This window comes from Salvelinus fontinalis, chromosome 17 (assembly GCF_029448725.1).
Source record: "Salvelinus fontinalis isolate EN_2023a chromosome 17, ASM2944872v1, whole genome shotgun sequence".
NCBI classification, from domain to species: domain Eukaryota; kingdom Metazoa; phylum Chordata; class Actinopteri; order Salmoniformes; family Salmonidae; genus Salvelinus; species Salvelinus fontinalis.
In genome coordinates, this window is record NC_074681.1 from 13,067,048 (window position 1) to 13,139,136 (window position 72,089).

The 72,089-nt window shown below is 43.5% G+C and overlaps 2 protein-coding genes across 2 annotated transcripts in view; one reads left to right on the forward strand and one right to left on the reverse strand.

The window, feature by feature from the left end:
- Positions 1-8,502: 8,502 nt before the first annotated feature.
- On the reverse strand, positions 8,503-34,256 carry LOC129813716 (myosin light chain kinase 2, skeletal/cardiac muscle-like). Its single transcript, XM_055866167.1, has 15 exons — positions 33,726-34,256; positions 30,254-30,412; positions 29,979-30,069; positions 28,931-29,483; positions 26,876-27,246; positions 26,221-26,326; positions 25,267-25,360; positions 24,753-24,862; positions 23,486-23,627; positions 23,221-23,291; positions 22,952-23,080; positions 22,431-22,583; positions 15,469-15,547; positions 15,238-15,295; positions 8,503-14,927 (listed from the first exon to the last, which is right to left on the reverse strand). The coding sequence occupies exons 1-14, from the start codon at positions 34,254-34,256 to the stop codon at positions 15,239-15,241; spliced, it is 2,646 nt and encodes an 881-aa protein (XP_055722142.1). The 3' UTR covers positions 8,503-14,927; position 15,238.
- Positions 34,257-55,215: 20,959 nt separating this feature from the next.
- wrnip1 (WRN helicase interacting protein 1) overlaps positions 55,216-72,089 on the forward strand; it is a 19,889-nt gene continuing 3,015 nt past the window's right edge. The window contains exons 1-4 of the mRNA XM_055866168.1: positions 55,216-57,728; positions 63,217-63,411; positions 64,452-64,702; positions 69,158-69,381. Coding sequence (XP_055722143.1) covers positions 57,084-57,728; positions 63,217-63,411; positions 64,452-64,702; positions 69,158-69,381 — 1,315 coding nt within the window. The 5' untranslated portion in view covers positions 55,216-57,083. The remainder of the gene's footprint in view (positions 57,729-63,216; positions 63,412-64,451; positions 64,703-69,157; positions 69,382-72,089) is intronic.

The window sequence follows — 72,089 nt, forward strand, 5'->3', positions numbered from 1 at the left end:
AGAGACCCAGAAAACCTGAGCCTACGCCTTCACTATGGTGAATCCCTAAAACAATACAGAAATAGACTACGGAAAAAAAGGAACAGCACGTCATAAACCAGCTCAATGTAATTGAAGAATCCATAGATCTAACCACTTCTGGGAAAATTGGAAAACCCTAAACAAACAACAACACGAAGAGTTATCTATCCAAAATCGAGACGTATGGATAAACCACTTCGCCAATCTTTTTGGCTATATAGCAAAGAATAAACAGCAAAAACATATGCATGATCAAATACAAAACTTAGAATCAACTATTAAATACTACCAAATCCTACTGTATTCTCCAATTACATTAAATGAACTACAAGACAAAATGCAAACCCTCCAACCCAAAAAGGCCTGTGGGGTTGATGGCAGAGGTGGGACCAAGTCATTGTTTTACAATGTCTTAGCATCTTAGCACTCAAGTCCTAAGTCAAGACCGTCAAGTATAAAGTCAAGTCTCAAGTCCTAAACTTTGAGTTTCAAGTCCTAAACAAGTCATAATGTGCTCTTCACCAAATGCAATACCATTTCATATTTTTAAATCAAATCAAATATATTTATATAGCCCTTCTTACATCAGCTGATATCTCAAAGTGCTGTACAGAAACCCAGCCTAAAACCCCTAACAGCAACAATGCAGGTGTAGAAGCACGGTGACTAGGAAAAACTCCCTAGAAAGGCCAAAACCTAGGACGAAACCTAGAGAGGAACCAGGCTACGAGGGGTGGCCAGTCCTCTTCTGGCTGTGCCAGGTGGAGATTATAACAGAACATGGCCAAGATGTTCAAATATTCATAAGTGACCAGCATGGTCAAATAATAATAATCACAGTAGTTGTCGAGGGTGCAACAAGTCAGCACCTCAGGAGTAAATGTCAGTTGGCTTTTCATAGCCAATCATTGAGAGTATCTCTACCGCTCCAGCTGTCTCTAGAGAGTTGAAAACAGCAGGTCTGGGACAGGTAGCACGTCCGGTGAACAGGTCAGGGTTCCATAGCTGCAGGCAGAACAGATGAAACTGGAGCAGCAGCACGGCCAGGTGGACTGGGGACAGCAAGAAGTCATAATGCCAGGTAGTCCTGAGGCATGGTCCAAGGGCTCAGGTCCTCCGAGAGAGGGAAAGAAAGAAAGAGAGAAAGAGAAAATTAGAGAGAGCATACTTAAATTCACACAGGACACCGGATAAGACAGGAGAAGTACTCCAGATCTATCAGACTGACCCTAGCTCCCCGACACATAAACTACTGCAGCATAAATACTGGAGGCTGAGACAGGAGGGGTCAGGAGACACTGTGGCCCCATCCAATGATACCCCCGGACAGGGCCAAACAGGCAGGATATAACCCCACCCACAAAGCACAGCCCCCACACCACTGGAGAGATATCTCCAACCACCAACTTACCATCCTGAGACAAGGCTGAGTACAGCCCACAAAGATCTCCGCCACGGCACAACACAACAAGAGTAATAGTTAGTATATTACATTTACGCAAATCATGAATGCTTTTAAAAATATCGATATATTTATTACTTTCCAAATAAATGTTATATTTCCATGGAAATACATGGGTAGCCATGACAAAGACCCCCCCCCCCCCCCCCCTCAATAGGGATCGACTATCGAGGATGGCTATGGGGCGCAATCGGGCGATGTAGGCTTGTACACAATCGCCCAACCTTACACACACACACACACACACACAAACACACACACTCTGTGTGTGGTTACAGTACGCTAACGTATGTCAATGGATTTAGGAACAGCAGTAACATCAGGCAGGATTTAGGCTACCAACTGCCTAGCCAGTTGTAGCTCAATCTTGGGTGCAATGATCACGTTCCCACACTGACTGACTGTGTGGAGGCTCATTGATTTAACGTTACGTTAGCCTACATGATACACTAGTGTAGTAATAAGTCAGCTAAATTAGCCACGACTTACCGTTCTTCGTGCAGCTTCAAATGCAGAACAAAGTTGGAAATTGTTGCGCCTCCGTCTGTCATTTTCTTCCCGCATGTTGTGCAAGTTGCAATCCGGTTTTTGTTGATACAGCGTCGTCTTTATATCCGAACTAATAATTTTGGGTATCATCTTTCCAAGGGCTCCATCTGAATTCACCCGCTGACGTTCCCCTCCCTCTGCCCTTTCCTCCACTCCCAGTCAGACCTGGCTCTCAAGAGAAGACAGGCTATGTTCACACTGCCCACAAAATGAGATGGAAACTGAATTGCACCTCCTAACCTCCTGCCAAATGTATGACCATATTAGATACACGTATTTCCCTCAGATTACACAGACCCACAAAGAATTCGAAAACAAATCCAATTTTAAGAAACTCCGATATCTATTGGGTGAAATACCACAGTGAACAATCACAGCAGCAAGATGTGTGACCTGTTGCCACAAGAAAATGGCAACCAGTGAAGAACAAACACCATTGTAAATACAATCTATATTTATGTTTATTTATTTTCCCTTTTGTACGTTAACTATTTGCACATCATTACAACACTGTATATAGATATAATGTGTCATTTGAAATGTCTTCATTCTTTTGGAACTTTTGTGAGTATAATGTTTACTGTTCATCTTTTCTTGTTTATTTCACTTTTGTTTATTATCTATTTCACTTACTTTGGCAATGTAAACATATGTTTCCCATGCCAATAAAGCCCTTAAATTGAAATCAAAATTTAATTGAGAGAAACTCTTGCTTGAACAAACGTTGGGGGCTACCTCCAGGGCTCTTCTATGAACTGAACGGGGGAGGTAAAGAGAATCTTCCCACTCACATTCAGCCCGCCCTGGCCTCCCAGTCTCTCCTCCCTTATGAAGAGAGACAATATTGTTTAATTACATACAGGAAACTCCTGTTACAAAGGACACTTAGCATATCCGTGGGAAGGCTGTGTGGGTTGAGACTTGTCCTCTCTCTCTTTTGCTCTTTTACTCGTTCTCTCCTCTCTCTCATTCCCTCCATATCTTTATCTCTCCCATTTTATTTCTCTCTCTTCACCTTTCCCCTCCCTCTGCCCTTTCCTCCACTCCCTATCTCTCCTCTCTGTGTGTGTGGGCGGGTGGTATAGGCATATTGGTTGACAGACTGTGGACCGTACCACCCAGGGGTCTTGGGTCACTGCTGACAGCCTGCTTTCTCAGAGCCAAGATGGCACTTGGGCCTCCCAGTGCCTCCCCTCCACCTCCACCTTCAACCTGCACCCTCACCACCACCATCCCCTGCCCTGACATAACAAACCCCCTCCAGCCTCTTCAAACAGCAACCAGTCTACACACACAAACACACACACGCTACCCCGCAGCAGTTCAGTGGAACTGGCCCCCAACACCCACCAGGAGATCAGGGGATTGGACAGAATGAGCCACTCATATTATACCCCCTCCCTCACTCTGCTCCAGTGAAGACATTCAGACTTATTCACAGGAAGACATTTCTTATTTAACAAACAACGACAAAGAGGCATACATCATGTAAGTAAAGCTGCTTGTTTCACTCTTTGTGTCTTTGCTCCGGTGGTCTGTAACTGACAGGAACTCAGGCACTATTTGTTATCTTTAGGCCCAATAAGCACATCTGGTTCTGGTTTGGCTCCTCCACATCACCCCTGGAGATGTGGATGGAGGGGACGAAGGGGAGGGAGAGAGTGGAGGGAAGGACTGGGGGATTTCTGGGGCGGGAGCAGGGGGCTTTTTTCTCCTCAGTCTTAAATTGAATTTCTCACCATCCCAAGCTGGGCCTTGGACCAGGGATCTAGGGCTTCTTGAGCCTGTCACACAGAACTCTCTGTTTAGCTTGCTCCCAGCCCTCAGGCTCTCAAATGCAACTAGAACAAAAAAACCTGGACAGAAATCAGTTTCACCTGTTTATCCAAATGACTGCATGTTCAAAGTAATATGACCTATTATCCAGATGGGATTCACTCTGGTTTGCATATCTGAACTCTTTCTGAACCCTCCCTGTCTTGTGGGGAAATAATCAACAAATATGAAAACGAGTTGAATTAGGTTTTCAGTTGTCAGCTAGTGGGGAAGAAAATAAGATATATATTGATATTTGTTAAATTATACTTATGATCGCATCTTTGATTTCAATCAGGTAGTATTTGTTTCCAAGTCATTATCACAATGTATCATCCTTGGAAAGGGAAAACTATCTAATGTTATGGTTCTGGAGAGAGAGCAGTCATACTGGGAAGACCAACCTTACCTGAGGGCCTCCCTTGGTAGGAAAATTCACACTGGATGAATGGCAAAGATGGTCGCCACTAGGGGCTAGCTGGCTAGCAGGTAGAAGATAGCTAGGCTAGCAGGTAGCTAGCAGCAGGCATGCCTTTTTGCATATGTTTTTTGAGTAGAGCTTCCTGTTGGTTGATTCTGATACTTTCCAAGTGGGAAACTCGTACCTCATCGTTCTACAATGAGTTTTTGGAGTTCGGAGTTGTCTTGGACGCAGCATAACATCGCTACATTGGTCGCATTCCCCTGCTCAGACGTTGCATGCATCAACCAATGGTTGGGTGCCACATCATTGACTGTGCCGTCGGGTACCAGATTGCTATTTCATATGATGTGGTTAGCTGATACGACGGAAAATACCTATCCAGGTGTTGTAAGATCTGGCATGTGTCAGCATCGCCTGGGCAGAGGAACTTACCCAATGTCAAGGCACTGATATTCAAACACAAAAAATATGGCTAAGAATACAGACTACATTCAGATGATGACAATAACTACTATAGAACCGATAACAAAAGGCTTTACCTTTTTAATTTCTTTCTTAGCTACCAGAGTATGAATCCAACAATGGTTGCCATTATCAGCATATTTCCCACTGTCCAGACAGCAGCCAGCCAGGGGAATGCCTCCTACAGGAAGTATAAACACAGGCCAGACCAGACTAATCAATTCACAACAACAATTGGACACAGCCCCAGTTAACTAGACGCTAATGTTTCTCTCGCCTTGGCTGTCCTCTTAATTCAATCATGTTTTTCATGACATCATCGGGACCGCCGAGCCAATCAGAGCTGGCCGGGCTAGCAGGCTAAGTGTTGGAGCGGACAGGGTTGATTGTTGTCCTTTGATTAACTCTACTTGTGTGTTACAGCCCGGCCGAGACGAAGAGCATAGCACATAACACTGAGCTAAGTGCCAAGTCCAGCCCTACTCAGGCACGGTTGTTAAAAGCTCAATTTAAATCCTGATTGTAGTGGAGAGAAATGGAGAGAGAGAGATAGCAAAACTAGACGGAAGGGATAAGGTAGTTATGTGGATTAGATTAAGTAGCAGCCGATCGGGGAAGGAGATCTGAGATACCATAAGAACTCCTTCAACCTCTGGCCCAACCTAGAGGCAATTTCTGTGGGCTGTATAGTCACACACACACATGCACACACCCTTGTGTGTGTGTTTTTCATTACAGTAAAAACATTACCCTACATATTTAAAAGGCTAGAACTGTACTGAAAATAAAACATCAAGTGGACATTTACAACACACACACACACACACACACACACCTCTCTTTCTCTTTCCCTCTCTCTTTCTGTTCATTCTGTGTTTCTAAGCCCTTCCTCTGACCCCTGTTAAAAATCCCTGATTACCACTTTTTCCCAGCATAGCTCAGCTAAACCCCTTCCACCACCCCACCCACACCCCACCCCACACACTCTAGTCCTCTGTTTATTTTTTCAGGTGAATAAACTGTATCACACAGTGTCTTCCTCAGTTGCTTTTAATTAGGCTTCTGGAATCTTCTGTGCTTTAATCTGTGTGTGTGTGTGTGTGTGTGTGTGTGTGTGTGTGTGTGTGTGTGTGTGTGTGTGTGTGTGTGTGTGTGTGTGTGTGTGTGTGTGTGTGTGTGTGTGTGTGTGTGTGTGTGTGTGTGTGTGTGTGTGTGTGTGTGTGTGTGTGTGTGTGTGTGTGTGTGTGTGTGTGTGTGTGTGATTCTACCAAACACAACAGACGGGTATGTTCGTGGCCAGGATAAGTGAACATGGGTAGGTGGTCTGAGAGATGGCTACTTTATATACCACCTGGGGGCGGCCCGTCAGGAAGTCCAGGATCCAGTTGCAGAGGGAGGTGTTTAGTCCAGGGTCCTTAGCTTAGTGATGAGCTTTGAGGGCACTATGGTGTTGAACGCTAAGCTGTAGTCAATGAATAGCATTCTCACATAGGTGTTCCTTTTGTCCAGGTGTGAAAGGGCAGTGTGGAGTGCAATAGAGATTGCATCATCTGTGGTTCTGTTGGTGCGGTATGCAAATAGGAGCGGGTCTTTGGTGGTCTGCTTGAAACATGTCAGTATTACAGACTCGGACAGGGAGAGGTAAAAAATGTCAGTGAAGACACTGGCCAGTTGGTCAGCCACGCTCGGAGTACACGTCCTGGTAATCCGTCTGGCCCTGCGGCCTTGTGAATGTTAACCTGTTTGACGGTCTTACTCACATCGGCTGCAGAGAGCGTGATCACACAGTCGTCCGGAACAGCTGGTGCTCTCATGCATGTTTCAGTGTTATTTGCCTCAAAGCGAGCATAGAAGTATTTTAGCTCATCTGGTACGCTCGTGTCACTCGGCAGCTCTCTGCTCTGCTTCCCTTTGTAGTCTGTAATAGTTTGCAAGCCCTGCCACATCCGACGAGCGTCGGAGCCGGTGTAGTACGATTTGATCTTAGTCCTGTATTGATGCTTTGCCTGTTTGATGTTTCTTTGGAGGGCATAGCGAGATTTATTATAATCTTCCGGGTTAGAGTCCCACTCCTTGAAAGCGGCAGCTCTACCCTTTACCTGAGTGGGAATGTTGCCTGTAATCCATGGCTTCTTTGGGGTATGTACGTACAGTCACTGTGGGGATGACGTCCTCGATGCACTTATTGATAAAGCCAGTGACTGATGTGGTGTACTCCTCAATGCCATCGGAAGAATCCCGTAACATATTCCAGTCTGTGCTAGCAAAACAGTCCTGTAGTTTAGCATCTGCTTCATCTGACCACTTTTTTGTAGGCTGAGTCACTGGTGCTTCCTGCTTTCATTTTTGCTCGTAAGCAAGAATCAGGAGGATAGAATCATGGTCAGATTTGCCAAATGGAGGGCGAGGGAGAGATTTTTACGTGTCTCTGTGTGTGGAGTACAGGTGGTCTAGAATTGTTTTTCCCTCTGGTTGCACATTTAACATGCTGATAGAAATTAGGTAAAACTGATTTAAGTTTCCCTGCATTAAAGTCCCCGGCCACTAGGAGCGTCGCCTCTGGATGAGCGTTTTCCTGTTTGCTTATGGCGGTATACAGCTCATTGAGCTCAGTTTTAGTGCTAACATTGGTCTGTGGTGGTATGCAGACAGCTATGACAAATACAGATGAAAACTCTCTAGGTAGATAGTGTGGTCTACAGTTTATCATGAGATACTCTACCTCAGGCGAGCAAAACCTTGAGACTTCCTTAGATATCGTGCACCAGCTGTTGTTCACAAATATACATAGGCCCCCGCATCGTGTCTTACGAGAGGCTGCTGTTCTGTCCTGCCGATGGAGTGTATAACCTGCCATCTGTATGTTCTTAATGTCGTTGTTTAGCCACGACTCGGTGAAACATAAGATTTTAATGTCCCGTTGGTAGTATATACGTGATTTTTCTGATCCTCGCAAGGAACCCTGATCTTTTTCCCCTAAATTTCAGTTTCCTTCTCCAGCAAATCACGGGGATCTGGGCCTGGTCGGGTGTCTATAGTAGTATATCCCTCCCGTCTGACTCATTGAAGAACTCTTTGTCCAGTTTGAGGTGAGCAATCACAGTTCTGATGTCCAAAAGCTGTTTTCAGGCATAAGAAATGGTAGCAGCAACATTATGTACAAATCAAGTTAGGAACAACGCAAAAAACTAAATTGGTTAAAAGCCGATAAGACGGCAGCCCTCCCCTCTGACGTCATCGTTTATGTCTGTAATAAAGCCCTTTATTAGGGTAAAACTCATTCTGATTGGCTGGGCCTGGCTCCCAAGTGGGTGGGCCTATGCCCTCCCAAGCCCACCCATGGCTGTGCCACTACCAAGTCTTGGGAAATCCGTAGATTAGGGCCTAATTTATTTATTTCAATTGACTGATTTCCTTATTTGACATGTAACTAAGTAAAATTGTTGAAATTGTTGCATGTTGCTTTTATATTTTTGTTCAGTATATATTGAAATTGTGAGTTGGATCATGATTTCTTTCCTAGTTTCACTGCCCTCTGCTGGACATGTGGGCAACATTATCAGAAACCCAAAGGGATTGGTTGAGCCTTGAGCTACAGGAGCTACAGTCAGGAACCCACCAACACTGAGTGACGGAACTCAGATCTAAAGATGTATTCTAATTTCACATTGGCAACACAGCACAGTTTTGCTTTACAGATAATTTCAATGAAAAGACACTTGTGATAATAAAGGTGTTTTTCCTTTCTCTGTAATATTTATTTCATTTTTAATGCGACAACACTTCCAAATACATATCGAATTCAAAATGCTTTTCACTCTGTTGCTTGGATCAGAAAAAGGACATTGTTTTTTATAGAAAAGATTTTACAGAATCTATTCTACTCTAACCTTCAAAACAATGACGATAAATGTTCAATGGACAAGAGAAAACAATTTCACTGTCTATACAACTGTAAACCTGAGAAAATATATATACCATAGAGGAAATGATAAAAAGTTTAAAACATTCAATACTAACAATATGTCATTCTAATAGGTAGTATACTTTCCAATAGCCAACCTTCATGGAAGGTAATAAAGTCGTTTTTATTTCATTGCAATATGATAACATGCAGACAAGCATTAACAAACAACAATATTAACAATGCAAACATTTAAGCACAACCCTACACATTGAAATAATGATGTATCATGTGTCATATATGTACTATATTGGTTTTACTGAGCACATGCAAGCCAAAAAACATGCTTTCATTAAATACAATTAACAAAAAAGGCCAAATAAAAATGACCTGCTTAATCTTAAACAAAGGTTTCCAAATAAAACAAAGAAAAAAACTGATAAGACTTGGATTATTTTAATTTAAAGTAAAAAGTTTTTTTTTATACACACATGAATAAGTATAATGTAGGACATGACTATAGACATAAGAACATGTAACTTTTTTCCTTCAATGCTATGATTAGTTTGATGAATTCATCTGATTTAAATAATTAACAATATAAAGTGGACATACTAGAGCTTGAAAACAGACCAGACCAATTGTTTGTTTGTGTGTGTGTGTGTGTGTGTGTGTGTGTGTGTGTGTGTGTGTGTGTGTGTGTGTGTGTGTGTGTGTGTGTGTGTGTGTGTGTGTGTGTGTGTGTGTGTGTGTGTGTGTGTGTGTGTGTGTGTGTGTGAAATCAAAACGAGCTGTCTCTGGAACTTAACCCTTAGATGCAGACCCTGATTCTATGAGGCATTTTTCTACTTTGCCAATCATCTTGTTACAAAACTTTGTTCACAACCATTTCCATTTGTACAACTCTTTCTTTAGAGAAAGCACAGCTTTTCCAAAAATACAATATAGAATATATCAACAGCAAATAAAACAACAGATCAAATGATTTGAAGAAAATGAAAAGAGGATAACAATGCCTTCCCAGACTAATGCCACTGAAAAAGTGTTAAGTACTCCAGGTCCGCATTAAAGGGTTTAAGCAAATATCTGCATATTTTATCTATTTACACCAAATGTCACGAGAACACAAAACAAACAACAAACATATGACATTGGTCTATCTATCGGTCAAGTTAAACGGGAAAATCCCTCGGTTTGCATGAATACACTGACATTCAGAGGAAAAGTGGGGTACAGTACACAACATGGAACCCTTTTACATTAGCAGAAAATGAAATTAAAAAGAGATCAGAGTCACATCACAGCATATACTTTGAGGTGCATTGTGGATAACTGATGTGTGAATCAAAATGGATTCACACATGAAGGAAGAGAGCAGTAAAACTTTATGAGCAGGGAAACAAACACACTTCGGATAAAAGTTCAGCTAGTTTGTCTGACAAAATCCCCAAAATATTTACAAGATCAGGGCCGTTAGGTATTGGTGTTATGTTATACTGTCTTGCATTTTAGATTAAATTCCCATATCTAGCAAAATATCTTTCACTATACCCTCCAGTCTTCAAGGGCTCTACGCTTTCACACTAAACTGTGTGAATAGTACTTTTACTTTGTAAAAGTAAGATAACATGTATTGTCCATTCATCACACAGCTCTGGTAGTTCTACAGGTGTAGTTCTATAGGTGTAGGTTTTGTGAGCATCCGAGGGGTGTAGGGGTGGGAAAGGCCGGCTTTAGGCCCCACCTGGTGGCTAAACAACTCATTACAAGGTGTGGAATCTCTCCACAGAGACTTAATTGACTGCAGCTGCACATCTTGTACAGCTGGCTGCAATTAGGACGGCAGAACATGGGGAGGGAGTGGAGTTCAGAGAGGGAGAGAGAGAGCCGTGAGGAGGACACACCAAAGTTTTATCGCAAATATTGGACCAGTTTGCACCCAACGCCGAAGGTTTGAAGTTCTCTCTGCCCTGGGGTAAAAGTTTATCTTCCCCAGTGACTTACGTTTATGTTCAGTTGCTGACATAAGGGCCAGTTGTTGATTTTGCTTATTGGCCTCATTTCTTTGTGAGAACATTATTTTGGGACATGAAGATTCCCCAAGCTACCTGTGAACCCTTTATTTATTTAATAAATCCTCTTTGATTGCTGAATTGCCTTGTCTGTCTCTTGGGTTTGCACTACCACACATGTGACACACTCCTCCACCTACGGAGTTGTTACACTGGTGGAGAATGTGGGTGTCCCTGTGTGGTAGTGCAACCTGAGACAACCAGCTAGACAAGTTATGGTGCCCTGTAGGCTGTGAGTTCAGGGTTTTTTAAGTTGGTTTTTACACGAGAAAATGCTGCTGGCAGAAGAGTGGATGTCAAGTCCCTCAACCTTGAAGTGCTTGGCGACGGAGAGGACGAAACACCACACATAAGGGAGCACTGAACAGCTCTGAAGGTAGTCTTGAGTTTCTCACCGGCCAAAAAGAACTCTCGGCTCCCGGGTGGCGCAGCGGTCTAAGGCACTGCATCTCAATGCAAGAGGCGTCACTAAAGTCCCTGATTTGAATCCATGCTGTATCACATATGCCCGTGATTGGGAATCCCAAAGGGCGGTACACAATTGGCCCAGCATCGTCTGGGTTTGGCCGGGGTAGGCCGTCATTGTAAATAAGAATTTGTTCTTAACTGACTTGCCTAGTTAAATAAAGGAGCTCCTTGTGGATCCAGAAATCACTGCAGCTATCAGTGACATGAAAAATGTTGCTAGAAGACTGAACAGTGCTCAGCCAGACGTAAGAACCGCCACCTGTGGCTGTAACAAAGAAGTGCCAGCTGATACTTCAAGGGGGGAAGGCAAAGGAAGAAGTGAGCAGATGCCTGTTAGCAGACACCCAGGGGCAGCAGGGGCACGAGGGCCTCCCTCCTAGATTCTGACCAGTCCAAGGAAGCCTTCAAGAGGCAGTTTGAAGAAGAGAAGACTAGCAAAGAGGCCCTGAAGGAGCGTTTGGGGTGCCTGTGTGCCGTCCTACAAGAAGAGCGTCATGGCCTCAAACGGCTCCATGAGAAGTCAAGGCAGCTGGCCACCTTGCAAGAGGAGACTTTCAGCAACAGGGAGAGGGTAACCTGGCTGACAAGTCAACTGAAAGAGAATCAAGTATGGTCCTCAGCCTGCAGGAGAAGTACAGGGACCAAGGGGAAGAGGTGAGAAGGTAACGACTAAGTTCCAGGATGTTGTAGTGACTTGGGAAGAAGAGGTCACTGTTCTGAATCGAGAACATTTATCTTAAAGAGGAAGTTCACGCTGCCAATGAGCAAGCCGAAAAGCTCATGAAAAGTAATGCTCGGCACAGAGGAAAAGCTCAGGTGAGAAGAATCAGAGGCAGGAATGCTGCAGCTGAAGAGGGTCCTGGAGGTATCTGAGGTAGCTCACGAATGTGCAGAAAAGGAGCATAGGGAGCAGGTAACCAGCGTCCAGAATTTAGAGATCTGCCGGTAGAGGGCAGAGCTACAAGGGGAAGCCCAGGCTGGGATGTTGGCCCTGTTGGAAGAAAAGCTGCACCCCAGTTCAAAAAGAACAGGGGTTTCCACAAAGGTGCTGGACAAGCAGTAAGAGCAAGCAGACCGAGCAGGAACTGCCTGGGTAATTGAGAAGCAATGAAGAGGAACAATGTACAGGCCTGTCTGGAAGAGGAGCAGGCAGCAAGAAAGCTTGAGCAGGAGGCAGTGAAGAGCCTCATAAGTGAATTGAAAAGTAATGAAGAGGTGGCAAAGAAGTCAGTGATGGAAGCCAAGCAGAGAGTGGTGGCATTGATGGAGGAGAAGATGTCCCTGGCAGGTAAAGCCTCTGAATTGCAATCATAATTGGAAAACGCAATGAGGTTCAGAAAATGCAGGATGTCGTTCATAGGCTGGAGACATCTAATATGGCCTCGAGGGCCAAGTGGGAGCAGGTCTCCTTGTTGCTCAAAGAAGAGCAGGAGAGCCTAAGTAGCCTTGAGGTGCCACTGCGTGAAAAGCATCAACACAGCCATCTGCTGAGGCAAGTCCTAGGACCAGACGTAGCTCTGGTGGGATCAAATCCCACTCTCCATTTCAGGGGACATGTTTGCTCCTTCATGTGAGTTGTTTACTCACACCACTGAACAGCCCCTTGACTGAAGACAAAACAGCCTGTATTTCCAGAACCCATGGCCAGAGAAGATTAAAGGAACCCTGAAAATGAAAACCTGGACCAGAGCATGGTTACACAGAGGGTTCCCAGGACAACCACACCAACAAGAATGTCAGTCCAAATACACTGATGACTCTCCCACTTTGTTTTCCCAAGAAGAGGTTTCAAGGTCCCCTGATGGTGAAGTGGTAACAGGGAGATGGCGGTCCAAAGGATTCAGCAGAGACTAGGGAAAGTTCCAGTGCTCCAAAATCAAAAACTGGTGGGGAGACCCCATCGGGGACTGGGGTGAGCCCGTAGAAGGGCACTACCAGCCAAGAGGGAAGCAGCCCAATACTCTGGTGAGTGAAGTTTTGTCATGAGTTAAGAGGTCTGAAGGAAGGTTGGATTGTCATTCAGAAGTGAAGATGTTTAAAAAGTCTGATGTGTCTAACCATGGTTGACGTGAGTCTTCTTTCCAAAACCCAGAAGACAGAACTGCCAGCAGGTGGAGCACTTGCACAGAAGGCAGTGAGACAAAGAACCCAACAGAGCGGTTGAGGCAGAGGTCAAACCTCTGACACGACGCAGAAGAAAAAGGCACAGCCAGAGAAGAAGAATCCCCTTTAAAGACAGGAAGAGGCCAAGGAGGCAGTGGAGCTCTGCCAGTCATCCACCCAGTCAAATGTGAATGGAAGAGCTACAAGACATGGGTAAGCCTGACCAACCAACTTTGTTACTATGCCTCCCCAGGAGTGGTGGAGAGTTGGAGAGTGGGCCTGGGAGTCAGAGGGCCTACCATGGTCAGGCAAGTTCATTAAGATGGATGATGGTTATATGGTAACCCTAGACTTTGCCAAGCTCTTGGTTACCAGGGTGCCTCAGGGAGAGTCTTCCAACTCCTCAGAAACTGGTCAACTACCATCAGGTACACCACAAGGGGACAGCGAGCACCAGGCCCATGAGGTAAAGGTCCAAGATGGCACTGTGGTGGTGAGTATGACCAATGAAAAGGGATGTTCAGAAATGGAGAAACCTCAAACTCCTGTCATGGACCTTCAAATGTCCTTTGACCAGAGCTGAGGCAGGTGGCATGCTGTCGGGGTGCTCTATTTTGAAAATGTTGAAGAAGCATGGTTTTGCAAGAAGGACTGGAGGTGACCAAAAGAAAGGCCCTGTGAAAGATATGGGGCTTGAGGTAAAACAAACATTTCTGAACATTTCTGTGATGATAACCCAAGACTTTGCAGAAATCCTGAGGCCCAAGTGGAAAAAGGCGAGCCGCTTAATGGGGACACGTGTTGTCATTCAAAGGAGAACGGTAAAGCTGGTGAGGAGGCACAGACGCATGGAGGTGAGAGCCTTCCCCCTCTCAATAACCAGTTATCGTGTGTGCCCCAGAAGGTGGCCGAGAACCAGACCCATGAAGAGGGTGAATCATGGAGATGACAAACATCAACCTTTGTTGTATGACCCCTGGAGGTCCAGGGGTGTATCTCCATGGCCTTGGATTAGATGACTGGTCAAGAGTTGAATCGATCGGGACATTGGCCTGTACAAACCACGGGTTGAGGCAGGGGTGGGCGGTGTGTGAGCATCCGAGGGGTGTAAGGGTGGGAAAGGCCAGCTTTTGGCCCCACTTGGTGGATAAACAACTCATTACAAGGTGTGGCATCTCTCCACAGAGACTTAATTGACTGCAGCTGCACATCTTGAACAGCTGGCTGCAATTAGGGCGGCAGAACATGGGGAGGCAGTGGAGTTCAGCGAGAGAGAGAGAGCAGTGAGGAGGACACGCCTAACCATTGGACCAGTCAGCACCCAATGACGACGGTTTGAAGCTCTCTCTGCCCTGGGAGAAAATAAATCACTGGGGAATAATACGATTACATTCAGTTATTGCCATAAAGGGCCAGCTGTTGATTTCGATTATTGGACTTATTTCTTTTTTACCAGTTAATAAATCCTCTTTGAGTGCTGAATTGCCTTGTCTGTCTCTTGGTTTTGCACTACCACACATGACACACTCCTCCACCTACGGAGTTTTAACTGTTTAAATGTGTTCATACAGGTAAGCTCTAGTAGTTCTACAGGTGTACAGCAGGCTTGGTCCAAGTGGCCACCGCTGGCTCCGTCAAGTCATCATGCTGCTCAAAACAAAAAGGGATAGGAAACAGTTCAGTTTCAGCAATGTCAACATTTCTGGGCTAAATCTGATCTGACTTTCTTGTCATGGGCAAATGTTGAAACGAGCCTACACCTGGTGGTATCTAGGAAGATATTACTGATTTGTTGAGAGCTGAATCCCGACGTGGGATATAACAATATTTTTGGGGTAAAACATCCCCTTTGATTATATGAGGTATTTGCACAAATGTTCAAATATGCAGTAGGATTCTGTCTTAGTGGAGAAAATGTGTGAGGTTTGATGAGGAAGAGTTAGAGTTAGAGACTTACCTCAACTATCTGTGGTGGGTACGCATGAAGATCTACGTGAGCGGTTACACATGTTCTTCTGTAAAACCGAGGCAAAACACAAAGATACTGTAAGTCAATAACAATTTTTTTTAAACTTCTAAACGAGAGCAAACCAATCAGTAGAACTACACCACTTCATAATATGGTAGCAACATAAGATCTGTGATACCATCCTATCTTCTCTATAAGAAGTGAGTGGGTGCCCTGTACCTTTTCATGAAGACGGTGATGGAGGACTGTGTCAGAGAGCCAAGGATGTCTCAACGCTTCAGAGGCACCTATCCTCCAACTGCAGAAAAACACACACAAACACACAGTGAGACATATGTAAAGATGTAAAATGTCATAGAAGAAAAATAGATTTTTGATTTTTATTGCAAAATATGCAGTATATGTGGTGCAATATACTGTGCCTCAAAGTATTCAGACCCCTTGACTTTTTCCACAATTTGTTACATTACAGCCTTGTTCTAAAATATATTAAATCATTGTTTTCCTCATCAATCTACAAACAATACCCCATAATGACAAAGTGAAAACAGGTTTTGTTGAAAATTTGGCAAATGTTTTAAAATGAAAAAACAGAACACCTTATTTACATAAATATCCAGACCCTTTGCTATGAGACTCGAAATTTAGCTCAGGTGCATCCTGTATCCATGATCATCCTTGATGTTTCTACAACTTGATTAGAGTCCACCTGTGGTAAATTAAATTGATTGAACATGATTTGGAAAGGCACATACATGTCTATATAAAGACGCAGCTGACAGTGCATGTCAGAGCAAAAACCAAGCCATGAGGTCAAAAGAATTGTCCATAGAATTGTCCATAGAGCTCTTTGTTAAGGCAAAGATCTGGGGAAGGGTACCGAAAGATTTCTGCAGCATTGAAGGTAAGGTCCCCAAGACCACAGTGACCTCCATCATTCTTAAATGGAAGAAGTTTGGAACCACCAAGGCTCTTCCAAGAGCTGGCCGCCCCACCTAATTGAGCAATCGGGGGAGAAGGGCCTTGGTCAGGGAGGTGAGCAAGAACCCGATGGCCACTCTGACAGAGCTCCAGAGTTCCTCTGTGGCGATGGGAGAACCTTCAAGAAAGACAACCATCTCTGCAATCAGCCCTTTAAGGTAGAGTGGCCAGACGGAAGCCACTCCTCGGTAAAAGGCACATGACAGCCCGCTTATAAAAACCTTCTCCAGAGTGCTCAGGACTTCAGACTGGGGCGAAGGTTCACCTTCCAACAGGACAATGACCCGAAGCACACAGCTAAGGCAACGCAGGAATGGCATCGGGACAAATCTCTGATTGTCATTGAGTGGCCCAGCCAGAGCCCGGACTTGAACCTGATCAAACATCTCTGGAGAGACCTGGACATTGCTGTGCAGTGACGCTCCCCATCCAACCTAACAGAGCTTGAGAGGATCTGCAGAGAAGAATGGAAGAAACTCCCCAAACACAGATGTGCCAAGCTTGTAGCTTCATACCCAAGAAGACTTGAGGCTGTAATCGCTGCCAAAGGTGCTTCAACAAAGTACTGAGTAATGGTTCTGAATACTTACGTTTTTTTATATATCTTTTTTTAGGGGATAGATCAGCTTTAATATTGCATATTGATTGTAGCTTGCATCTATGTAATTGTCTGCATCCCTTCCAATCCCCCATATATTGTTTTGCATATATATATACACACACAATACAAGTCAAAAGTTTGGACACACCTACTCAAATGTGTGTGTGTGTGTGTGTGTGTGTGTGTGTGTGTGTGTGTGTGTGTGTGTGTGTGTGTGTGTGTGTGTGTGTGTGTGTGTGTGTGTGTGTGTGTGTGTGTGTGTGTGTGTGTGTGTGTGTGTGTGTGTGTGTGTGTGTGTGTGACTTTCTAACCCTGCCACCCCTCCTCTTTTATTTATTTATTTTATTTCACCTTTATTTAACCAGGTAGGCAAATTGAGAACACGTTCTCATTTACAATTGCGACCTGGCCAAGATAAAGCAAAGCAGTTCGACACATACAACAACACATAGTTACACATGGAGTAAAACAAACATACAGTCAATAATACAGTGAAAATAAGTCTATATACAATATGAGCAAGTGAGGTGAGATAAGGGAGGTGAAGGCAAACAAAATATATATATAAATAATTAAAATAAATATATAAAAAGGCCATGGTGGCGAAGTAAATACAATATAGCAAGTAAAAAAAATTACACTGGAATGGTTGGTTTGCAGTGGAAGAAGGTGCAAAGTAGAGATAGAAATAATGGGGTGCAAAGGAGCAAAATAAATAAATACAGTAGGTAAAGAGGTAGTTGTTTGGGCTAAATTATAGATGGGCTATGTACAGGTGCAGTAATCTATGAGCTGCTCTGACAGCTGGTGCTTAAAGCTAGTGAGGGAGATAAGTGTTTCCAGTTTCAGAGATTTTTGTAGTTCGTTCCAGTCATTGGCAGCAGAGAACTGGAAGGAGAGGCGGCCAAAGGAAGAATTGGTTTTGGGGGTGACCAGAGAGATATACCTGCTGGAGCGCGTGCTACGGGTGGGCGTTGCTATGGTGACCAGCGAGCTGAGATAAGGGGGGACTTTACCTAGCAGGGTCTTGTAGATGACCTGGAGCCAGTGGGTTTGGCGACGAGTGTGAAGCGAGGGCCAGCCAACGAGAGCGTACAGGTCGCAGTGGTGGGTAGTATATGGAGCTTTGGTGACAAAACGGATGGCACTGTGATAGACTGCATCCAATTTATTGAGTAGGGTTTTGGAGGCTATTTTGTAAATGACATCACCGAAGTCGAGGATTGGTAGGATGGTCAGTTTTACAAGGGTATGTTTGGCAGCATGAGTGAAGGATGCTTTGTTGCGGAATAGGAAGCCGATTCTAGATTTAACTTTGGATTGGAGATGCTTGATGTGAGTCTGGAAGGAGAGTTTACAGTCTAACCAGACACCTAGGTATTTGTAGTTGTCCACATATTCTAAGTCAGAGCCGTCCAGAGTAGTGATGCTGGACAGGCGGGCAGGTGCAGGCAGCGATCGGTTGAAGAGCATGCATTTAGTTTTACTTGTATTTAAGAGCAATTGGAGGACACGGAAGGAGAGTTGTATGGCATTGAAGCTCGCCTGGAGGGTTGTTAACACAGTGTCAAGAGAAGGGCCAGAAGTATACAGAATAGTGTCGTCTGCGTAGAGGTGGATCAGAGACTCACCAGCAGCAAGAGCGACATCATTGATGTATACAGAGAAGAGAGTCGGTCCAAGAATTGAACCCTGTGGCACCCCCATAGAGACTGCCAGAGGTCCGGACAACAGACCCTCCGATTTGACACACTGAACTCGATCAGAGAAGTAGTTGGTGAACCAGGCGAGGCAATCATTAGAGAAACCAAGGCTGTCGAGTCTGCCGATGAGGATGTGGTGATTGACAGAGTCAAAAGCCTTGGCCAGGTCAATGAATATGGCTGCACAGTACTGTTTCCTATCGATAGCGGTTAAGATATCGTTTATGACCTTGAGCGTGGCTGAGGTGCACCCATGACCAGCTCTGAAACCAGATTGCATAGCGGAGAAGGTATGGTGGGATTCGAGATGGTCGGTAATCTGTTTGTTGACTTGGCTTTCGAAGACCTTAGAAAGGCAGGGTAGGATAGATATAGGTCTGTAGCAGTTTGGGTCTAGAGTGTCTCCCCCTTTGAAGAGGGGGATAACCGCAGCTGCTTTCCAATCTTTGGGAATCTCAGACGACACGAAAGAGAGGTTGAAAAGGCTGGTAATAGGGGTGGCAACAATTTCAGCAGATAGTTTTAGAAAGAAAGGGTCCAGATTATCTAGCCCGGCTGATTTGTAAGGGTCCAGATTTTGCAGCTCTTTCAGAACATCAGCTGACTGTATTTGGGAGAAAGAGAAATGGGGAAGGCTTGGGCGAGTAGCAGAGGGGAGGGCAGTGCTGTTGACCGGGGTAGGGGTAGCCAGGTGGAAAGCATGGCCAGCCGTAGAAAAATGCTTATTGAAATTCTCAATTATAATGGATTTGTCGGTGGTGACAGTATTTCCTATCTTCAGTGCAGTTGGAAGCTGGGAGGAGGTGTTCTTATTCTCCATGGACTTTACAGTGTCCCAGAACTTTTTTGAGTTTGTGTTGCAGGAAGCAAATTTCTGCTTGAAAAAGCTAGCCTTGGCTTTTCTAACTGCCTGTGTATACTGGTTTCTAGCTTCCCTGAAAAGTTGCATATCACGGGGGCTGTTCGATGCTAATGCAGAACGCCATAGGATGTTTTTCTGTTGGTTAAGGGCAGTCAGGTCAGGAGAGAACCAAGGGCTATATCTGTTCCTGGTTCTAAATTTCTTGAATGGGGCATGCTTATTCAAGATGGTGAGGAAGGCATTTTTTTAAAATATCCAGGCATCCTCTACTGACGGGATGAGATCAATATCCTTCCAGGATACCTTGGCCAGGTCGATTAGAAAGGCCTGCTCGCTGAAGTGTTTCAGGGAGCGTTTGACAGTGATGAGTGGAGGTCGTTTGATCGCTGACCCATTACGGATACAGGCAATGAGGCAGTGATCGCTGAGATCTTGGTTGAAAACAGCAGAGGTGTATTTGGAGGGCAAGTTGGTTAGGATGATGTCTATGAGGGTACCCGTGTTTACGGAATTGGGGTGATACCTGGTAGGTTCATTGATAATTTGTGTGAGATTGAGGGCATCAAGCTTAGATTGTAGGATGGCTGGGGTGTTAAGCATGTTCCAATTTAGGTCGCCTAGCAGCACAAGCTCTGAAGATAGATGGGGGGCAATCAGTTCACATATGGTGTCCAGAGCACAGCTGGGGGCAGAGGGTGGTCTATAGCAGGCGGCAACAGTGAGAGACTTGTTTTTAGAGAGGTGGATTTTTAAAAGTAGGAGTTCAAATTGTTTCGGAACAGACCTGGATAGTAAAACAAAACTCTGCAGGCAATCCTTGCAGTAGATTGCAACACCGCCCCCTTTGGCCGTTCTATCTTGTCTGAAAATGTTGTAGTTAGGGATGAAAATGTCATAATTTTTGGTGGTCTTCCTAAGCCAGGATTCAGACACGGCTAAAACATCTGGGTTGGCAGAGTGTGCTAAAGCAGTGAACAAAACAAACTTAGGGAGGAGGCTTCTAATGTTAACATGCATGAAACCAAGGCTATTACGGTTACAGAAGTCATCAAAAGAGAGCGCCTGGGGAATAGGAGTGGAGCTAGGTACTGCAGGGCCTGGATTCACCTCTACATCACCAGAGGAACAGAGGAGGAGTAGGATAAGGGTACGGCTAAAAGCTATGATAATTGGTCGTTTGGAACGTCTAGAACAGAGAGTAAAAGGAAGTTTCTGGGGGCGATAAAATAGCTTCAAGGAATAATGTACAGACAAACGTATGGTAGGATGTGAATACAGTGGAGGTAAACCTAGGTAATGGGTGATGATGAGAGAGATATAGTCTCTAGAAACATCATTGAAACCAGGTGATGTCATCGCATATGTGGGTGGTGGAACTGAGAGGTTGGATATATAGTGAGCAGGGCTAGAGGCTCTACAGTGAAATAAGCCAATAAACACTAACCAGAACAGCAATGGACAAGGCATATTTACATTAAGGAGAGGCATGCTTAATCGAGTGATCATAAGGGTCCAGTGAGTAGAGGTTGGTTGGGGGCACGGCGATCCAGACAGCTGGCCGGGTAGCTGGCTATCGGTAGCAAGATAACATAGGATGGAGGTCTGTTTTTATTTAATTTTTTTCATTTTTTTATTTTTTTTGTCACCTCGTTCGTTTCCGTCGGTAGATTAGTGGGGTTCCGTGTGGTAGAGGGGATCAATCCAATTGGCAAAATAAATATAGTGACCCAGGAAAAAGAAAAAAAAAATTGTCCGGTATATTTATTTAGATAGCAGCCGATAAGACAGCTAATAATTAGCAGATGGGTATTCAGAAACGTCGCAATGGAAAAGCCTGTTGAAACCACCTCGGACAATTACGTCGGCAGACCAGTCGTGATGGATCGGCGGGGCTCCGTGTCGGCAATAAAGGGTCCAGTCCAATTGGCAAAAGAGGTATTGTAGCCCAATAATTCGCTGGTAGGCCTCTTCGGCTAGCCGGCAGATGGGCCTAGCTCGAGGCTAGCTCAAGGCTAACTGGTGCTTGTTTCGGGACAGAGGTATTAGCCAGTAGTAGCCACCTGGTTGCAGCTAGCTAGCGACGATGATCCGGTGTAATTGTCCAGAGCTTGCGTCAGGAATCCGGTGATGTGGTAGAGAAAAAGCAGTCCTATATTCTCTGGGTTGATATCGCGCCTGCAGACTGGCAGGTATTTGCCCGAGCTGAAGCTGGCTGGTGTCCGAGTTAAGGGCGAAGACCGCAGCAGTGGCTAACTGACTACTAGCTAGTAGCTAGTTATCTGGCTAGCTTCTGATTGGGGTTACGGTTCTAAAGTATAAAAAATAGCAGATCCGTACCACATTGGGTGAGGCGGGTTGCGGGAATGTATATTCAGTTCCAAGATGGAAAGTGAAATTAAAATATATACGAAATGTATACAAAAAATACGAGGACTATTTACGCGGGACAAGACGGGACAAGACAAGACAAACACACGTCCGACTGCTACGCCTTCTTGGTTTACTCTAATTGGAGTAAACTAGTAAACAACCATGCTTAGGCTTCTACTTCCAGCTTATACATACTATATACATTTTATGGACACAGTCTATTTTACAATAGTTCTATTTAGTTTGTTTTTACTCCTGTCTTTCCTCTACCATCAACCTCCCATTTATTTCTGATGTCCATCCGGTTTGATTTCTATTTGCCATATCTTTCAAACTGTGCTCTTTCAAAAAAGTTCTTAACCCATATACGTTTTACGGACACAGTATGTTTTACATTAGTTATCTTGTTATTATTTGTTGTTATTAGTCCCAACCTTTAGCTGCATTCAATGTGATATCTGTTTTTTTTTTCTTTTTAATACATTAGCAAAAAAAAAAATAACAGATTTTGTTTTGTCATGTCATGATGGTGTGTAGATTGATGAGGGAATTTAAAAAAAAATCTGTTTTAGAATAAGGCTGTAACGTAACAAAATGTGGAAAAAGTCAAGGGGCTTGAAGACTTTCCGAATGCACAGTATTTTGAAATCAAGATGTATGATACCTTTTATTAATAATGAGGAGTTTGGAGATGAAGTCTTTGGCCTCCTCTGAGATGTCTGTAAATTCTGCCTCTTCAAAGTTCCACTGGCAGGCCAGAATGTTATTCAAAGTCTCATTGTCATCGTCACCTAGGAAGGGACACAGACCGCTTAGCCTGTGGAAGAAGAGGAAGAGTCTTTATTGTGTGTGTGTGTGTGTGTGTGTGTGTGTGTGTGTGTGTGTGTGTGTGTGTGTGTGTGTGTGTGTGTGTGTGTGTGTACACGTTTGGGCTTTCGAGTGGCGCAGTGGTCTAAAGTCACTGTATCTCAGTGCTAGAAGAGGTCACTACAGACCCTGGTTCTATTCCAGGCTGTATCACAACCGGCCATGATTGGGAGTCCCATAGGGCAGCGCACAATTGGCCCAGCATCTTCCGGGTTAGAGTTTGGCCAGGGTAGGCCGTCATTGTAAATAAGAATTTGTTCATAACTGTCTTGCCTAGTTAAATAAAGGTTAAATAAATGAGTGTGCATGTGTACTCACAGCATATATGTAATGACTCCCAGGCTCCACATGTCGGTGTTGAATGACACAAAGTCGTAGTTGACAACTTCTGGGGCCAGGAACTCTGGGGTGCCGAAATTTATTCGTAACTTCTCTCTGGGCTTGTATCTAGGGGGAATACGTGTTTATTTTTATTGGGAATCTATCAATACAAATACAATAGTTTAATGTTGCATGCATTGATACATCATATATGATATACAGTTATGCTAATTCAAGTGGACAATTCATGTGAATATGAAACCTACTTTCTGGCGAGTCCAAAGTCGATGATCTTAATTTTATTCGTGACTCTGCTCACACATAGAATATTCTCTGGCTGAAAAAGGTGAAACAATAGCAAGACAGTAGTATATAGAAACCATTGTTACCTATTGTGTACAATCTGATATGCTATCAATAACATCAGTGGCTATGGAAAACAATGACCTCTGGCACATTAACACTGATCTGAACACATAAGTATATATTTGTTTGCTCACTGCCCCTGTCAAACACAGTGTGGTAGTCTACCTTGAGGTCCAGATGGAGGATGTACATCTTGTGCATGTGCTGCAGGCCCTCACAGATCTGCCTGATGAACAGCACCGTGTCCAGCTCCATCAGAGTGTAGTTCTCATCGATGATCCTGTCAAAGAGCTCCCCTCCATCCACACTACAATCACACACACAAAAACACATTAGGATGCTGCAGAAACGTATAAAGCAAATTGCCCAAAAACAGGACTTGAGCTTGGGGTCGCTAGGAAGTAAAGCCTGTATGTACCATGGTCTGAATCAGTAGACTCAAAATGCTGCTGTACTTTCCTGAACACATTCACTATCATTTCACTTCATTCAAGTTTCCTCAAAATCCATTGACTTAAAGATACTACAAGACAGTGCACTGACCTATTGTGTATTTCTATCTACAGTGGCATCATGGCATAAAAATGATGTCAAATGAATTTAAGCTTAAAGATGTGGGTTGAGAAAACATTGTGGGAAGGAACAGACAGCGAGGCAGAGAACCATAGACATACACTACATGACAAAAAGTATCTGGACACCTGCTTGTCGAACATCTTATTCCAAAAGTATGGGCATTAATATGGACTTGGTTCCTCCATTGCTGCTATAACAGCCTCCACTCTCGTGGGAAGGCTTCCCACCAGTGGAGGCTCTTCAGAGGAGGAAGGGGAGGACCATCCTCCTCAGTGAATTTCATAAAAAATGTAATTGTAAAACATTTAAAAAGTTATCCTTTTTAGATAAAACTATACTAAATATAATCACGTCACCAAATAACTGATTAAAACATTACTTCGCCAAGAAGGTCTAGAGTAGCCTCAACAACTGTCTGTAGGGTAGCACCATGGTGTAGTCAGAGGACAGCTAGCTTCCGTCCTCCTCTGGGTACGTTGACTTCAATACAAAACCTAGGAGGCTGATGGTTCTCACCCCCTTCCATAGACTTACACACTAATTATGACAACTCCGGAGGACATCCTCCAGCCTATCAGAGCTCTTGCATCTAGTACTGAAAGCATAAGCTACAGCTAGCTAGCACTGCAGTGTATAAAATGTGGTGAGTAGTTGACTCAAAGAGAGAGAAAGGCAATAGTTGAACAAAACCATTTCTTCCAAAATGAAGGACAAGCACTTTAAGCTTCACTTACTTAGCTAGCAAATGCAGCTAGCTAGCCCCAGACCATTATTCCTCCTCCACCATTTACTTTTGTATATATAGTGTACAATATAATGCTGATATGTTTTATTTAGTTCTGTGGAGGCAACGTACTATTCCAGCACCAGAATGATGTCGTTCCTGGACTCGTAGGCGGCGTAGAGCTGGATCAGGTTGGCATGGTCCAGCTGGTTCATGACCGTGATCTCATTCTTCACCACCTCCTACATGCCAAACACACACCAACCACATAATGAGAGGTGTCAGATGCTCGCTTGCAGCTAGCAAGCAGTGTACCGCTCCTCTTTTCTGGGTCAAATTTAAAATTTATCAGAAAATGAGGAAGAAACATATTCCCCATCCATCCACTTCTTTATAGTGAAAAGGTTTTTAGAGTGTTATGTTCAGATGTCTAATTCCACATTTTGGATTTTTTTTTAAATACAGGAGATTCGCACTCAAAAAGTATTTCAAAATAACTAAATTTTTCAAGGAAGCTGCAAGGTGTGTAGAGGTTTTTATATGCATGCAAAATGCACATAGCCTTCGAAGATACATTTTTAAACCTTAACAAGTGTAGTTTATTCAGTTTATATTCCAAGTACATTTACTCATTAAGAATTAGTACCTTCTCTTTCTGACTCCGGGCTTTGATGATCTTGGCAGCCAGGGTGAGACCCGAGGAGTTTTCCATGCATTTGTGCACCTGGCCAAAACGACCCCTAAGAGAGAGTTGAAAAAATAAGTAAGGTGTCTTCAGTTTCTGACTCGTTTTCTTTTTTATAACGTAACCTTACTCCCTCTCCCTCTGACTAAGAGTTGGCAAAACGGTCACCTGTAAGTTACAGATCCTATAATGTTACTCATCCAGATAATATGTCCCCTGAATGGAGGGGGATTGCAGTCAGAAGATGAACTACTTGAACTATCAAAACTATTTCATCAGTATGTCCTCGGATACAAAATCAGTTCTCTTCCGATACAAGAAAGTAATATTATTTTGTGAAGGAATTAATTTCTCCTTTATTTCATTAAATGAGAGTAAGGGTCCTCTCTTTGAAAATGTGGATTAACACTTAGCGATTAGCTCACAGCTGGCAGTGGGGGTATGGTTTCACATACCCCAAAGGCCTTCAGTAAAAATAACTGCCCTGACTCTGGAGTTATGAACCAGGGGAGAGGAGAAGAGAGGAGAGGAGAGGAGGGGAGGGTTACACAACTCAACATTGTTGAGGACCTCTGTTCCTCTCTGTCTATGATTTAGGTCAGATATAATTTGTTCTGTGGGTTTGGTTCCAAAAGACAATGGAGAATCGACTAATAATTGACAAATTTATAATAACTCAGTACAATGTAGAAAAGAGCTCGACGGAGAGGAGTCGTTGATGGCCTGTGCTCTCTGGGGAGCGATCGGCCTAAGCAGGCACTATTTTATGTTACTCTTTGGAACCTCGCAGTACTGTTATTGCGGATGGATACAATTGTTCTTGAATTTGAAGTTAAACAGTTGAAAAGTCCTTTCAAATTTTACCTTGTGGTTCAAATCATTCTGTATCGCTAGGAACAGGATAGGTACACTTACCCTCCGAGAACCTCTGCTCTGTTGATGGTGTAGAAGTTGCTGATCTGGTTCGGTTTGGCTGACACTATTCGATGGTTGAATGGAGCCAGAGGAGGAGAGCTTTTATCTTAAAGGAGATATGATACAAAATTATTTCATTTTTAACCATTTAACCATGGAAGTCACATAGAGATTGACATCTATTTTCCAAGTGAGCCCTGGCAAACAGTAGCATGGTGGGGAAATAGAAGCTGTATTGTTAATCAGTTAGCACGTGGCTCTATTAATGGTACCTCATAATCAAGTTATCATTCTGTGCTAACTAACACACTGTGGTAAACATGAGAAAGGAGATACAATGTTGGTAATGCAGACTACAGTACTCTCGTACTTTGTTACTCCTAGAAAGCATGCTTTTTTATACCCTAATTCAATAAGGTTATGAATATTTTCTACGAAAAGAGAAAAAATAGCCACCATATCAAAAATCTATTGGACTTCATATCAGGCCCAAATCCTAATATTTGTTTGCGTAACTCCAGTTTTCCACTGAGATTCATGTGTGATTTATGGAATCGTTGAGTTGAGTGTGCGCATTTCAAGTTCCTCCCTCAGTACTTATCACCTTTCCCCCAGACTTAAAGCCACAGTACCCCATAAAAATGCTGGTCCTCACCAATGAAGAACTGTTCCCCAGTAGACTGCCTGACTTCTGTAGACTGATCCGGCTTCTTCTCTTTTCCCATCCTCTCCTTCAGTTCCACACGGATATCCACCCCGTCTGCCTTGAAGATGCCCCATCCCTCGTCCTCATCCTCTGGTCTTTCTCCGTCCTCTTCCTCCTCCTGCCTTTCCCCCTGCTCCTTCTCCCCCTGCCTCACATATTCCTCTCCTGCTCCTCCCTCCACCCGACTCTTCTTGTGGTCCTCCACTCCCAGGTCTTCCTCCGTCACACGACGCTTACTGCTGGTGCTGCCCTCTTCCATCTGGTCCTGTTCTGCAGCCTCCAGAGACTGAGAGGAAGCACTTTTGTTGTGGAGTTCACAACTGGAACAGACAAACATAAACTCAGCAAAAAAAGAAATGTCTTCTCACTGTCAACTACATTTATTTTCAGCAAACTTAACATGTGTAAATATTTGTATGAACATAACAAGATTCAACCACTGAGACATAAACTGAACAAGTTCCACAGACATGAGACTAACAGAAATGGAATAATGTGTCCCTGAACAAAGGCGGGGTCAAAATAAAAAAGTAACAGTCAGTATCTGGTGTGACCACCAGCTGCATTAAGTACTGCAGTGCATCTCCTCATGGACTGCACCAGATTTGCCAGTTCTTGATGTGAGATGTTACCACACTCTTCCACCAAGGCACCTGCAAGTTCCCAGACAATTCTGGAGGGAATGGCCCTCGCCCTCACCCTCCGATCCAACAGATCCCAGACGTGCTCAATGGGATTGAGATCCGGGCTCGTCGCTGGCCATGGCAGAACACTGACATTCCTGTCTTGCAGGAAATCACGCACAGAACGAGCAGTATGGCTGGTGGCATTGTCATGCTGGAGGATCATGTCAGGATGATCCTGCAGGAAGGGTACCACATGAGGGAGGAGGATGTCGTCCCTGTAACGCAAAGCATTTAGATTGCCTGCAATGACAACAAGATCAGTCCGATGATGCTGTGACACACCGCCCCAGACCATGACGGACCCTCCACCTCCAAATTGATCCCGCTCCAGAGTACAGGCCTCAGTGTAGCGCTCATTCCTTCGACGATAAACGCAAATCCGACCATCACCTCTGGTGAGACAAAACCGCGACTCGTCAGTGAAGAGCACTTTTTGTCAGTCCTGTCTGGTCCAGCGATGGTGGGTTTGTGCCCATAGGCGACGTTGTTGCCAGTGATGTCTGGTGAGGACCTGCTTTACAACAGGCCTACAAGCCCTCAGTCCAGCCTCTCTCAGCCTATTGCGGACAGTCTGAGCACTGATGGAGGGATTGTGTGTTCGTGGTGTAACTCGGGCAGTTGTTGTTGCCATCCTGTACCTGTCCCGCAGGTGTGATGTTCGGATGTACCGATCCTGTGCAGGTGTTGTTACACGTGGTCTGCCACTGCGAGGACGATCAGCTGTCCATCCTGTCTCCCTGTAGCGCTGTCTTAGGTGTCTCACAGTATTGACATTGCAATTTATTGCCCTGGCCACATCTGCAGTCCTCATGCCTCCTTGCAGCATGCCTAAGGCAAGTTCACACAGATGAGCAGGGACCCTGGGCATCTTTCTTTTGGTGTTTTTCAGAGTCAGTAGAAAGGCCTCTTTAGTGTCCTAAGTTTTCATAACTGTGACCTTAGTTGCCTACCGTCTGTAAGCTGTTAGTATCTCCACAGGTGTGTGTTCATTAATTGTGTATGGTTCATTGAACAAGCATGGGAAACAGTGTTTAAACCCTTTACAATGAAGATCTGTGAAGTTATTTGGATTTTTACTAATTATCTTTGAAAGACATAGTCCTGAAAAAAGGACGTTTCTTTTTTTGCTGAGTTTATTTTAGAAATGAGTGTGTGTATTTGAAAGACAGACATCACAGAGAGAATGGTACTGAAGTAGAGAGAGAAATAAAGAGAGAGAATGAGAGGGACAGAGAGTGAGAGACAGAGAACGAAACAAAGAAATGCATCAAATCAAATAAATAGGAAGGGATTGAGGAGGGTAGAGGGGATACTCTACCTCTCTGGAATAGAGCCAGTCTCTCCTGGAGCTTCAGGGGAGGGTGGGAGAGGAGGGAGATCTTTAACTGACATATCAGCAGCTTCTGATGGGCCTGCACTGTCCTCCAACTTTTTGTTCCCCTCTCTCTCCTCTGCTCCTCTAACCTCCTCAGGCTGCTCTGTGATTTTCAACAGTTCTTCCTCTCGCTCCTCTTCCTTGAACTTGGATTCACTGAGGTGGTCTTCCTTCTCTTGCTTCTTTATGGCCTCCTCTTCCTCCTTCCTCTCCTCCACTTTTAGTCCATCTCCTGCTACCTCCCTCTCCTCCTCAGACAATGAGGACACGGGGGCCTTGGGGCCCTTGAGGATCAAGTCCAGCAGGTTCGGGCTGAGGGACCCAGTCTGTGATGAACCCAACCCCTCTGAGGCCCTTCCAGATCCAGCCTCCAGGTCCAAGACGCCATCAGGGGTAAGCTGCTGCTGGTGACCTGATGATGATCTCTCTGCATTCTCCTTGTTGAGCTTCTGAACCTCCTTTAGCAGCAACGCCTGCTTCCTCAGAGAGATGGTGTCTGCATTGGAACAAACAGAATGGCCAAGGGGATACAGTTATAATTAATTCAACCACCTGCATGATTTTCCCTTTAGTAACCATAATCAAATGATTGCACAATATCTCAGAATGTCAACACACTCCTAGTATCCTCCTAAGATGATGGCAGGTAGTTGTCTGAAGTGTCAGTCTGATCTTTTTTATTCTCTTTGATGCTTTGGTTTCATGATGTACTTGTTAGCAATACTGTTGTTTACGTCTGACAGGAAGACTGTTGTGACTAGCCAGTTGGTTACCTTTTGTGTGGCTCCAAGATAGTATCATTCAAAGAAGTCTATTTTCTTCTCCCGCTCTCTAAGCTTTCAGAACACATGTTGTTTACATCTCACATGTTACATGTTGTGAGTGCTGCTGTGTGTGAGTTAGTTTGTTTTGACTGGTAAAGGTCACTGTGTGTGTGTTGTATCTCTGTGAGCTATTGTTGATACATTTTAATGTACTGTGATGTGAACACCTGCTGTATCTGGGGGTTTCTTCTTCTGTGTTTTCAGACCTTTTGTGCTCAGACTGGACTCCTTCCCATCCTTCCCCTTGTGATCTTTTGACTAAAGGAAGGGAAGAACGAAAGATAAGATCATCACATTCTGCATTTGGTCTACATTTCAACATTCTTCAAAACTAGGTAAAATATGTATATTTCCATGAAACCGCTACCACTATGTAATTACAATATTTACTGCACAGAAACTTCATGATAAACATGTTTTCTGTGAGCAAGTTTACACGTACAAAGTTTCCGCAGAGTTTGCGGATTGTGAGAAAATGCTTTGGTCCGTGGAGCTTTGTTGTCTTGTGACTGTGAGTGGTCTCCGGTCTACTAGGTTTGGGTTCACATTTAGTGGTTATCATCCCTTGAGTCCCTTTAGTGGCTTTAGTAGAGGTAGTTTTCTGTTAAGGAGACAGACAACATGGCAATGCTAGTTGGACAATGGTGAATGTTATGCAACATGAAATGGATTATGGCACTGTTAGAGAGGGTAAGGAGGAAGGTGAGTGGTAGTGAGAGAGGTAGGTTACAAATGAACATGAACATTTGACAGTATGAAAAATGAAAACAGTTGTTACAATATGTGAAATTAACAAAATGAATGACTGAATGTGATGTTAAAGATGAAAGAAACATTAATGTAACCGTCAAAACATATAGCCTAGCCTGATCAGTTGTTTTATTCAAGTTAGCATCCTGGTACTGTATTAATACAAACTACAAAGCCAAACTTGTTTCAGTCAAAGCATGATGTTGATTGTCCGCAGCAGATGTATAGATAGGTTGGTACATATGTGCGAGGCTGTGAATTTATAGTTATCACTTGTCACAGTGAGCGATGGAATGCAATACTGACCCTAAGCGGAGAAATTGCCTGCAACCAACCAAACAAGTATTCTCAAACAGACTTCGAACCCGAGGGGCTACCCAGTACTATAGTAAACACTCCAGTCCTTTAATGAGCAGGTCAACATCTTTAAAAAATGTATTGTGTTGTTGATTGTGAGGTAAGCACTGCTCAGTAGTAAGGCAGAGGAGATATTTTGAGGATGGGGATTTCCACAGTGGTACGATATGTGTGTGGTGTGTGTGGTGTGTGTGGGGGGGACCACATTGACAAATGTCTGCGGTAGACAGTTATCTCACACCTTAGAGGTGAATGAGACGGCCGGAGGCTGGAGCCACCGCCTGACGAGAGCTCTGACGACAACGAGAATTCCTGGTGATCTGAGTCATACAGTAGCCAATAGACAATCACAGAGGTATGTATGCCCTTACGTGTGGACTTATATGACCACTTAGTTGCTGTTCGAGTTCTAACCTCAAATCAAGCTGAAAATGTCAAGTCTGTTTCGTAGTTTGAGGTTTTGTGCTAGAACTGTGTTGAAATGGAAAGACCCTTAACTCACCAAATAAGGGTCTGAATAAATTACAATTATTTACAGGACCGCTTTCCTAATTTCCTAGTACACATACTCTACACTACTATACACCATGGCATGTGGAAACTCTTACACTACAATGTATCTCATTCACCATCTATATGAGTTGGTCACTGCTTGCAGGTAATAGACCCTGGGCATGAAAACAGATACCAATCTGGCATCCACCCTCATGCCAATAATGGAAAGCGATGATAACCTGCTTTGAGGTACCTATAAGTCCCGCTTAAGGCTCTAATGCCAAACGGTACTAGCCATTGACCTTCAGTGTCTCTGTGTCTAAGACCACTCTCAGTGTGTTACTGCTGGTCGCATTGAATCAACAACTTGAAGTGCTTGTTGAAGTTGGAAGGAAGTGACTGGGACTTAAGCCTAGAGGATTTGGGTTTAAGTTAACCTTCTACAAAAAAAACAGTGCTACTCACTGTACTTGGACTACTTAACCCAGTGCACTGGACGGTTGACATTATGATTCAATTTCTTCTCTTTCTGTAACCTAATCAGTCCAGTACCAAATGCTTCTAGTTACTTCCCTAAGATCATTGAGTCATTGACTAGTTTCACATGCTTGCTAGTACATACAGATGTAATATCTTATTTTGATCACTCTGTCGTCACAGAGAACTTTCCTGCGTATGCAAATGTATAGTACATGCAAGGTTTAACTAGGCTTAAAACTTTTTTAATTTCCACTTTAGAATTTCAGACTCAGCCCCTACAAAAATGTCCTTGAATTATAATCCACATAATAATTTACATTCCTGTTGCTGCAGGATTATTTAACTGCTGTGAGAAACTGTTCAAATTAAGATATTTTATTTTACTGGCACAACCCTCCATCCCAAGTAAGACCGATCACCTGAATAAAGCATCTACAGGGTACAACCACTCCACAATTAAAAACACACTGTCCTATATAGGTCAATCATCTCCTGCTTATTTTGAGCCACTCACATCTGAAGCAGTGCCAGCCTCTATTCCAGCCTTTGTGCCAGCCTCAAATGTAGCACACAGTGTGAAGAACAATCATTTACTAGACCCTTTAAATCACTGGCTGTTTGACACAGTTACCATGGCTGGATTGCTAATAAAGAGTTATGAATAGCTTTATCTGAAACAATGGAGGTAAATAATGTACATTTGGGATGCTCTGAATTGTAATGCATATATAGGTAACAGAACTCAATACACATCACTGAAACCATAGTACGTCTACAGTATATCCACGCTAGGACCTCTCAACATGCCACTACAGGACTGAGAAGGTGAGAGAGATATACCGTAATAGAGAGAATGACATACAGAAAACAAGCGAGGGAGAGACAGAGATAGAGAGAGTGACAGAGAGAAAGAGAGAGAGGGTCCTTACCCTCAGCACCCCAGATGCCGGAGGCCACATTATAGGCCAAGGAGGAATGTAGAGGAGAATGTGGGACAACGTAGGGTAGAATGTAGGCTAATGTACAGTATGAGCAGGGCAATACGTGTATTACTGTAGGTGGTGAAAGGTGGGGGCAAATTTGAGTCCTTTTGGTTGAGCATTGTAAACAGATGCTGTTTTTCATATACCACTGTACTTGATCATGAGGTGGTGGAATGTTCCCCACCAATTTCAACACTGGGTATAAGTGTCAAGGCTTTGGCTCCTTCCGTACAATATGGCGTGCTCTGCATGGCACTATACAAGCAGTGGAGATCGCTATGTCCCAAAGTCATATTGCTTTGACACATCTTCCACCACTTCATGAGGAAAAATAGCATGAGCCAAGCCACAATCCTTCCTTAGGAAACAGATCTCCACTTGACTAGCCAGCTTTGCTGCTCTGATCATTTTCCTCTGCAGTGCCAATGTCATAAAACTAAACCAAATCAAAAACCAAACATGGAAACATGGAGCACCTTATCTCCAAGCCTGAATACAATGTGCACATTTTTGAAGGACATGTAATTTGCAGGAGCGTGAGGAAACAGCGAACCCAGCAATTCATCTAACCTACGTTGCCCATCAAAACATCCATAACATCAATCCATTCTAAATTAACACCTGAACACAAGTGTTTGATTATTAAATTCACTTGAACATAATCCAGAGTTTTGTTGAGTAATGAGTTCATAAAGTGCCTTAATAAAGAACCCTTAATACAGGCTACATAGACCTGCACAAACACACCTCTTTGGTTACTGCAGTTTGAGCTTCCAGTCTCACCTTGTCGGTCTTCTTAGTAACTGAGCTCTCGCTCTTTTCTGCAGACGATTGCCTCTTAACGTCCACCTTGCTCTTACTGTCTTTGGACTTGGAGGCTTTGCGTGCTGCAGGACGCATAAACATCATCTCCATAACCCGGGAGCTCTTCACCGTCTCCCCGATGAATCTGATGACCTGCTGGATGCTGAGGACCAGATTCTCCATCCCGTCCAGCTTCTCAGCCTGCTTCTCCGAGCGCTGGTCCAACGCCATCATGATGGAGCTCATCTCATGACACATCTCTCTCACCTCGCCCACCACACCTGTACCCTGGGTTTGAGCCAGGGGAAGAGTTAGGGCTCTTGCAGGTATATGGATCTCCTCGTTGTCCACCTTCAGAGTTTCCACGTCCCTCTCGATACCATCGATGTCCTGAGTTATTCCGTCCAGCCGATTGAGGACCTTCTCCTGGATGTTGATGAGCCTGTCCATCTTACTGCTCAGAGACTCAATGCGATTCTGAATGAGGTCCAAGCCGGCACCAGTGCAGTCGGTTAGGTTATCCATCGTGCTTGGCTTTCCAAGGGTTGAGTTAGAGTTCACTATCTTTGAACTCATGACCGAATCACGACAGGACACCCAATCGAGACAGAAAAAGGGTCACAGAAAGGTTTATGACCAACGTCCGAGTGACAGACAGGACAACTCTTTTGAAAAACGCAGCCAGCCTTATCCTTATGTACTCCTCTTCAACTGTACAGACAAGCTGATTTAAAGACGGATATGTAAATAAAATGCAAATTTATCAACAACAAAAATGAAGAAAATCAAACTAACTAAACTCAAATCCATAAAGAGTGAAACCAGAAAAATACAGCCAGTAATTGTCAGTGTAACCTGTGGAAACACCTTTAAAGTTCTGACTTAACAGTCATCCGGTCATGAGATTGTCCCTGTCTCTCACCTACTGCTTGACACCTCTGCTCTTCTCCTTACTGGAGGTGGTATTAAGAATGGAATAAGCCTGTCTACCTAAATGTAAACGGCACAGCCGACGTCAGCAGGGGACCGGCCAGGGGGGCGGGGGGCTGTGAGAGGCCGTGAGGGGCAGCAGTTTGGCTCTGGAGGGGCTGTCAGACATCTGAGCGCCTTTAAATGTTAAGGCCACCACCGTAGCCAGTCTCTGGCCCACCTGCCAAGTGTCAAAATGGCCAGTGTACACAGTTCCTCTCTCTGAGGCAGAGTGGAAAGTTGTCTGGGACGACGCTAGACACTTTGTTTCGTTTTTTACTTTATTTGCATGTAAATGGTTATAGTCTTTTCAGTCTCACTTGGTGGTTTCACCATGATTAGCCTGAACAGGTGCTTACAGATGGAGAGGGGGGTCACTGACGTGTTTTATTTATAAGCGGTCAGGGACATTTTTAAGTCAACTCAAAATATCCAACAATCATGTCAAAAGTGCCACTCACACAGAACAGCTGTGTTTGCAAAAAGGGAACTTTTTAAATTAGATCCTTATTAATGACTGGCATAGTAATTAACAGCTTCACAGTGTTTACAAGAGGCTGGAAAAATAATGATTGCGATAACATCAGGGAAATAACTGCATGTTTGAGTCTTTTGACATATTGAGTCTCAGTATGTAAGACAGTTGTACAGTGCATTCGGAAAGTATTCAGACCCCTTAACTTTTCCCACATTTTATTACGTTACAGCCTTATTCTAAAATAGATTTCTTTTTTTAAGTTCCTTAATCAATCTACACACAATACCCCATAATGACAAAGCAAAAACAGTTTTTATACATTTTGCAAATGCATAAAAAATGTATAACACAGAGCTTTGTTGAAGCACCTTTGGCAGCGATTACAGCCTCGAGCCTTCTTGGGTATGATGCTACAAGCTTGGCACACCTGTATTTGGAGAGTTTCTCCCATTCTCTGCAGATCCTCTCGAGCTCTGTCAGGTTGGATTGAGAGCGTCTCTCCACAGCTATTTTCAGGTCTCTCCAGAGATGTTCAATCGGGTTCAAGTCCGGGCTCTGGCTGGGCCAATCAAGGACATTCAGAGACTTGTCCCGTAGCCACTCCTGTGTTGTTTTGGCTGTGTGCGCTCAAGGATGATCAATAGAAACAGGATGTACCTGAGCTCAATTTCAAGTCTCATAGCATTTTATACATTTGCAAAAATTACAAAAGGTTATTGTTTATAAAAAAATATATTTAACTAGGCAAGTTAGATAAGAACACATTCTTATTTACAATGACGGCCTACGGGGGGAACAGTGGGTTAACTGCCTTGTTCAGGGGCAGAACGTAACCTTTCGGTTACTGGCCCAATGCTCTAACCACTAGGCTACCTGATGAAGGGGAAAAAAGATATTTAATCAATTTTAGAATAAGGCTGTAACGTAACAAAATGTGGAAAAAGTCAAATGGTCTGAATACCTTCCACATGCATTGTATATTGCTACGGAAAGCTCTTTGCTGGCTGCGAAACGGCTATAACTAGCGCCCACCCAGTGAGGGAGCAAGAAAAAGGTTCAGATTGTGGCCTGTAGTATCCTGGCTGAGAAAGAGCTTAAGGTCTTTAGCCTCTGTGCTTAAATAGGAGAAGGGTGACAGCCATGATAATACTGTGTCTCTCCTCTGACTAACACATCAAGTCAGATCCTTCCCACACCATCACACACACTTAGCCTACTCATACAGAGTTAAGACATTTAAGGCTACATTTTAACATAGGGCCTGGTAATTGGACCCCTCAACAGTGTACCCTATAAACCTATCAAAACATGCTTGATGAAGTGATCCGTCTGGGACATACGGTATGTACTTTGCATCAATGGAAAGAAAGTGTAAAAACAGACATAAATAAAAAGTCACAAACACTGCTTATTGAACCTGAAAATGGGAATAGGATCATTTAGTTAGGCCTAGATGTTTGCAGAAACGGGTTTTCCAAAGCCTTTTTGGATACATTTTGTAATGTACTGTATACAGAATATGTTAGCATACAAAACTGTCATAAACTATAATACATGCATTTAACCTTTTACTGCACTGGGCTAAATCAGGGTCACAGAGTGTTTATTTAATTATTTTAAAAAATGTATGGGGTATATCAGCTTTAATTAATATTGCAGATAGATTTTTTGAAATATTTACAGTACCAGTCAAAAGTTTGGACACACTGACTCATTCAAGGGTTTCTCTTGATTTTTACTATTTTCTACATTGTAAAATAATAGTGAATACATCAAAACTATGAAATAACCCATATGGAATCATGTAGTAACCAAAAAAGTGTTAAACAAATCCAAATATATTTTTTATTTTAGATTCTTCGAAGTAGCCACCCTTTTCCTTGATGACAGCTTTGCACACTCTTGGCATTCTCTCAACCAGCTTCATGAGGAATGCTTTTCCAACAGTCTTGAAGGAGTTCCCACATATGCTGAGCACTTGTTGACTGCCTTTCCTTCACTCTGCGGTCCAACTTATCCCAAACCATCTCAATTGGGTTGAGGTCAGGTGATTGTGGAGGCCAGGTCATCTGATGCAGCACTCCATCACTCTCCGTGGTTAAATAGCCCTTACACAGCCTGGAGGTCTGTTTTGGGTCATTGATCTGTTGAAAACAAGTGATAGTCCCACGAAGCGTAAACCAGGTGGGATGGCCTATCACTGCAGAATGCTGTGGTAGCCATGCTGGTAAAGAGTGTCTTGAATTCTAAATAAATCACGGACAATGTCACCAACAAAGCACCCCCACACTATCACTCCTCCTCTTCCATGCTTCACGGTGGGAACCACAGATGCAGAGATCATCCGTTCAACTACTCTGCGTCTCACAAAGATATGGCGGTTAGAACCAAAAATCTCAAATTTGGACTCATCAGACATAAGGACAGATCTCCAATGGTCTAATGTCCATTGTGAGTGTTTCTTGGCCCAAGCAAGTCTCTTCTTATTATTGGTGTCTTTTAGTAGTGGTTTCTTTGCAACAATTCGACCATGAAGGCCTGATTCACACAGTGAACAGTTGATGTTGAGATGTGTCTGTTACTTGAACTCTGTCAAGCATTTATTTGGGCTGCAATCTGAGGGTGGTAACTCTAAGGAACTTATCCTCTGCAGCAGAGGTAACTCTGAGGTGGTTTCATCATAGCACTTGATGATTTTTGCAAGTGAATAAACTTTCAAAGTTCTTGAAATTTTCAAGACTCACTGATTTTCATGTCTTAAAGAAATGATGGACTGTCATTTCTCTTTGCTTATTTGAGCTGTTCTTGCCATAATATGGACTTGGTCTTTTACCAAATAGGGCTATCTTCTGTGTACCACCCCTACCTTTTCACAACACAACTGATTGGATCAAACCCATTAAGAAGGAAAAACATTCCACAAATTAACTTTTAACAAGGCACACCTGTTATTTGAAATGCACTGAGAGAATACAAAGAGTGTGCAAAGCTGTCATCAAGGCAAAGGGCAGCTACTTTGAAGATTCTCAAATATAAAATATATTTTGATTTGTTTAACACTTTTTTGTTTACTACATGTGTGTTATTTCATAGTTTTGATGTCTTCACTATTATTCTACAATGTCAGAAAATAGTAAAAATATAGAAAACCCCTGGAATGAGTAGGTGTGTCCAAACGTTTGACTAGTACTGTATATACACTCATACACATATGAGTTGGGGCGGCAGGTAGCCTAGTGGTTAGAGCGTTGGGCCAGTAACTGAAAGGTTGCTGGATCAAATTCCCGAGCTGACAAGGTACACATCTGTGGTTCTGCCCACTGTTCCCACTGTTCTCCGGTAGGCTGTAATTGTAAACAAGAATTTGTTCTCAACTGACTTGCCTAGTTAAATAAAGGTTACATTTAAAAACATGTTTTTAAAAATATATATACACACATACACTCAAATATACATGCATATATACACATATTTTTACAACATATTTTCCTTTATTATTTTCCACTAACTCTACCCCCCCCCCCCCTAATTGGAGTAAACAAATGAACAACAACACTTTGTTACGTTACAGCCTTATTCTACAATGGATTATATAGTTTTTCCCCCTCATCAATCTACACATAATACCCCATAATGACAAAGCAAAAACAGGTTTAGAATTGTTTGCAAATTTATTACAATCAAAAAACTGAAATATGACATTTACATAAGTATTCAGACCCTTTACTCAGTACTTTGTTGAAGCCCCTTTGGCAGCAATTACAGCATAGAGTATTATTGTGTATGATGCTTGGCACACCTGTATTTGGGGAGTTTCTCCCATTCTTCTCTGCAGATCCTCTCAAGCTCTGTCAGATTGAATGGAGAGCATTGCTGCAAAGCTATTTTCAAGTCTCTCCAGAGATGTTCGATCGGGTTCAAGTTCTAGCTCTGGCTGGGCCACTCAAGGACATTCAGAGATTTGTCCCGAAGCCACTCTTGCTTTGTCTTGGCTGTGTGCTTAGGGTCGTTGTCCTGTTGAAAGGTGAACCTTCGCCCCAGTCTGAGGTCCTGAGCACTTTGGAGCAGGTTTTCATCAATGATCTCTCTGTACTATGCTCCGTTCATCTTTCCCTTGATCCTGATTAATCTCCCAGTCCCTGCCGCTGAAAAACATCCCCACAGCATGATGCTGCCAACACCATGCTTCAACGTAGGGATGGTGCCAGGTTTCCTCCAGACGTGACGCTTGGCATTCAGGCCAAAGAGTTCAATCTTGGTTTCATCAGACCAGAGAATTTTGTTTCTCATGGTCAGAGTCCTTTAGGTGCTTTTTGGAAAACTCCAAGTGTGGTGTCATGTGCCTTTTACTGAGGAGTGGCTTCCGTCTGGCCACTCTACCATAAAGGCCTGATTGGTGGAGTGCTGCATGGATGGTTGTCCTTCTGGAAGGTTTTCCATCTCCACAGAGGAACTCTGGAGCTCTGTCAGTGACCATCAGTTTCTTGGTCACCTCCCTGACCAAGGCCCTTCTCCCCCAATTGCTCAGATTGGCTTGGCGGCCAGCTCTAGGAAGAACCTTGGTGGTTACAAACTTCTTCCATTTAAGAATGATGGAGGCCACTGTGATCTTGGGAACCTTCAATGCTGCAGACATTTTTGGTACCCTTCCCCAGATCTGTGCCTCGACACAATCTTGTCTCGGAGCTCTACGGACAATTCCTTTGACCTCATGGCTTGGTTTTTGCCCTGACATGCACTGTCAATTTTACGGACACAATCTATTTAACAATAGTTATCCTTTGTTTTCTTTTACTTCTATCCTTCAGCTACTCTCAATCCCTCCCATCTATTTCTGAAGACAATCCAGTTTCTATTTGCCATATATTTTTCAACTGTGCTGTTTCACAAAAGTTCTGAACCTACTGTATATGTATTTTACGGACACAGTATATTTTACATTAGTTATCTTGTTGTTATTAGTCCCACCCTTCAGCTCCCCTCAACCCCTCCCATCTCTCTCTTAACACCATCCATATTGTATTTCTACTTGCCATATATTTTCAACTGTGCTGCGATGTTTTACAACAATTCTGAACCTTTCTATTCCCATAGTTTCTACAGACTGTCAATTAAAGATAAAATGTTTTGCTAAAAGTATTATTATATTATTGATCGATTGAATATGACTTTTCAAATCACCCAGTAGTGCTATCTGTAGAGTTAGCTCCAGGTAAATGTTGCAATTCTTCAATCATTCCTAGACCTGTGACCAAAAATAAGCTTCATATGGGCAGTACGAAAACAAATGATATGATTCTGTGTTTCTTGGTAGTCTTAAACAAATCTACTTTGAAACAAAAGTATACACCTCACACACATGATTATGGTCTTAACAAAAAGAAGACACCTCTGTACAATGTCAGATATAGTTTAAATGCATTCAATGAGTTTGCATCCCAATATTACACTATATACATCTCAGAAGACTAAAATACAACAACATTTTGACATAGAAACACCGGATTTTCAGATTTTTTTATTTTTAAATCATGTTGATTAATTATGAAAAATATCAAAAGCATAACACCCATGAGGCCACTAGAGGGCGATTTGAATGCAGGAAAGGGCTACGGAAAAAATACTCTATCTATAGATAAACATATTATGTTGTTATTCATATATATACTGAACAAAAATAAACGCAATATGCAACATTTTCAAAGATTTTACTGAGTTACAGTTCATATAAGCAGAGACCTGAGGACACCATCCAACCTGGAACTGAGTGTGTAGTGTTTGGTCTGATGCTATTTTGAAAGCAAAGAAGAAAAATAAAGTACGTTACAAAGATGTATTATTATTATTTAGATTGTTTTATATATTTGACTTTCTGGGGACTGAATGCTGAGTTAAGGCTCCCAGGCTTGCAAGGACAGACCAGATACAAATTCAATTAGCACCAAGGTGTGAAGTAAAACGTGTCAAGGCCTTGGAGCCCAACAAGTGTCAGGAGCCTTTGAAGCATCCTCTGAAGCCCCCTCCTGCTGTTCAAAGACCATTCACTGGCATTTTCTACAAGAAATCTGCCTCCAGAAATAAAAGCTTCTCCCTTGTGGGTGTGACACCTACTCCCGTTGCCTGCTGCACTGCTTCTTGGATTCCACCTGGCTATCTGTTCACCATCTGCCCTGGCCTGTCTTCCCCTGTCTGGTACAGGTACCCCCACCACACTCCCCCCTCTCTCCCGAGCTTTCGTTCACCTCCAGCACACACATACTGTTGGGGCGAGTGACTCTGAACTTACAATGGCTAGCCCCAAGTCGTTATATATTTTATTTTTTTCTCGTGCATTTTGCTACTTGCCTCATGACTCCTGCATACTTTGCTGACTACAAACTTTCTTTACCCAACCGTGGGACAGACTATGTTTGTTCCCACACTCGGGACTCTGACTCACTATTGGTTACACTGACTTTTGGCCTCCCATCCTATTCTAACCACAACTCGCCGGCTTTGGATTCTTGTTACCTGATGAAATTGCTGTACATATGATATTGTTGCCATCTGATGCACATTCAGATGTCATAAATCAGCACTGCAGAGCTCTCCCTGTACTATGCCGTGCCTTGATTGTATTACTGTTGATGTGCATGTACACCCTGGCCCATCTACTGTTGTAAGCCCCAATTCTGACTTGTGCTCTGATATCTGCTTCACTGATTTCTGCTCTCGTAAAAGCCTGGGTTTTCTGCACGTTAACACTAGAAGCTTATTACCAAAATGGACCAATTGAAAGTGTGGGTTCACAGCTCCAATCCAGATGTGTTGGTCATTACTGAGATGTGGTTAAGGAAGAGCGTTTTGAATACTGATGTCAAACTTTCTGGTTCTATCCTTTTTCGTCAAGACAGATCTTCCAAAGGTGGGGGAGTGGTAATCTTTACCAAGGATCACCTTCAGTGCTCAGTTGTCTCCACCAAGTCTGTCCCCAAACAATTTGATTTGCTGGTTTTAAACTTTCAAATAGCTCTTTGTTGACTGTTGCTGGGTGCTATCGTCCTCCATCAGCACCGGCCTGTACCCTACCTGCCCTAAGCTCTCACCTGGCCCCTTACACTAAGCCTGAATTTGTCCTGCTAGGTAAGACCTAAACTGGGACATGCTTATTAAACCACCTGACCAAATCCTAAAGCAATGGGACTTCCTAAATCTTTTTCAGATTATTACCAATCCCACAAAGTATGACTCCAAACAGAAAAGGCTACTCTCCTCGATGTTATCCTCACAAATAATCCTAATAGATATCAGTCTGGTGTTTTCTGTAATGACCTTAGCGATCACTGTTTTACAGCCTGTGTCTGTAATGGCTGCTTATTGAAATTACATTTCCTGATATGTCATAGACGCTTGCTAAAAAACTTTAATGAGCAAGCCTTCCTTCATGAGCTGGCCTCTGTGAAATGGTATAGAATCATCTTGATCCCCTCTGTCGAAGACGCTTGGACCTTCTTTTTATATATTTTCTGTGGTATTGTTAACAAACACGCCCCCATAAAGAAAATGAGAATAAAAACAGGTTCAGCTCCTGGTTCGACCGTGATCTTGCAGAGTTACTCCACCTCAAGAATTGCATTTGGCGAAATGCTCGGCACACGCATACTCAGGCTGGCTGGCTATCGTTCAGGCAATTGAGAAATAAGTGCACTCAGGCTATCCGGAAGGCTAAAGTTTGTAACTTTAAGGAGCAGTTCTCTCTCTGTGGGTCTAACCCCAAGAAGTTCTGGAAAACGGATAAAGATCTGGAGAATAAACTCTCCTCCTCACAGCTGGCCATGTCCCTTAATGTTGATGATGTGGTTGTTTCTGACAAGAAGCACATAGCTGAGCTCTTCAATCACCACTTCAATAAGTCAGGATTCCTATTTGACTCAGCCATGCCTCCTTGCCCGTCCAATGTTTCCTCATCTCCCACCCCTTCTAATGGGACTATCACTGATGATTCTCCCTCTTTTTCCCCTGCACAGCTACAAAGTTTCTCCCTGCAGGCAGTCACTGAGTCCGAGGTGCTAAAGGAGCTCCTTAAACTTGACCCCGAAAAAACATCTGGGTCAGATGGTTTAGACTCTTTCTTCTTTAAGGTTTCTGCCCCTATCAACGCCAAGCCCATCTCCAAACTTGTTTTACCTGTTTCTCCTTTCTGGTGACGTTCCCAATGCTTGGAAGGCAGCCACGGTTTGTCCTTTATTTAAAGGGGGAGATCAAGCTGATCCTACCTGTTATAGGCCTATTTCTATTTTGCCCTGTTTATCAAAAGTGTTGGAAAAACTTGTCAATAATCAACTGACTGGCTTTCTTTTGATGTCTATAGTATTCTCTCGGGTATGCAATCTGGTTTCAGCTCAGGTTATAGATGTGTCACTGCAACCTTAAAAGGTCCTCAATGATGTCACCATTGCACTTGATTCTAAGCAATATTGTGCTGCTATTTTTATTGACTTGGCCAAAGCTTTTGATACGGTAGACCATTCAATTCTTGTGGGCCGGCTAAGAAGTATTGGTGTCTCCGAGGGGTCTTTGGGCTGGTTTGCTAACTACCTCTCTCAAAGAGTGCAGTGTATAAAGTCAGAACATCTGCTGTCTCAGCCACTGCCTGTCACCAAGGGAGTACTCTAAGGCTCGATCCTAGGCCCCACGCTCTTCTCAATTTACATCAACAACATAGCTCAGGCAGTAGGAAGCTCTCTCATCCATTTATATGCAGATGATACAGTATTATACTCAGCTGGCCCCTCCCTGGATTTTGTGTTAAACGGTCTACAACAAAGCTTTCTTTAGTGTCCAAACATCTTTCTCTACCCTTAACCTTGTTCTGAACACCTCCAAAACAAAGGTCACGTGGTTTGGTAAGAAGAATGGCCCTCTTCCCACAGGTGTTATTACTACCTCTGAGGGTTTAGAGCTTGAGGTAGTCACCTCATTGAAGTACTTGGGAGTATGGCTAGATGGTACACTGTCCTTTTCTCAGCACATATCAAACCTGCAGGCTAAAGTTAAATCTAGACTTGGTTTCCTCTATCGTAATCGCTCTTCTTTCACCCCAGCTGCCAAACTAACCCTGATTCAGATGACCCTCCTACCCATGCTAGATTACGGAGACATAATTTATAGATCGGCAGGTAAGGGTGCTCTCGAGTGGCTAGATGTTCTTTACCATTCGGCCATCAGATTTGCCACCAATGCTCCTTATACGACACATCACTGCCCTCTATACTCTGTAAATTGGTAATCTCTGTATACCCATTGCAAGACCCACTGGTTGATGCTTATTTATAAAACCCTCTTAGGCCTCACTCCCCCCTATCTGCGATATCTACTGCAGCCCTCATCCTCCACATACAAAACCCGTTCTGCCAGTCACATTCTGTTAAAGGTCCCCAAAGCACACACATCCCTGGGTCGCTCCTCTTTTCAGTTCGCTGCAGCTAATGACTGGAACGAGCTGCAACAAACACTCAAACTGGACAGTTTTTTCTCAATCTCTGCATTCAAAGACTCAATCATGGACACTCTTACTGACAGTTGTGGCTGCTTTGTGTGATGTATTGTTGTCTCTACCTTCTTGACATTTGTGCTGTTGTCTGTGCCCAATAATGTTTGTACCATGTTTTGTGCTGCTACCATGTTGTGTTGCTACCATGTTGTTGTTATGTTGTGTTGCTACCTTGCTGTGTTGTCATGTGTTGCTGCCTTGCTATGTTGTTGTCTTAGGTCTCTCTTTATGTAGTGTTGTCTCTCTTGTTGTGATGTGTTTTTTGTCCTATATTTATATTTATATTGTATTTATTTATTTATTTTAATCCCAGGCCCCCGTCCCCACAGGAGGCCTTTTGCCTTTTGGTAGGCCGTCATTGTAAATAAGAATTTAGTGATAAGAACTGATTTGCCTATTTAAATAAAGGTTAAATAAAAAATACAAAAATATAACAAATAAGGAAATCAGTCAATTGAAATAAATTCATTAGGCCTTAATCTATGGATTTCACATGACTGGGAATACAGATATGCATCTGTTGGTCACAGGTACCTTTTTTAAAAAGGTAGGGGGCTTGGATCAGAAGACCAGTCAGTATCTGGTGTGACCACCTTTTACCTCATGCAGCACGACATCTCCTTCGTATAGAGTTGATCAGGCTGTTGATTGTGGCCTGTGGAATGTTGTCCCACTCCTCTTCAATGGCTGTGTGAAGTTGCTGGATATTAGCGGGAAGTGGAACATGCTGTAGTACACATCGATCCAGAGCATCCCAAACATACTCAATGGGTGACATGTCTGGTGAGTATGCAGGCCTTGGAAGAACTGGGACATTTTCAGCTTCCAATAATTGTGCACAGATCCTTTCGACATGTGACATTATCATGCTGAAACATAAGGTGATGCAATTGTGTTCGTTGTCCGTAGCTTATGCCTGCCCATACCCTAACCCCCATGGGGCACTCAGTTCACAATGCTGACATCAGCAAACCGCTCGGCCACACGACGCCATACACGTGGTCTGCGTGTGTGAGGCCGGTTGGACGTGCCAAATTCTCTAAAACGACATTGGAGGCGGCTTATGGTAGAGAAATTAACATTCAATTCTCTGGCATGCCAGTTGAACGCTCCCTCAAAACTTTAGACATGCACATTTTAGAATGGCCTTTTATTCTCCTCAGCAGAAGGTGCACCTGTGTAATGAGCATGCTGTTTAATCAGCTTCTTAATATGTTACACCTGTCAGGTGGATGGATTATCTTGGCAAAGGAGAAATGCTTACTAAAAGGGATGTAAACAAATTTGTGCACAACATTTTAGAGAAATAAGCTTCATGTGCATATGGAACATTTCTGGGATCTTTTTAGCTCATGAAACATGAGACCAACACTTTACATGGTGAATTTATATTTTTGTTCAGTGGTAGATAGGTAATATATTTTTAACCATGCAACTTAAATTCAACAAAGAGGACACTTTAAATTATTGTTGTATCATTGACACGTGTGCCAACTAATGCCCTCCAAGCCCGTCCTAGATCCAGAAATGATACAGCTAAGGAGACATCCAGATTAGCCAAGACTGCATTTGCAGGACTCGCACCTGTCCTTGGACGCCAACAGATGAATTTCGACAATGTAGGTCATTCGGCTCAGCTAGTGTCACTTTGAGAAGCGTAGAGGGTTACCTTACCTTACGCATGCAACACTTTCATGGAGTAAAACATTTCCATTGAGCTGGCCGGCAAGTGAGCAAGGGGAAAAGAAAGTCAAGGCTGCCTCAGAGGATTATTGCACAGCACACACATTGCTCATAAATCAACTTTGGATATTCAAATACTCACACTACTGACTAATTAAATTTAACACTGTGGTTGATCAACAGTGGCACTCAATAGTACATCTGAGAATATAGAGCTCTGAAGAATATACAGTGGATATTATTTACCCAAATATGTCTGTCCTCCAATACAGGCCTAGGAGGAGCATGCGGTAAACTGCATCTCGAAGTAGCGCACCACAAAACACTGAGAAAAACTGTGAAAGCTTTCCCAGATATGGAGAACAGTGTTCAGATCTCTCCCTAAAGTCAATATGGCTTCACAGTAATAGCGCTTCATATCACTCTAGGCCAGGGGCACTGTAAGGCCATTTAACTGTGGGTGAGGCCGGGAGGAGTAACAGGCTTCAGTAGTGGGGCTGATTACATAAACCAGAGATCGAGTTCATCTCACTGACACTTTACATTGAAACTAGAGAAATAGCCGTCAGAGAGCCCAAACTCAAGTCCCGCCCCACCCTCTCAATGTCTGCCAAATGGAGGAGCTATGTGTGGAGCATTTACAACATCCGCTACACCTTGCTTGTGTGTGTGTGTGTGTGTGTGTGTGTGTGTGTGTGTGTGTGTGTGTGTGTGTGTGTGTGTGTGTGTGTGTGTGTGTGTGTGTGTGTGTGTGTGTGTGTGTGTGTGTGTGTGTGTGTGTGTGTGTGTGTGTGTGTGTGTGTGTTTGCATGTGTGTGTGAGTGAGTCAGTAAGTGAGTGTGTGTGTGAGCGCAAGCGTGTGCGCAAGTGTCCTGATTGACCCTGTAGATTTGGAACACCTATTCACTTGGTCCACAGACTAAGAACAAACAGTTCTCTAGGTCAGCTGCAAGACAGTATTGGGGTAAATGGATATACCCTGAAGGCTTATCACATAAATAGAATCTGCAAAGGCAAACTGTCATTCGTACATATTCTTATTCACATCCCAATTACTCAAAAGACACAGATTGTCTCTATTGTTAAATGCAGAAAGGAATGAACTTTCAACTGATATTGCTAAATAACATTACACTCCTTATTAGTAGTGAGTATTAACAACAACTGTAGCACTTATATCATGACACTACTAGGGCAAGCGTGAAAGCAGTGGCACAAACACATCTGCATGCACACTCACAATCTATATAATGCTAATGTCTGCATAAATACAGCTAATTTTAACCAAGCGCTATACTTAGCAGGATAAACAGTCTCTGCCCGGGAATATACTGTGTGGTGGAGTGACCTGTGTGGTATTAGAGGGGCGTTTGTTTGGCAAGGCGACAAACTTCACCGTTATAAATGGACCTCTGCCTCCCTCACCCAGAACACACTGTCCTGGGACGCTCCAGGGTCGTGTGCTGCCTGCTGGGGGGGCCTGTGGTTGGACACCTAGCCCCCTCCCCTCCCATGGCCCTGTCCCCCCGTCACACCATCCAGCCTGCCGACTCTCTCTCATTCCTGTCTGTCTCTTGGAAAGTAAGGGGCAGAAATGTGCGTGGCAGCCAAGAAACGTAACACCTGTTAACAGCTGAGACGTCCCCTCTGTTCCCTCTCCCGACACCCCAGTGTTCGCTCGTTCTCTCGACTAAAATGTGTAAACCTTGTGGGGTGAAACACTAGGCCAGTGTCTCCAAGACAAGATGAGTATAAAATTGAGCAGAATTTAGTGTAAAATAAATCATTTAAATTCAATAAACACGTTTAATGTTTTATGCAAAAATATGTATTGTTAGGCATTTAATTTTTTTGTTGATTGTGCAAGAAGACATAACGTGTTGTTAGGTTATTATGACGTCATGACTATTTCATCATGCAATACCAAGTAAATGGTAGTTGGTGATTTAGAAGTGCCACATTCTGCTTGATCAAATTCTGTATTTCTCAACAGTTGCCAGCAGGTGGCGCGCTTAGGTAAGCTAAAGGGAGACTCATTTCTGATTGGCCCAAGGACATCGATATGGTTTTGATGAGTCAGGGCAGTCCTCATTAGTGATGGAATAGAAGTTAGGGTACGCCAAATGTGTTAATATTGCTTGATCATATGGGGAAAAACTCTGTTTTTGTGTTTATCAGCCAAACTATCAAAAAAGGGCACAGAACGCAATGAATGAAATACTACTCACTGAAATGATTAGAAGATAGTGGCCAGTCTGAAATGTAAGGCATCTACTATAGAGGACGCCATACTTCCTGCGTTTACACAGGCAGCCCAATTCGGATCTTTTTTATACTAATTGGTCTTTTGACCAATTCCGTCAGATTGACCAATTAGTGAAAAAAAGATCTGAATACTTCTGCCTGTGTAAACGCAGACACTGTTCATTTGTAACAAGCGAGTCGACTGGATGTTCTGAGTTCCATATGGGAAGCTTAGCCACATGTATTAATAGTGCTGCAGATCTTCTAGATACCACGCCAGAGAGGGAAACAGGAGAAGGTGATAGATCTCCATCTTGTCTTTGAAGCTTTACTGATTGGCTGCATCATTGATCAACTTCAACTAAATCAGCGCCTAGATTAAGAATGATTAATCAGTGGATACAGTTATTTGAAAACAATTCACTTTCACCTGTGTGCGATTATGGAGCCTCAATGCTATCTAAGTTCAGAGTCTGAACTATTTATGATACTATAGGACACAGACTGATAATGAGATACTATTCTGGGGTAACGATAGGCTACACTAAATCTATTGTCATTGGTTTTCTTCAGTTCCATAAAAAATGCTTTGAGGGAGGCCATCTACTCCTTCGTTGTTACAGAAACACAGTGTGACACTGTCAAAAACAGCCGGTGCACAACAGTACAGACCAATGAGATGTAGTACACAGTTACAAAAGACAGATGCTGCAATGCCATAACATGAACGGAGCCCTCCCACTGGGCACACACTGGTTGAATCAATGTTGTTTCCACGTCATTTCAATGAAATGTTTTTAGCAATGAAAAACTATTCAACTGGTGATTACTATGGAATCATGTATCATGACTTCTGTAGTAGCCAACATACTCATACTTCTTCTTCACCAACATACTCCTACATTAAAGGCCTATTGTACAGTGAGGTGGCTTAAAACCCATTCACTGCTGGGCATTACTCTTCAACACTACTACCACACATTCAATCAGCCCCGTCCAATGTGTTGAGCTCATTAATTGAATGTGACATTTAGCTGAGGCACAAAATGTTCCAGAACATAATACATCCAGCCAGCAGAGCTGTGATGGTTACCAGCGGTATCAGAGATGTGATTAGGACAACAGAGAGAAGCAGGGAGATTGATCTGGGAGTATAGGCCAATTTCAAGGAAATATGGGAATGTCTTCCCTGGCCATTTCAGGGCAATGATAACTGTACTGTACGTGAAGAGAACAAGGACGTCTACTTGGAGATCACCCAATTTGCATCAGTGGGAGAGAAAGGACGCTGTGCTCTGAGGGGAAACTATGAATAAAGTTCGTATTTTAATATAGCATCAGGTGTTGTGACACAGTGCAGACAGAGGAGTGTGAACTCCTGTGGCAGCAAGGAATGGGTTTCCTCTTTAATCACCCTATCATAATCACAATACTCTCTACAAATTGGGTGATCTCAAAGGTTTCATACCCACGCAACTGCCATTTGACAGGCGCCACTCTAACTACATGGCCACACGTGATGATGGCCAACAGGTATATTCCTGTTCAACTGCTTTAACTAACCCACATGACAATGAGCACTACAAAAGTTACTTTTTTTACCCCCCCCCCCCCCCCCCCCTCATTGTTTTCCTGGAGTGAACACAATACACTGCTGATTTGTGACATTGTGTTTACCTTGGTAACAACTGTGAGAAGATGAGGATACAAACAAGGATACAACAAGTGTCTCATTACGTCAATGAACAGAAGGGATGGCTGTATAAACATAGGTATCTTGTGGGTATGACAGAACTATTTCAGCAGGCATCTTTGTACTCTCACACAGTGTCCTGCGATTTCATTTTTTTACATTCCTAATGACGCTACTAGTAGTTCATCTCTGTGACCAATAAAATGTGATTTGATTTGATATTAAACGTGATGCCAGGTGCTAACAACCACTACAAAACTGTACTGAACTACTCTAGCTGCCTTGTCAGAGAGAGAGACAGAGATATAACTGTAGGCTTCTCTCTTTTCAATGGTCTTTTTCTCTTCCAAGTCACCCATTTACCATTATGTTTATGTCCATAATGTCAAAGACATAACTCTTATACTCTCCAACAAGTTGAGGGACTAGCCTCCATATACTTCAGTTGCATCTTACATAGCCGGGACACCACAGATGATGTTCCGTTCCATCCTTCCATCATGGGTCCATATCAACAGCTCTTACCATTCCGGGCAAAATGAATGGACACAGAGTTATGTTTCCTATGTTTCCTCAGTGTGTAGGCCTACATGATACAAAAAAACATGCTTGTCTTGTCCCCTTAAATAGTTGTCATACACTTAAGTTAGTGTTGAAAGTGAGAAATGCTGGGGCATCTACAACTGTCACAGAATTGCTGGAAAGTTTTTCAGTGGAAATATAAGCTGGTGAAACAACATGTGGTCATATTACATGTAAAGTGTAAGGTTCCAATGCCTAAGGCCTTCTCATTTCTTACTATGGTGCTGACAGGTACCGGTGGGCTATGTTCTACTTCAAACTTGTATGCAATGGAACATCATATCTGTGCCAGAACTGTGGGGGGTTTCATACTGTTTTAAAGCTACAGTAACAGCATGCCCTGCTGAAATGAACAAACTGAAATAGTGTAAAAGCCACATTCCAAAGGCATGCCTTTCTAGCTAAAGTCCTAAAGATGTAGGATTTTAATTTGACCAGTGAAAGTACAATACTGTTAATATAACTGTGTGTTAGTGCGGGTCTTCAGTGAATTTATATAAATCACAAAGCTCATCTGCATTACCCGCGGCACAGGAAAATTCTCACGAGCAATAGTGTTATCAAATTAAGATCCTGCATCTGTAGGTCACATGACCCAGGTGCTGCATGCTTTCCAGTGCTTTGTGAGATAGCAACGAGTATTTTCACAACAACCACTGTCATAAAGCAGACTCCACACTTTTCTTATTTACGAGACATCAAAAAGCCTTCTTCTCTACCTGCACATTAGAGGGAATGGATTCTTTAGCCGTCCTCCTGTAGCAGAGTAAATCCCAGAGCCTGTGCCAGAGGTATGAAGCCATCAGACACATACTGCTCACTAGCCAAATGTCCCTGCCCTTGAAGAATCTCTCCATGTCTGCACTCCTCTACTTCCACCTGCTTTTACCCTTTCCTTTCTTCACTCTCTTCTTTCCAGTCTCCGCTCTATCTTTAATCTCAGTGACCAATGGGAGCCTCTCGAAGATAGAGAATTCAGAGGCTTCAGAGAGGAAGGTTAAGAGAGATAGCAGCAGTACACTGATTACGAGAGAGCGAGAGAGGGTTAGCAACGCCCAAACATTACTACACCGTTACCTCTGCTCCACCGCTCCAACTCTGTCAACTCTGTCAACCCCCACCCTTCAGCTCCATGTTGCCCAAAGGACAGGAGGGTTTGACCCACTGACAAAAGAGTGACAGGTGACAGCAAAGGGTGTCTAAGAGACACACCTGCTGAGAGGTTGTTCTCTCTCTCTCCATCGCTCTCTCTCCTTCTCTCGACACCCAGCCTCTCTCTCCTTCTCTCGACACCCCGCCTCTCTCTACTTCTCTCGACACCCCGCCTCTCTCCTTCTCTCGACACCCCGCCTCTCTCTCCTTCTCTCGACACCCCGCCTCTCTCTCCTTCTCTCGACACCCCGCCTCTCTCTCCTTCTCTCGACACCCAGCCTCTCTCTACTTCTCTCGACACCCAGCCTCTCTCTCCTTCTCTCGACACCCCGCCTCTCTCTCCTTCTCTCGACACCCCGCCTCTCTCTACTTCTCTCGACACCCCGCCTCTCTCCTTCTCTCGACACCCCGCCTCTCTCTCCTTCTCTCGACACCCCGCCTCTCTCTCCTTCTCTCGACACCCCGCCTCTCTCTCCTTCTCTCGACACCCCGCCTCTCTCTCCTTCTCTCGACACCCAGCCTCTCTCTGCTTCTCTCGACACCCAGCCTCTCTCTACTTCTCTCGACACCCCGCCTCTCTCTCCTTCTCTCGACACCCCGCCTCTCTTTCCTTCTCTCGACACCCCGCCTCTCTCTACTTCTCTAGACACCCAGCCTCTCTCTCCTTCTCTCGACACCCCGCCTCTCTCCTTCTCTCGACACCCCGCCTCTCTCTCCTTCTCTCGACACCCCGCCTCTCTCTACTTCTCTCGACACCCCGCCTCTCTCTCCTTCTCTCGACACCCCGCCTCTCTCTACTTCTCTAGACACCCAGCCTCTCTCTCCTTCTCTCGACACCCAGCCTCTCTCCTTCTCTCGACACCCCGCCTCTCTCTCCTTCTCTCGACACCCCGCCTCTCTCTCCTTCTCTCGACACCCCGCCTCTCTCTCCTTCTCTCGACACCCCGCCTCTCTCTACTTCTCTCGACACCCCGCCTCTCTCTCCTTCTCTCGACACCCCGCCTCTCTCTACTTCTCTCGTCACCCAGCCTCTCTCTCCTTCTCTCGACACCCCGCCTCTCTCTCCTTCTCTCGACACCCCGCCTCTCTCTACTTCTCTCGACACCCCGCCTCTCTCTCCTTCTCCCTCACTCTCTCTCTCCCTTTCACCATAGTATACTTTCTGATCAGACAGTCAGCTCTCTTTGGCATGTGTGTACAAGTTGCCTGTTTGGGTGCTAAGTATGTCAGCAGACATGAGAATGATCTTGGTTTGCAAGGGTAAAAATCACTGGTTGCCATAGTAGAGGTGATGAAAATAGCACAAGGGAATGATTAATGGATAAAAACAACATGTCAACAAACATCACAGTAACTCGTAAAACTAACAAGAGCATAACATACAAGTAAGCGAATCTGAGATTATTGGGGTTCTGTAGCCTTATTGGGGTTCTGTAGCTTGCTTGCAAATTTGGAGACTTAGGTCCGGGTGTAACTAGCTAGCGCTATTGGATAACTGTTGTAAATGTCGCACTGCAATTCACGTGTTTTCATTGGACCATGACCTTTACACTTCAATGAACGATTATCAGGGGACTCTTTAGTTGGGCTGTATTCATGTACTTCAACATCATTAGATTTGCTTTCAATACGCACCAATGGCGGAGAATTTGTAATGTACACTAAATAGCGTCTCATTACAAAATTCCCTGTATATCAATTATTATTATATAAATTATTATTATTTCCCTCCTGTGGTGTCTGTATATTTCACTGTCAGGCAGCTGTATTTAAAATTTTAAATCTCTCTATAAAGTGATTTCCTCAAAACCCACCCCCATATGATCAGCAAGCAGAGCAAAGCAGAGCTGCTCAACAATGATACATTTTGGCTGTGAAAGGACATGGAGGCTGGCACAACATCATCTGGCTAACGCTGCCAGCCTGACAATGGGGGGTAGCATGGTAGCAGAGATACCAAAACAACCATGGCAATGTGTGGCATGTCTGGAAAGGACCCTGGATTCCCTTGCATTCGCCACAGGCCAAAAGAGTTCACTGGTCTGGTGAATAGCAGCCTACCCCCATCAACTGCACTTGGACACTGTGTTAATAAACCTCCAAATGAGCTTAAAATACTCCTCCTTGGCCTTCAACTGCTCTTAAATGCTAGTAAAACTAAATGCATGCTCTTCAACCGATTGCCACCCGCCTAGCATCACTACTCTGGACGGTTCTGACTTAGAATATGTGGACAAGTACAAATGCCTAGGTGTCTGGTTAAACTGTAAACTCTCCTTCCAGACTCACATTAAGCATCTCTAATCCAAAATTAAATCTAGAATCGGCTTCCTATTTCACAACAAAGCCTCCTTTACTCATAATGCCAAAAATACCCTCGTAAAACTGACTATCTTACCGATCCTTGACTTTGGCGATGTCATTTACAAAGTAGCCTCCGACACTCAACTCAGCAAATTGGATGCAGTCTATCACAGTGCCATCCGTTTCGTCACCAAAGCCCCATATACTACCCACCACTGCGACCTGTACGCTCTCGTTGGCTGGCCCTCGCTACATGTTCGTCGCCAAACCCACTGGCTCCAGGTCATCTATAAGTCTTTGCTAGGTAAAGCCCCGCCTTATCTCAGCTCACTGGTCACCATAGTTACTCCCACACGTAGCACGCACTCGAGCAAGTATATTTCACTGGTCATCCCCAAAGCCAACACCTCCTTTGGCCATCTTTCCTTCCAGTTCTCTGCTGCCAATGACTGGAACGAATTGCAAAAATCACTGAAGCTGGAGACTTATATCTCCCTCACTAACTTTAAGCATCAGCTGTCAGAGCAGCTTACCGATCACTGTACCTGTACACAGCCCATCTGTAAATAGCACACCCAACTACCTCATCCCCATATTGTTATTTTTTTGTTGTTGCTCTTTTGCACCCCAGTATCTCTACTTGCACATCATCTGCACATCTATCACTCCAGTGTTAATGCTAAATTGTAATTATTTCGCCACTATGGCCTATTTATTGCCTTACCTCCCTAGTCTTACTACATTTGCACACACTGTACATATATTTTTCTATTGTGTTATTGACTGTACATTTGCTTATCGCATGTGTAACTCTGTGTTGTTGTTTTTGTCGCACTGCTTTGCTTTATCTTGGCCAGGTCGCAGTTTTAAATGAGAACTTGTTCTCAACTGGTCTACCTGGTTAAATAAAGGTGAAATAAAAAATGTAATAAAAACGAATTCAAGTTTTTGCTGTCTCTGGTGAAATTGAGGAACTGCTCTAAAATACATTTATACTATAAGCTTGTGAACCATACCACTGGTCTTTGACTACTTATAGAATGCAGTATAGTGCACAAATTCATTCTATGTAACAGGTATATTATTCTATTTTGCGATACTGCATAATGGTTTCTTATCAAGTCCGAACTAAACCGTACAGCAGAGTATGGAGTCAAACTATTGGCTCGTTTTTCAAAGTGGAGAGAGATGCCACCCTGTGGCTAAAACCCTGACTGCATCTTGGTTCTGTTCTTTTTGGGGGTTGTGTTAAAGCCCCCTCTTGGTGACACAGTAGATTGCAGCATGCTGCAGTGAAGGGACTATGACACTAGATAGTACCAATCAACCATAAACTTCATAGGCATGACAAAGGAAAAGGATGCCTTAAATCTGCCATATACATGGAGTGTAAAAAACATTAGGAACACCTGCTCTTTCCATATCATATACTGACCAGGTTAATCCAGGTGACAGCTATGATCCCTTATTGATGTCAATTGTTAAATCCACTTCAAATCTGTGTAGATGAAGGGGAGGAGACAGGGTGAAAGAAGGATTTTACAATTGAGACATGGATTGTGTATGTGTGGCATTCAGAGGGTGAATGGGCAAGACACAAGATTTAAGTGCCTTTGAACGGGGTATGGTAGTAGGTGCCAGGCACACCAGTTTGAGTGTCAAGAACTGCAACACTGGTGATTTTTCACGCTCAACAGTTTTCCATGTGTTTCAATAATGGTCCACCACCCAAAGGAAATCCATCCAACTTGACACAACTGTGGGAAGCATTAGAGTGAACATGGGCTAGAATCCCTGTGGGATGCTTTCGACACCTTGTAGAATCCATGCCCCAACTAATTGATGCTTCTCTGAGAGCAAAAGGGGTGCAACTCAATATTAGGAAGGTGTTCCTCATGTTTTGTACAGTCAGTGTATAATATGCCTACCACAGGAGGTTGGTGACACCTTAATTGGGGGGGGGGGGGGCTCCTGGTAATGGCTGGACCAGAATCAGTGAAATGGTAGTAAATAGCTGATGCCATTCAAATATCTGATGCCATTCCAAACAGCTGATGCCATTCCAAACAGATGATGCCATTCCAAACAGATGATGCCATTCCAAACAGATGATGCCATTCCAAACAGATGATGCCATTCCAAATAGCTGGTGCCATTCCATTTGCTCTTTTCTAGACATTATTATGAGCCACCCTGGTCTCCGCCTTCTCCAGGTAGTAGAAGAAGGCCAGCTTGGCTACGTTGTTCTGGCTTTCAGCGCGCTGGCAGACCCCAACTATGGTGGGCCCTCTCTGTCCTCCTCTGCAGGGGGACCTCTGGTGCCTGTCTATCATGGCTGCTGGGCGTCTTGTCTGAGCTGAAGAGAGGAAATACAGACAGTCACACATGCATGTAGGCTATGTTACTCCTGGCAAGAGATGTTGATATACATTTGGATAATGGAGAAAATGATAATTGATTTATTCCATCTGTCACCTGTTCCATTGCATCTTTGTTTGTAAAACTGAAGTGGCTTAATTGATTTATCGACTGTAGCCCAGAAGCCCACTATCTGCAGACCATAAACTACAAATCCCATAATGCTTAAAATAAGTTCTGACCCCGTCCTAGGCAGACAGAAATGGCTCACATGCTGCAAGTGAACACAAATCTTAAGTGATCTTTTTTTATTTGTTTAACTGCTATAATAAATGTAAAAGATTATATTTTTATAAAGTGTCGGTGTTATGGTCACGTGGTGAGGTCAAGTTTAGCGGGAAAGAAAACATGGCGAGCGAAGTAGCAGGTAGCATTGCGGAGCCAGTACAATGTCCCGTTTGTTTTAAGGATTTCGCGGCGTCAGAAATCAATGCCCATCTGGACAGATGTTTGTTAAACAATGACAGTTGTCCGACATCAACCAGTAAAGACGAGAACGGACCACCTCTCAAGAAACCTCGCATTTCTAGTGAAGCGTCCAGTCCAACAGTTAATACGACAGACTCGTCGGAGGCGAGGAAAGGTACCACGCCGCACTCTCCGGTTTTCAGTATGTTTCAGACCAACAGAAATAAGGGTCCAGTTCAAAGTGAACGAAATGCATCTTTATCGAATAAACCGATTGCCAGCACTGCTGTCAGTAAAGGAATTAAACGTCATTCACCTGACGAGATGGAGACAGGTAAGGCGATGGGACAGTTTGGCATCGACCCCCCTATATCGAACACACTGATAAAGACCCCGCGTGATACAACACCTGTGCGCGCTCTGCTGAATATCGATAAGCCGCTGGCGGAGAAACTGCGACCAACCACGCTAGAGGAATATTTCGGCCAAAACAAAGCAGTAGGAAAAGACACCCTTCTCAGGTCGCTGTTGGATTCTCAGGAGATACCGTCATTGATCCTATGGGGACCACCAGGATGTGGGAAGGTGTGGTGTTCTACTTTGTAAACATATACATATAATCTAGATTGTATTTCCATGTTGTAAACGAAAGTAACACGTGAGTGATGAAGTGTGTGACTGACGAGCAGAAATTGTCATATGCTGAGGCAGTGAAGAAAGTAGAGGAAGATGGGTCAAGGGGGAGGGATCCTGAGAGGAGTGGTGGTGAGTAGTAGATCTGTACCAGTACAGAGGGATAAACCAATACGTGATATGTTTCAGTAAGACTGTATTTTGGGGATTTATAACAATGGTTATCAACTGTCCAGCAGGGATGGAACATAAATCGCAGAAAATAGAGGTTGTGGTGGCAGCTGCAGAGAGGTATTTGGGTGTGCGAGGTTTGACGTCAAAAGAGTTACAGGGTGTGTTAAGTGGTGGTGGCTCATACATTCAGGCTGTTGGCCTGAAGTAGGACTAAATAGATTTAACCCTTGTGTGGTGTTCATGTTTTTGTTATTCACCCAATGTTCGCGGGTCTGATTGACCCAAAACAGTATTGGGTTTTAAACAATACAGCCATAACAATTTACGTAAAAATACTTAATACTTAGATTTTGACTTGTATCAATTACAAGCAATACACCATCATTGTAAATTAGAATTTGTTCTTAACTGACTTGCCTAGTTAAAGGTTAAATGTTTTTTAAAAATATAGACAGCATACATGGTTAATATTTGGCATTTACCTCTGCTAGATAACATTTATCAATAAAAGCTCTATTATTGTTTTTAAAATAAAATGTTTTTTTTTTTGGTTTTTCTACACATTAAGGCTGGTCTACACACCACATGAGGGACAGAGTTTTACTGTGTGTGTGTGTTGCAAATGTATTTCTTGCACTTGATGCATGTGTTTACTGTGTCTTCCTGTCCTTCTTGGGTCCACACACATCACAGAGCTTCTTCATGTTGCTACCGGCTGCAATCTAGAATGATGAAAACACTTAGTTCAGGAATTTCACTAACATCTCACTCACATATATAGTTACAGCAGGCCACGGTAGGAGAGTCAGACACACATGCAACATCACCCACACTTACTTCCATTGTTGGTTCTGTGGGTCGGCCGGATGGGGCACCAACATCCTCCTCCTGAATCCTCCTCACAATGGCTGCAGAAGCTGGGGTCCTTGGGATGTGTTGCTTACTCTGTATTTGAGGTCTTATCAATGCCTTGCCCAACTCCTCGAGAAAGAGTCTTCTCCTCTGGAGCTTCCCTCTGTTCCAATCTGGGTTCAACGCCATCCAGATGACAAACGCTGTGTACGCCGAGATGTCCAAAATGTTGGAAGAACATCACAAGTGGCCAGCGTAGGGTTCTTCTTTTGCAGCTGTAGCCAGTCACCAGCTTGTCTAAATTGTCCATCCCTCATTTTGTGGCATTATAATCCATTATGATTTCTGTTTTTTGATGTTCCTGGCCACAGATTCTCCCATTCCTATGCAGCGTACACATGAGTACCACATTTTTGCCTTTCTTTGGCAAGTAGGACACAAGGGAAGTGTCGGCCGTGAACACAAACTTAGAGGAATTGATAGGCCTCTTCCGTGTATTCAACAGCTGAGTTGGGAGCTCTGGCTTGTTTTTTCGTACCGTTCCTACCATTGTCAGCTTTCTCTTGAGGATCTCCTGTCCCGACTTGTGTTACCGCATGTGATGTTGTGGCTACGGGTCCCTGTGTCATGTCCAGGACAACCCGCATCCCTTGGTTCTTCTCAGGAGCTCCTCCATCTGGCTTCCCTGTATACACTTGCAAGTTCCACTCACATGATGAAGCAGCATCACAGGCAGCCCAGATCTTGATTCCATATTTTGCGGGTTTAGACAGTATGTACTGCTTGAAGGGGCAGCGGCCCCTAAATGACATAAGCTGCTCATCAACAGTAACGTTGTGCCACGGTTGTAAAACAGGGGAAGGCGGTCCACCCACTTGTCTTACACTGACCTGATTTCAGCTAGCTTGTCTCTCTGCCGCCGAGCTGGTCTGGTGTCTTGGTTATTGAAGCGGATAATCCTGGAAATAATGTGGAAGTTTTCCAGAGATCTTGTGGCACGGAAAAGTTCTCTGCCAGTTTATGCATCCCACAGGGATTTTGTGGATTCCCCATTGGATCTGAAAACACCAGCATGGATAAGAACCACAAAGTATGTACAGTTGAAGTCGGAAGTTTACATACACTTAGGTTGGAGTCATTAAAACTTGTTTTTAAACCACTCCACAAATGTATTGTTAACAAACTATAGTTTTGGCAAGTCGGTTAGAACATCTACTTTGTGCATGACACAAGTCATTTTTCCAACAATTGTTTATTTCCAGATTATTTCACTTATAATTCACTGTATCACAATTCCAGTGGGTCAGAAGTTTACATACACTAAGTTAACTGTGCCTTTAAACAGCTTGGAAAATTCCAGAAAATCATGTCATGGCTTTAGAAGCTTCTGATGGGCAAATTGACATAATTTTAGTCAATTGGAGGTGTACCAGTGGATGTATTTCAAGGCCTACCTTCAAACTCAATGCCTCTTTACTTGACATCATGGGATAATCAAAATAAATCAGCCAAGACCTCAGGAAAAAAAAATGTAGACCTCCACAAGTCTGGTTCATCCTTGGGAGCAATTTCCAAATGCCTGAAGGTACCACGTTCATCTGTACAAACAATAGTACGCAAGTATAAACACCATGGGACTACAGCCGTCGTACCGTCCAGGAAGGAGACCGTTCTGTGTCTTAGAGATGAACGTACTTTGGTGCAAAAAGTGCAAATCAATCCCAGAACAACAGCAAAGGACCTTGTGAAGATGCTGGAGGAAACAGGTCCAAAAGTATCTATATCCACAGTAAAACAAGTCCTATATCGACATAACCTGAAAGGCCACTCAGCAAGGAAGAAGCCACTGCTCCAAAACTGCCCTAAAAAAGCCAGACTACGGTTTGCAGCTGCACATGGGGACAAAGATTGTACTTTTTGGAGAAATGTCCTCTGGTCTGATGAAATAAAAATATAACTTTTTGGTCATAATAATCATCGTTATGTTTAGAGGAAAAGGGGGAGGCTTGCAAGCCGAAGAGCACCATCCCAACCATGAAGCACGGGGGTTGCAGCATCATGCTGTGGGGGTGCTTTGCTGCAGGAGGGACTGGTGCACTTTACAAAATAGATGGCATCATGAGGTAGGAAAATTATGTGGATATATTGTAGCGACATCTCAAGACATCAGTCAGGAAGTTAAAGCTTGGTCGCAAATGGGTCATCCAAATGGACAATGACCCCAAGCATACTTCCAAAGTTGTGGCAAAATGGCTTAAGGACAACAAAGTCAAGGAATTGGAGTGGCCATCACAAAGCCCTGACCTCAATCCTATAGAAAACTTGTGAGCAGAACTGAAAAAGCGTATGCGAGCAAGGAGGTATACAAACCTGACTCAGTTACACCAGCTCTGTCATGAGGAATGGGCCAAAATTCACCCAACTTATTGTGGGAAGCTTGTGGAAGGCTACCCAAAACGTTTGACCCAAGTTAAACAATTTAAAGGCAATGCTACCAAATACTAATTGATTGTATGTAAACTTCTGACCCACTGGGAATGTGGGGGTGGCTGAGTGTCAGTCTCATCCTCCTTCTTCCAACTCCCTGTCAGACTTTGAATTGACAGAGACAAAATTCATGATCTTCCAAAGTGGAAGATGCTCCTTCCACACTTGCTCCTCTCTCTGCTAAAACAAATTCTATGGCCCTCTGAGCAGAGATTATTTTTGCCATACTGATTGATTGTGGTAAGGAGCCACACATGCAAAGCTATTTATTTGTTGTGTTGTGTCCCTCCCCCAATTTGCACCTGGCTGGGGTAGAGTGTGGGGAAATCATTTTTACAATGTATTAAAATAATATATTGTAATAACATTGCATGTTCCCACAAGACATTGTGTAGTTTCACACACTACAAAGGGTAAAGAGTGAGAAAAGAGGGAGACAGACAGGTTCTTGGTGCTATGTTGAAACAGCAGGCCCAGGGAGGAGGAATGCACACAGCAAGCATTTTTGTTTCATTTTTACTTGTTTTCACCTACACACACACTTTCCCACACTTTTATTGCCCTCAGGTCCAGTGGACCTGAACACCACATATGTAATATAAATGTGTAGTGGGGTGCACAGTGTGAAAATGTGTTATTTTACATGTTCTTCACAGAAAATGAGCCAAGGTCAATGAGTCTCAGGGTGAAAAAAAGTATTAATTGTATAATTTTTATTTTAGTAAACATTGAAAATGGACCCACAGACCCAAACACCACACGGGGGTTAAATAGTGGAGTATGATGTATATGTATAGATAGATTCTTTTTTTTTTTGTGAGTGTTGTGATAGATGGTAGGGTATTTTAAAAATGTTTGTTTTTTTAAGCAAAGTTCAAGGGACTTGTACTCTAGTCTAGTAGGTGACGGTAATGCAACATTTATTGGATGCCAACCGCAGGTAAACTTCATTGAAGAAGAAGTGGGACTGACAACAGCAGCAGCAGCAACAACTTCTCATATCAGCATCATTTTTTTTATAAACCAGACCAATTAGTGTTGCTCAGTTGCAGCTTTTTAGAAAAATAATCCAAAAAGCAGATAAATATTGATTTCAACCAACCATCCCCCTGAGTTCGTCATTGCTCAAGAACACGAGACCCCTGTGGGCAGGGAAGACCTTGCAGCAGCCTTGGAATGTGTAACAATAGGGCCTATGCCCAGTGCCTACATAACGTTAAGCCTAAAGATAAGGTCATTTCTGCAGTTTTTTTTTATGATTATTGACTGAGTTAATGTGGTTATTGCAATGCCCATGGATGGCAGTCACATAATTGGAACTGCTTTAAATTCTCCCATTAGGCCTAGATATACTGTATAGTGACTTGCATTATCTGCACTGTTAACGCCATAATAGGCCAGCTACCTCTCACTTGACTGGCCACCATAACAGCATGCCTCTTAACACTTTCCCTTTCTCGCTGACTCTCTTTGTCAGCCCTCTGGTGTCATGGGTCAGATTTCATAAGATTTATGAAGCTAGATTCCAGGATTTACAGTGGAGGCTAGATTTATGAATCTGTCTTCAGGTTCTTCTAGGCAGGGACCAGGGGACCTGGTTCTGTCTGTGGATTATAGGAACTGGAAAAAGCATTATAGGCCTATAAAATACAGACGGAAAATGCTGTGACAGTGGCATGCAGCGGGATCAGTAGATGCGTGATTTTAGGTGCCTGCCTGCATTCTCAAGGATTTAATGAGGAAAAATACTTTCCACATAGGGCCCCACACACTATCTTCATCATTAGTAGTAATCATATTTTGAACGAGACAAGTATTCACAGGTACTCGCTTTCTTCAGATGGATAAGAATTCTAAGAATCTCTAAGAATTAGATATGGTGTCACTATGAACTCTTACGTTCATGTATCTCTGTCCTTCCTTCCAGACCACCCTGGCCCACATCATAGCCAGCGGCAGTAAGAAGAGGGGCATGGCCCGCTTCGTTTCTCTCTCTGCCACCAGCACATCCACCAATGAGGTGCGAGAGGTCATTAAGCAGGCCCAGAATGAGTTAAAACTGATGAAGAGGAAGACCATCCTCTTTATAGATGAGATCCATCGCTTCAACAAGTCACAACAGGTAATAACAACCAAAGTGCTCCAGCCAATAAGAAGAATTGGGCTCAGGTTTCAGCCAATAACAATGACAAAGGGTAGAGGGTATCACTCCAAGATGCAACTCCGTCTCATGCTACCACTAGAGTGAGAGCACCGCCAGCATTCAAAAGTGACCAAAACATCAGCCAGGAAGCATAGGAACTGAGAAGTGGTATGTGGTCTCCACCTGCAGAATCACTCCTTTATTGGGGGTGTCTTGCTAATTGCCTATAATTTCCACCTTTTGTCTATTCCATTTGCACAACAGCATGTGAAATGTATTGTCAATCAGTGTTGCTTCCTCAGTGGACAGTTTGATTTCACAGAAGTGTGATTGACTTGGAGTTACATTGTGTTGTTTAAGTGTTCCCTTTATTTTTTTGAGCAGTGTATATAATTGAACCGAAACCGAACCAACCTCATAAAGAACTAATCGCTCAGCACTATAATGGACAGATGGGTGTTGATAGAAAATCTGATCTGAAATAATTGCTTCGTACAGCATGCCACAATTGTTTTAATATACCTACAAAGTTTAACAAACTATAGTAACAATAACATAGTAACCAAGTATCACTCTGAAAATAGCAATAAATATCCTTATCAGTTACTGTCTTCATTTTGTGTAGTATAATATGAAGGATGGTTCTCACTGGCACAGAACGACCCTTTTATTCAGTCTGTGTAAATTCTGATAACAATTAATAGGAAGTTAGAGCCAGGGTCGACTCTACACCGTGCTCGCGCTAAAGAGGTGCTAAGAGGGAAAACATAGCCATCATAGCGCATGCGTGCGATAGATTTGTCTTTTAACCATGTACCCTATAATGCTTTTACACAGCTACCCTATTAAACCAATGTACAATGAGGTATAGTGCCAATGGTATTTCATGCACAGGTAACCAAAGCCCTGTGACTCACCCTTGATATTGAACCACTTTTGGGATGCTCAACACCTTCTCTTTTCATCCCATGTCTCTCTTCACTCTCTTTCTATGTCTCTTGTTGTCTGTCTGTATGTAGGATACCTTCCTCCCTCATGTGGAGTGTGGGACAGTGACTCTGATTGGGGCAACCACGGAAAACCCTTCGTTCCAGGTGAACGCGGCTCTGCTTAGCAGGTGCAGGGTCCTGGTTCTGGACAAGCTGTCTGTGGAGGCAATGGGGTTGATCCTGCTCAGGGCCGTCGCTACGCTGGGGATCAGTGTACTGGGAGAAGATCTCAACGACCGCATAGATCAAGACGAGTTAGACTCAACCGAGCTTAGATCAGAGTAAGTAGCTGATACCCCCTCCTCTGGGAATGAGCACCTTGTTATCACAGAACGTGCCGTGTAGACACATGTCATCCTTAAGTCTGGGATTCCTGAACCCTGATTGGTCGAGGGGGACGTCCTCTCTCTCCTCTGTCCGCCTTAAAATGTTTTCCTTTAGGTCATTTATGGCCTGGCAGGGCTGACTATAGACAGACAGCCCTGGCAGTTGTTCTCTCTCTCCTTTTTCTCCTCCCTCTCTCTTTTTCCTCCCTCTTTCTCTTTTTCTCTCTCCTTTCTCTCCTCTCTCTCACTCGCTTGCTCTCCTTTGTCTCTCTTTCTCTCTTGGAGAAAATATCCTTTCTATTTTATTCAGCTTTGTTCAATTGTATTCTTCATATTATAAAATAGTATACTATAATACCATGGAATTCTAAGCAAATCTTGTCTGCTAAATGAACTAGTAACCTCTCGCTCGCTCTCTCCTTTTTCTCATCTTTTTCTCTCCTTCTCTCTTTTCTCTCTCTTGCTCGCTCGGTCTCCTTTTTCTCCTCCCTCTCTCTTATCTCCTTTCTGTCCTTTCTCTCCTTTCTTTTTCTCTCTCCTTTCTCTCCTCTATCTATTTCTCTCTCTCTTCTGACGGAGATGGAGGGGAGTGTGTCGGTATAGCCTAGCCTGCTTAAGTGAGACAGCTGTTAACTGCTGGCAGCAGATGAGGGCTCAGTTTTAACAGTGTACCAGATTCATGGCAGAGAGCCTTCATGGTCAACATGGGTGTGATTGAGCGGTGGTGGTGATTGAGCTAACATTAGATGTTATATTTGTGTTTAAAGATCTTGGTACAGGTGCAAGCCATGGAGTGAAATGCTCTTTGGTTGTGTACAGATCTTTACGCTCAGGTGGACCAACCCTTTCTATTACATCACATCTTTACATCCTACCTTGTTTTGATATATTCATTTTCTGGGAGTGACATAGGTCTCTCAAATTGATCAAACTATACATTTGTTCCAAGGAACATTTTAAATCAGACATTTTCCACACTGCATCAGCAAAAAATGGTGGCAGCCCTGGATTCCCTCTCTCACCCCTATCAAATTAAAAAGGGGCTATTGTCTTGTCTGGAGTCCAAGCCAAGGGAGGAGACAGGCATGTTTGGCTGTATGTTTCACAGGAAGGTCCCACTGGGACAGCTAGATGAGACTAGTTCAGTATGTGCCCTCCCTTATCACCCTCTTCACATCATTTGATTGTATGCCAAAAGTCATGAATAGAATTGAAAGGTTGGTAGAAAATCCAATGAGCTGTTGGTGTCGCATAGCTATGGCATGCGGTTCAGATGTCACACTTAGTGGCTTAAATGTAAACATTTAAACAGTATATTTTATTCATCTACCCGCAGGTATTTACTATATAGATCTATTGTTTCATTTAGGCTCATGGATCAGAATCAGCACACCAGTACCTAGGGCTGTGGCGGTCACAACATTTTGTCAGCCGGTGATTGTCAAGCAAATAACTGGCAGGTACCAGTATGGCTTCCACACGTAGCCTACAAGCCACTGATGCAGACCTTTGAAACATCTACATTTTAAAAAGTCTAATAAATCCATGCCTACACCTTCACAATAAAACCATTTATTTTTATTTTAGACAGGTCTAAAGAAACATGTAGTCTATTTCAGAAGAATAGAATAGCATACTCAGAGATGTCCTTATGTTAGGTCCTGATGTGGCTATGCCATATGGCTGTGGGCTACACTAGTTCATTTAGCAGACCAGATTTGCTTTGAATTTCAATGGCATTATTTTAGATTTTATAGTATGAAGAATGCAATTGAACAAAGCTGAATCAAATAGAAACGATTTTAGGGGAGTGCACGCACACATGCGGCTATTCTGTGTTGTGGTTATCAAAGAAATAGGTTCTCCTATATGCTTAATTTAGAGGTATTAATGTAACTTTAGTTGTTCTACAAACGTTGGGTTATATGTTAAGATTTGTAATACATTCTAAGACTGCATGATACGACTAATGATATAAAAATAGTTGCATGAAAGGCATGAGCTTTGCTTTGTTTTTTGCACCGGCTGTACACACTTCAACAGTCTCTCATTCACAATTTAACAAACACTTTATAATGCCTCAAATTTCCTGGTGGCATCCCCTTTGTGTGGATGTAATGCCCCCTAAGAAATCCCATGGCTTTTGCGGCCAGTGGCCGTTGTGCCCTTGGGCTGAATATAATACTTATAATCCCCTTCTCCCTGAGTGCTGCACGCTCCAAAGCACCTCACTCACATTGCTCTCCATCACCTGATCGGGTCTTTCTCACAAGCTAAAAGTGAAGACCGACACATCGGGACGCAACTGCGCGTGTCCTTATCCAATTCCGAGGTGTCCACATTTACTGTACACATTTACTTTTCGTCAGCCCACAAGATGAGTAGGCCTAACGAACAGCAAAAGCACTAGCATATGTCAATCTTCTATCCCCCATGTCCTAAAGTTCTATTCTGTGCAAGAAATAAATATTCCATACATAGTCTGGGACAGTTGTGGGATGTGATTGATCCCAAATGAATACAACCACTAGCATAAAATGTAAAAAAATTACGCAATGAGGCTGACGCCACAGATCAGAACATTTAGCTTAAAATGTTGATAAACTAAGCTATTTCGTCACATTCAAAGCGCAGCAATGTGCACACGGCAGTAGGCTGTAAGGGCGAATGTTCTATTAGCGGGAAAACACCATTATCAAAAGTGACCTTAAATGCAATTATGCATGTTTCTTGCCTCACTCTGGGCATCATTCACAAGTGATAATATATAATTCACAAGTGATAGGCTAATATTGTCACCCATCAGACAATTCTTTATTTAATCTTGTCTTTACATAAACCAAAATAATATATGTGTGACATTTGTTTTGATTTAGAATGGACCATTATCATGCACCTGTCTCGAGATAGATCTATGCGCTTAAATAGCAAATCGAGGACGCTTTTCCCGTGGTTCATTTTCATGCCAGCCAGTTAGTCTATACTCCTGTTGTAAAGAAAAGCAATTGTTGAGGAAAAGTTGAGTAATAAATATAGTAAGCCTAGCCTATAGAAAGCTGAAGGGATGCTCCTCTTTTTAATAGAGGCCATCACTCTGTTTTTCTCATGTAATTGCATAGCCTATAGAAATGTTGCACAAAATGACCTCATGGGCCCTCATGAAGTGTTTGATTAGATTTTCAATTAAATTTGCATTGATATCAGAGTAATTAGAGGGACAATAAAGTGCTGAGTACCAGGCTGTTAGCAAGTTTGGTAGGCTACTAATGACCATTAGCAGCATCAGAGCTTGGAGAAGCCTAATTACCGTGAATAAACGGTCACATGTAATTTGACTGCCTTCATGACTCATGACCGCCCATGTGGCGGTAATACGGTCACCGTATTGGTGAAGGGTGTTTGAGGGTGTTTGCATCGCCCCGGGGACCAGGGGCCGCGTTCCACTCTCCCCGTTAGTTCTCATGTTGTCACAGGACTGTTGGCTCAACACTGTCCTGACTGTCTAACCCGACACCCAGACCAGAAGAACACTCAGTTCTTCGCTAACTTCTCTCCAGCTCCTGCAATGACATTATCACCCTGGCCAAGTCCAATAAAGATGCTCCCCTGCTGACTCCATAACGTGGTTTTTGGTAAGGGGTTGTTTATTTGTCACCTTAGTGGCCAATAGGGCTGTGAATTGCCAGAGCTCTCACGTTACGATATTATCACAATACTTAGGTGCCGAAGCAATATGTATTACGATTTTATATGAATTGCAATTCAGTACTGTGATTTTATTTAGGTACAGGTACAGCCAACAAGCGCAAAAATAATATTGTGATATTGTCAAAACAATACGATATATCGCCAAAAATATTATCCCGATATGTAACTATCACATTTTTTTGTTCCCCCCCCATCACTAGTGGCCAAGTGGATCAAGTCTCTGTTGTGTACTTGTTTTAGAGATGGGATTATTTGAGAACGACACATGGTATTAGACCAGATGGTACAAGGACACTGCCCATCATGCCTTGGCTAAATTGAAGAGTGCCCCTTGTCTGGGTCTGGTTTATGTCACCATACATGGAGGGGAGGCCTGCCGCTGTGAGAGGGTCTCAAAGTGTGGCGTCGTACCGGTTGCTTTTCATCAGGGTCAACCGTTTGGATCTGGGCATGAAGGATTGGGTAGTTGGCTGGGGGATCTGGAGGATCATCCAAAAACCATAGCATCCTGTTTGCAGGAGTCAAATTCTGAGCAAATTCTGAGTCTCTATTTGATGTTGGATGAAAATGCTTCTATGTGCAGTATAGCAAAAAGACACAGTTATTGTCATTTTTCTCTGTACCATTTAGGCCTAATATAATCGGAGCTAAACATTTCTTATTTGTTATAATTGAATGTGTTTCTGTTTTCATGTTGTGTAGACCAAAGGTCTATATTGAGCAGAAGGCTCTGGACACCATAGCCCACCTGTGTGACGGCGACGCCCGGGCGGGGCTCAACGGGCTCCAGCTGGCTGTCCAGGCCCGGGTGGGTGCAGCCCGTTCTGGCCAATCAGGATCTGGCAGTACCCCACATGACATTGTGGTGCAGGAGGAGCATGTGAAGGAGGGCCTTCAGAGGTCCCATATCCTCTACGACAAAGCAGGTGAGTCCAATGGTTCAATAGAAAAGAGTATAGGAGTCGCACCCCTATCATACTAACAGGTGCATGGAGAAAAACTGTACACTAAATTGAAACTCCAGCATACTGATGATCTTGATGCTCCTCAATGGTTCAACCATAACATTAGAGTACATTATTTTCTATTGATTCAGCTGTATTCAGTAAACATTTGACATTTTTCTAGGATGTTCTTTTACACTGCCCCTCACTGGACTGACAGATATTTAAAAAATGTAGATGACAAATGATGTTTCTTGTCATGATTCAATTTGATAATTACAGAGTGGTGACATCCTGTCTGGTTGGCTCCACAGCAGCAGCCCAGAGATAATAACCCAAGCAGTCTGTCTGTCAGCTCATGGGAATGGACCTGTGAATAGTTTAGGTGTATTTCAGAGGTCTCTTGTGAAAAGGTGAATGTGCTGGTCCTATTGGTAGAGCTAACTTCCCCTTTGCTCTGAGTCTGAGATATGCAGCCAGATCCAGCCAAAGAACACGTTGCCCTCTAATACATACAGTAGACTCTTTCAATATGCCCTACATTAGCTGACTCAGGCCAGACGGCTAGCGCTAATTAGGTTAAAACCCTCAGACAGTAATTTGTACAAGTGATGTCTCCATGGTGCCAGCCTGCCAAGTGCTATTGTGGCTCACTGCCCTTGATTGATGCTTTAGAAGCATGGACTGGTTGTTGTCAGTGTCATCTTACTGGAATCAATGAATATCCAGAATATGTTAGTCAGAGGACACTTAGGAGATTGATAGACTCCTTGGTGTGGTCGTAGAGTATGTAGTACCCGCCATAACTCTTATATTATGTGCATTAGTGTCAAAGTGAAGGTGAAGGGACTTGATCCCAGTCTCTTTTAACCTCTGGTTCTCAGCTTTACTTTTTCTGTCAACCTCAGTGGAGGATGGGTAGAGGATTCTTCTCAAAATTCCTGGTATTTTCCCTCTCAACACTTCCCTGTCAAACTTCTCATGATTTTACGAATAAATGGATCAACCACTTCAAACATGCCATAGAGTGTATGGCTCTGCTGCAAATGAGAGGATACATGGGTTTTTGGGGGGGATCCTAAGGACCCTTTGACTCTGACTGTTGCTGCTGCCAACACACCACCAGGGACAGAGGGATGCCCCTGTCTGCCATGGGCTTGAAAAGTTTGTGCCAGCTGGCGTGGCAATTTATTATGAGACCCCCAGAGATCCATCATCCTCCCATGGCCTGGTTGATTTACAGGACGCCTGCATTGTTTCAGTGTGTCCTATTTTGGGTGCTGGTGGAGGCCTCCAGGTGGATGAAGCCTTATCCAAAATAGCTATGTCAACACAATAATGCCTCAGGAGGGGTGGGCTAATGCCTCGGGAGGGGTGGGCTAATGCCTCGGGAGGGGTGGGCTAATGCCTCGGGAGGGGTGGGCTAATGCCTCGGGAGGGGTGGGCTAATGCCTCGGGAGGGGTGGGCTAATGCCTCGGGAGGGGTGGGCTAATGCCTCGGGAGGGGTGGGCTAATGCCTCGGGAGGGGTGGGCTAATGCCTCGGGAGGGGTGGGCTAATGCCTCGGGAGGGGTGGGCTAATGCCTCGGGAGGGGTGGGCTAATGCCTCGGGAGGGGTGGGCTAATGCCTCAGGAGGTGGACTGGGATATGGAAGGTTGAGGTGGAGGAGTTATCCATCGTGGAGAGAGGTGAAAGAGGGACCACCTGAGTGACAAATGAGACATTGGATCAAATTAGGACGCTGTCTCATAATGGGACATTGCCACGCCATGGGGCCCACTGGAAGCAAGGGATAGACCCTCACTAGCCTGGTCCCAGACCTGTTTAGTGCTGTCTTGCCAACTCACATGGTCATTGTCACGCTATACAATGATGCTAAGACGGGTAAAACGGACAGGACCATGCTAGAACATCACCGCAATGGTGGGTTAATTGGTCTGGGGAGACTGGGGCCTCCAGAGAGAATCCAGAACCTAAATAAGCCTATGGGGTTCAAATCTAACCAGAATTTCCTCTGAACATGCCCCAGAAATTATTAATGTACATCAACTATACAACAGGAACACAAATATAGCCTTGACCCAGCTCAGCAGCCTCTTAACTGTTATGTCAACTAGCTAGACATCCAGGATAGATGGTTTTACCAGCTATAGACCTAACTCTACATTTACTCTATTTAATGTTTTGTCATTAAGAAAAAAAGTGATGAAATTCATTCACGTCATTGCATGTAGACTAATCTCAGTTACCCGGAAGTAAAATTATTTTGCGAAAGTTTGTCATTTCCTGTTTTACATCTGGAAGGGAATGCCGATAACAATTGTGATTACCTTTGTGCAAAGGAAGGAAGCAAAGTCTCCTCACTCGCAAACAAAAACTCTGCCAAATCTGGTGGAAACCATTATCATCCGCACACAGGCTTGACAATCCACGCACCAGTTTAAGTTTACCGCCTTTGCCCAATCCTGATTTGTCCAAATAATCAATGCCCAAAAACAGGAACAACTGCTGCTTGTGGTCACATTCTACGTGAGCCTTGACAGATTCTCGTTGTTTCATGTTCATGAGAATCTGTCCACAAAAGATGACATGTAGACTTCCATCACTATTCTGTTGTGTGATCTGAATCTGATGCTGCTCTATTAAGTTTTGTTAGTGTGAAAGATATTTTGATGAAGCTATTTTTATA

Excerpts from the sequence above, each read along its gene's own strand:
- LOC129813716 (XM_055866167.1), bottom strand. The coding sequence starts at position 34,256 with ATGAGTTCAAAGATAGTGAACTCTAACTCAACCCTTGGAAAGCCAAGC. Across the intron at positions 25,361-26,220 it reads AGAGCAGAGGTTCTCGGAGG|GGGTCGTTTTGGCCAGGTGC; the intron begins GTAAGTGTACCT and ends ACTCTCTCTTAG. Across the intron at positions 23,292-23,485 it reads TCCTCCATCTGGACCTCAAG|CCAGAGAATATTCTATGTGT; the intron begins GTAGACTACCAC and ends CACCTTTTTCAG.